This window comes from Saccostrea echinata, unplaced genomic scaffold, assembly GCF_033153115.1.
Source record: "Saccostrea echinata isolate AGI-Se365-2 ecotype Australia unplaced genomic scaffold, CSIRO_AGI_Sech_v1 ptg000015l, whole genome shotgun sequence".
Lineage (NCBI taxonomy): Eukaryota > Metazoa > Mollusca > Bivalvia > Ostreida > Ostreidae > Saccostrea > Saccostrea echinata.
In genome coordinates this window covers 9,347,191-9,408,725 of record NW_026889764.1, presented here as the reverse complement: position 1 = coordinate 9,408,725, position 61,535 = coordinate 9,347,191, and the positions used below count along the sequence as shown (strand labels likewise).

Sequence of the window (61,535 nt, the reverse complement as noted above, 5' to 3'; positions counted from 1 at the left end):
AAAGTTTAGTTGATAATTCGCCATCAGTGTTTTTCTCTAATAAAACATCAAAATAAGAAACAGATGTATCAGACTCTGTGGTGCCTTTTATTTCGACTTCACTGGGATATCAACGTAGGGATGTTTCGTCAAATAATTCAAAAATACTGAGGTTCCAATAAACTGGCTAAATTAATATCCATTATTTTTCTTGCCTCTTTATATAAATGTATCAAAATAAAGTCTCAAGGATTGGTTTAATAACACTGTAAGAGTTTTCTCCCCTTGAATGAATGTTTGTCAATGCAGCGTACGTTCTTTTTTGTGGGTCTGAATAATAACAAGAATGCAAAAAAAAAAATGCAATAAAAATAATGAAGAAGGACTTGAAGAAGTTGGGGTCAAAGCTCGGGGGTAACCATACTTTAACTGATTGAATGGGACGTAATTTCATGGATAACTCGAATAGACTGTAAAAAATGTTTTTAGAATCGAAACACTTTTCTATACACTTTGTTGTCAACTCCTTTTTTTTTTTTTTTTTTACATGTTTAACTCCTAAATATGTCAAATTTCTAAACATGTACGAGAAAGTGTTTAGAATTTAAACACTTGTGTGCTTAAAAAAATAAACACATCTAATCTAGGAATGTCAATTTTTTCAATAATTCATATTCGAATATTCAATGATCCTACTCTCATGGAAAGTTTAGCGTAGATATACTTATATTGGAAGTAAAATTGTATGAAGTCTTTTGTAGGTGTACAATTAGGAATTCCATCTGATATTTGTGAATGTTTGAAATAAATAATTGATTTAAATGTAGAAAAGTATTAATCTAACAAATGATACATGTGTATTTATAGTAGCTCCAACTGGGGAACCAGGCAAGATAGTCGTATACTGTTCAGATTTCAATACGAGTAATTCATTACAATTATCAGCCTAATAAGAGATATGATTATAATCTTTGATACAGTGTTACTTTTTAAAATATAAACAAATATTTCCATAGACAATTTTCCTAGGTAATTAACTAATTTCCCGATAATGAATATAAAATTCAGGATTATGTACAACACGATATAATCAAGTAATTTACACATTTATTCTGAAATTGAGCCCTTTACAATATTAATTACAGACTACTTCTATCGGACATTCATTCAATAATCAATTAAATTCATTTTAATAAGGATACTCTTCACGTCTTTTAGACATTCTAAGAAGGTTTTCATTTTGTTGTCCTCGATTTTAGATCCGATAGTATTTATTTGATAAAAACTACGAAAGTACGTTTTGTAGTATACATAAAGCATTATTGTATAATTCTTTAACACCTTACTCAAAACAAAATAATTTAGTAGATACATAAGATAAGAAAGTAGAGAAGGAAATGCTTTTTAAACCAAGGCAGGCTAATGATATAAAAGTAGATCCTCGTTTAATGTCAGAATTTCGTTGATTCTATGGCCGTTATATTTCAACAATTTTTAGACCGTTGCTTTCTTAATAATTTTGAGTACTATATACTCCATTTTCCCGATTGAAACAGTGTGAAATGTTGTGGCCCGGTCGACAGTAAAATGTTTATTTCTTCTTAGGACCTGATCTCATCGCTGGTGTTTCAGTTTTTTTTTTTGTTTTTTTTTGTTTTTTTTTTTGTTTTTTATATGACCTCTATTTGCATTTGAGATTTATCATTGTTCCTGTTCTCAAGCTTCTTTCATCTTTGATCAGACCACTCCGATGGTTAATTGGCTAGTGTCTTTATAACAGGAAATTAGATTTAACTAAAAGATTACAAAAATGCTTGATAAACTTTCGTAAAGTTGTCAGTCTGAGAGATGTTTACGAACGGTTTATCTCTAATTTTCTTACTGGCATCCGTCATAATGTACAAAAAGGTGAGGATAAGGAACAGTGATAAATTTTAAAAAGCCCAGTAAAGAATAGAATCTTGAACAGAGCACAGACAGAAATCTGGAAATACCAAAGGTGGGACCAAGCGCTTAGCAGGAGTAAACATCCCGTGCTGCCAGCCCTATGTGTAGATAAGGTAGACGGAGTGATCCATAGTCAAATTTAGTATAAAAACAATGACTTAACTATCGGTATGAAACATATCAGACAAAATACGAACCAAAGACTGTATTTGTAAACACAGTCATTATTACGACCGTAGAATTTGCAAAAAAACTTACTTTTAAGTATTCTGTTTTAAGCAAATGTATCAACCTAGATTATATATATTTATTTGGCCGAATTAGGTACAAAAAGTAAATATTCAGTCTTCAGAGAACGATGTTTCTGCTTATTCATGTTCAATCTTACAATTTTTTCAAAAGTATTGAAAAATATAAAGGAATTATTAAATAAAACAACAGATGGAATTTAAATATACTGAACAGTAATTATGATAAAAAGTCCAAGCAGACAATACAAATTGTGAGCACAGCAAAACACAAATCTCTGAAAACAGAGGTGGGATAAGGTTTCATGGATGATTTGCCCTCCTCTCCCGGCAGGTCACCCCCGTCAATGACATATAAGTTGAACCTCGCCTATGTGTGCCTTGTCATGATCCAGTAAACGAAAAAAAAATCCGTAGACAATTCACTGTAAAATAATGGCCTAAGATGCGTATGAGAGACGTTTATCAACGTTCGACTTAAAGATGGTGGGCAGGGAATGCTCACTCCTCCATGGCACCTGATCCCACCTCTGATTTCTTAGAGGTCCGTGTTTGCTCTGCTCCTGTTTTGTAATGTTTAATGGACTTTTGAGCTCGAATACTGTTCGTTATCTCAACATATTTCATTTTAGACAAATTCATTTAAATCGACCATAGAATATGCATGTTGCCTTTAAACAAGATTGTTGATATTCTTATGTCCTCGACTAATTTGTCAGTAGCCTGTCTCGTTTTAGAAACATTCTATGTTTGTCAAGGGTGAAGATAACGAAATGTTAACAATCTCATAAATCCGGTAAATACGAATCGTGAATTGGGCAAAAGACTGACTATACTCAGATAAAAAAAGATAAAAATCAATACGATTCTGTTCATTGAAGGTATCAGATGGACCTGAGGCGAGGTAAAGAATATAATGCAAAACTATTCAATTTTAAGGATACCTAGTCTTTGGCACCTTTTTTCAGTTCTCCAAAGCCTTTTTTATTTAATTATTTTTCGATTTCCAACGTTTCGGCTTGAGCATCACTGAAGAGACATAATTTGTCGAAATGCGCATCCGGTGCATCAAAATTGGTACCGTATATGATTTACATGGTATGTTTCTTCGTTTTTGGAAAGATATAATTATTTACCAGAATAAACCAACACTAAAAACAAAATTGAAAAACATACATCTTGCCTTATTAATTAAAGTTTGTTAAGTATAAATATATGCTTATTACTCATTGCAATCCCGTGGTCCTTTTCACAAAAAATCTTATGACTAAGATGAAAATTGTAATTTTTTTGTTTAACAAATATATTTATTTTTTTCTTAGATATTTTACTGAGTGACTTAATGTAATAGAAATATAAGATGTCCTACTACAGGTTAGATACTTGTTGAGGAATGGGAAAATTTTTGTCTTAGTCGTAAGATGTTTTGTGGAAAAGGCCACTGACAGGTAAAGTGAAATGTTTTTAGGAATAAACATTCATTGGGACATTCCATCAATCAATGAATGTGAAACGAAGCTCAATATTTGTACTCAATTTCTGCTAGAAAGTGTTGATAAAGGTACAACAATATATATCTTATTTATTTTGCAAGAGATAGTCAATGCCTAAAGATAAGAATAGGTGAATGTTTCATTGTCTTGACTATTGAAAGTATTTTGAGTTAATTATGCAAATTTGAGGCCCTACTGAATAACAACTAGAACAATCAAATATTGATAGTATTTTTTGCGCAGAAATGAATTTCGAGATATTTTAGACTGGTCGTAATTTTCTTCATAACAATGTCATGGAAATAATTTTGTAGATTAATATTTAACTAAATTAACCGATGACCTATATTATCAGCTTTATACTAAGGACAATTATCAAGTCCTATGTATTTTCGTTTGTTACGTTTGTTACATTGTGGTTAAAATAAAACATTCAATGATATTAATTTTCTCTCGCTATATTGATATACTTATGTTTAAGTAATATAGTCGAAGCAGATATGTCTGTTTCACATAAACATATTTTGCATTCATGAATTCATTTGCATTTCTTCATTCTGAATATAATTTGTGTCTTTCTCGGCCTCAAAGAGAATTAAAACGATTAATTATAAAGGTAATTACGCAATGAATTGGAATTTACATTCTAAATGTAAAACTACTGATATAAGCCTGATAAAAGAGGTAACTTATAATAATTTGCAACAAGAACTTGAATTTCGGTAAGTATTTAATGAATCATCTATATTTGAAAACAAACAAAGATACCTTTGTGTATACTTTTTTGCCCATATATATATATATATATATATATATATATATATATATATATATATATATATATATATATATATATATATATATATATATATATATATATATATATATATGATAACATACACATGATATAACATACGTTTTCAATTTTAATTCGTTTCAGTATCAGTTGCTTTACAAGGGCGGACAAAAGTTGACATGGAATGTCCCGTTAAAAATGAACATATTCTTAAAAAAGAATAGACTGTTACTATTTTGAGAATATAACAATCATATCTACGTCACCCATATAAAGACGATTACATGCAACTGTTTTTTTTTAATTTTTATAATTATGTTTTGTTATTCAAAAGAGATAAATACTTTGATACTTTAACCAACAGCCACTAAATATAATATTTTTTATTATTTGAGATAAATAAATAGCATATTTTTTATTATTTGAGATAAAACAAATGGAGGAGAAATAGCTAAATATTTATTAAAAACAAGTATCCAGAGATACACATCCCAAAAGAGGTTTTATCTTTTTCGTTTTCCTATTCACGTGTATCGTTAGTTTAGTTTTACCAATTAAGGGTCTGTTGTTATCTTCAGAACTGGAAAAGAGTATAAAGGATTTAAAATTGTTAATTAGAAAAAAATAAAACAATAATACAGAGAGTGTAACATTAAAATAAATCTCAAACTGACAGCCAAAATAATAAGTATTAACTTACGGATTTTCTATAATGTCCTTATTTGTGGGGGTTGTTGATTGTAGATTAGGGATCGATTTGAATGTATGACCTGAAACATGACAAATCAAAGTTAGTATTCTTGTTTATACCTACAAACATCTACATGAATTTCAAATCCACTGAACATTCTCAATAGTGTAAGTATACTTTCCAACATTAACATAGGGGATTAGATTGTAGGTTTTATAACATCAGTTTACCGATAAAATTCTGGGAAATGCTTCACTTGGACGATTTTGATTCAAAACAAGTGAATTTATAAATACACATTGAACTTTATCTGTATATTTATGATACCTCTTACCTTTTTTCACGACTTTCTCAACACCATCAGTTAAACAATGTAATTCAGTCACAAAGTTTAAGATAATGAAAATAAGAATTATTATGTTCTTCATCGTCCCAGTCTAGATCTAAAAAGAAATGTTTTAAAAAAGCTTTAGAAAGAAAGAAATATGATTAAATCGTATATAAAGAAAACAAGCAAGATTCATAAATTTACCTGTTAAGGGTTATGAATTGATGAAACAATTAGAAAATTGAAATACTGAATTGCATTTATAATCCCTAGCATTAAAGTAATTATGCAATAACTTATTGATGTATTTTACTCACCGGAAAACCTTACCGGAAGTGTCGTGTTGTTTATTTTATTTTAAGGTATTAACGAATTTCTTGGCATTCCCTTCATTCACCACTAATTCTTGTAAAAATGGGGATAAGAACAACTCATTTATAATCAAATATGACAGATCCTCTCTGCAATGTACATATTGTATAACTAGAAACAATGCATAATCAATTAAAACTAACTAGGCCTAATGTATAATTTTTGTTTGCTATTTTCCGTGCAAGAAAGGTAATATTAGGTTAATAAAGCAGATGACTACTCAGAGATAAACTAATATCAATCATAATAAATATTCGCGTAGCCGTACATTTTGTAAAGGTGAATCAGATTTAAACGAAGGAATGAATTTTCTATTAAGCAATATTGTATAAAATTGTGTTACAACAACCTGTGTATGCCTTGAATACGAAAATGATAAATTATTAAACATAGTTTGAAACATTAAAACTTCAGCAACCTAGGGACTCGGAACACCTGTGAAACAAATACATTTTTGTCGTAATAATGTATCCAGAATGTTGTGATTAATTTCTATTGTTAACCAGAGGTCTAAGGGCCTTACCGGTCACCTGAGTATAATACAACAGTGTAAAAGATCCACTGATATCAAAGTATGAAATAAAACAAAATAAGCTGAGAGATGAAGATATGTTGCCCCAAAGCAAGAGAAAAAGGATAATCAGGGATCAAAAACTAGTTACAATGTAGTCTTGTTCTCAGTGATAAATTATTGAGTAGATATATTTACTTGCCAGTACTTATACATTTCTTTCTGTCACTGTCATCACGCAGACTAAACTATTCAATAGTGGTTGTAGCAAACCCTACTCATTCCATCACACACTGGCTTCTCTTGGCCTTTGAAGAGTATTTTTGTCTCATTTTTATATATCTATTATTTACAAGTCTATCTGACCATTTAAAACTATGATAGTACCTTTGTATTATATATTAAACTTCTTGTTTATTTCTTTTCTCAATTTGACCTATCAGTTACATTATTTAGTGTAACTAATTATCGTAAGAAAATAGCAAAAAGGAATAAGTTCTCTCAGTAGAGTACAAATTTCCCTGCATATTATTAATGGAACCCAGCACCTGCACAACACTAGAAAATTTGACCCAGTGGTCAAGAATTTCACAAATCTGGTAAAACAAAACCCTTGCTCTTTACAACTAAGATTTTGAAAGAATTTATGCATTCTCACTACATAACCAATGGAGCTCCGCCCTAACACCAAAACCCCTGACCCTGGGCATGAATTTCACAATTTTGAAAGAGTCATACTTGCTTATGATAATCAGTTTATCTGCTAAATACCCAGAAGCAGAGTAGGAGATTTTTAGAGAAATTATGCATTTTCACTATACTATCAAAACAAACCCCAAGACGTACACCCCTGACCCTGGGCCAATAAAATGCGTAATTTCAGAAAAAAGTATTCTTTCTCAACATAACCATGCACTTTCTTTCTTTTCTATATATCTAGGGGCAGAGAAAAAGATTTCATTTTCAAATAATTTATGCATTTTCACTACATAATCAATAGAGCCCCGCCCAACACCAGAACCTCTGAACAAAGGGCCATGATTATCACAATTTTGGAAGAGGCATCCTTTTTCCTCATAATTATGTACTTACAATATAACCAATTCAGCCCCACCCTAACGCCATAATCCTTAAGATTGATCCTTGGGCCATGATTTTCACAATTTTGATAGAGGCATGTGAGCGTGTATATAGTAACCGGTATTCATTAGATATGTCCTGTTATTTTTTTTTATTCAAAGTGCGTTATATTATTTATCAATCTTTCGGTCATTGAGAGACAACAAAGCGATGGCTGAGAAATATTTAAATATTTATTAAATACAAGTATCAAAAGAAGTGCATCCAGCTAGAGTATTTATTATCTTTGTTTTGTCTATCTTTTGATTAGTTTTATCAATAAATGGTTCCTTCTTGTCTTCAGAACTGGAGAAATAGTAACACAAGGTAAATAAAGGAATAGTGCAGCAATTGTAATACGTAAAAAATGTCAAAATTTGATGCTGATGGCCAAATCGAAATAAAACTTTATATACACTTACGGTTTTTCTTTAATATTCATACTCTTGAGGGGTTTTAATTGACTTGCAATTTTGATTTTATAATCTGAAACAGAGCAAGTTTAGTATTCTTTTTATTTATATACATCTAGATGCATTTCCAATTCATTGAAAAAATTGATTATAAGAAGTTTGGCAGTGTTTTTACACGTAAGCACAAACGTGATCCATACTTTTAAATTCTCTTGAATCGTACTAAATAGAAGCAGGCCCTTAGGAAGCAATTTCAGTTGGAGGGGGCACAACCATACATTTTCATTTTGGGGGCACTATCAACTACCAAAATTCTTTGACAAGCAAAAAAAGGATCATCAGACATTATTACTGAGGGGGTACAAGCATATACTAGCAATGTTTTGTATAGTATTCCATATATCGGCAAAATTATTGGGGAGACGCCCCCGTGCCCCCCCCCCCCCCGGTTCCCACGGCTAAGAGAAGCTTAATGTTTCAAAAGTGAGATGCAAGATTTGATTAAGTCTACAGTCTGGGATATGGAGAATTTCTTTCTCAATAAACATATTGAAATAATTCGATTAAAAAAGTGTAAATGTACAAAAAAAAGTCAGGGGGCTTAATTATTTTGGGAGTATAATGTCATAGTTTATTGATTTTCCTTTGAGTGGAAATGCTTTATTCTTTAGATGGAAGAATGTGATGCAAGAAGAGGGGGTTTTTAAATATCAGTGAACTTTATCTGTGTATTCGTGTCAATTCTTACCTTTCTTTGAGAATATTTTTACACCATCAATTAAACCTTGTAATTCTCTATCACAGTTAAATAAAATGAAAAGCAGAATAACTCTTTTCATTATAGCAGTCTATAACTGAAAAGAAATAATTTACAACAAATCGTTACATAAAAAAACGTATGCTTTTTATTTTAACATTTCAGAATCAAATATCATTTTACCTTAAAAGGTAAATGAATTGATGAAATGATAACAAAATTGAAATAAGTTTACATTTATAGTCAAAATATGCGATGTAATAGCTACGTAAAGCTATTTACTCACCGATCTCTTCCCCGGAAGTGTCAAATTGTATATTCTATATAAAGATATTAACAGAATAAAGGATATTCCCTTTATTGACAGCCGTAGTTGATACTTATATAATAATAATATAACAAGTATATGTGGCAATATCAGCAATATGATGTTTTAAACTAGGAGCAATGCGTAATCAATTTTATTGACATCAGGTAATTACTTTCCTGGTATGTTCTGTGGAAGAAAGATATTTTTAGGTTAATAATGCATATATTTACAAAGACGATTATTTAATCATGCAAAAGATGAAAACGAGACTTTAATACATGTATGTAAAACTTAATTGATTACTGAATTAAACCATATGAAACATTTTGTACCCCCCCCCCCCCTTTGTACTTAGCGATACTATAGAGAATAGAACATTCACAACAACCTGTGTATGTTATGAATACTACTATGATATATTAATAAACAGAATTTGAAGCATTAAAACTTCATTAACCTGGGGGCTCGGAACATCTGTGAAACGAATGTATTTTGGTCCAAATTTCATACCCAGTATATCGTTACTACTTGTAAAGCTCTATGGTAAATAAATGTATCATTTTAGAGCAAGTGTATTCTAAACTCCTTAGTTAGATTATATCAACATAACATTTGATGGATTAAATGTATCAGATATATGTTAAAATCTCGCATTAAACGATTGAGGGGCAGTATGAAACCATCTATCCTTCTGTATTCAATAATTCAGAAGTGAAAAAAGAATTAGATAGATTACACGATCAGTACTCGTACGTTCTCGGCCCTGCTGACAAAGCAGGTAATAACATAACATTGTCTTTGTTTGTAAGGCTCATTATATGAATTGTATTTTGGAGGAACTGGGATTTAATTCTTCAAGTGGTAATCCAACTTATACCCATAGCTCCCTCTCTAAGGAGGAAATTCTTCAAAATCATATGTCAGTTTTGAATATTTTTAATATTCCCAACAACCGAAATGAATTTGAATTACCATATCTATATTGGATTCCCAAACATCATAAAAATCCTTACAAACAAAGATATATAGCGGGTTCCAGTAAATGTTCTACCAAGCTTCTTTCTTTACTCCTCACTAAGATATTAACAGTAGTGAAGGAGAAATTTCAAGAGTACTTTGCAACAATATATTCGAGAAGTGGTGTAAATCAGATGTGGATACTAAAAAATTCCAAGGAACTTTTGGAACATTTGAAATCACAAATTTTTACCAAAATCAACAACATAAGAACTTTTCAACTTTATATACAATTATTTCCCACGATAAATTAAAGTCCAGACTTTCTGACATCGTTGACAACTGCTTTTTCAATAAAAATGGAACTCGTAAATTAACTTACCTTGTCACTGGTCATTTGCAAAAATACTTTGTTAAAAAACAATCTGATTGTACACACATGTACTCTGAAGTTGACATTAAAAAGATGCTCGAGTTTTTGATTGACAATATATATGTGGTTTTTGGAGACCAGGTCTTCCAACAATCTATTGGAATTCCCATGGCTACCAATTGCGCCCCTATTAGCAAACCTATTTTTGTATTCATATGAAGCAGAATTTATTCAAAATCTCATATGTAAAAAGTAGAAAACACTGCTGTGGCCTTCAACTCAACATTTAGATATATCGACGGCGTATTTTCAATTAACAATGGTTATTTCCATTCTTATGTCGACATGATATATCCCGGTGAGCTTGAGATAAAAGATACCACAGTGTCTGACACATCTGTTTCATATTTGGATATTTTATTAGAAAAAGACGTTAATGGTAATCTAACAACAAAGCTTTAGGATAAACGTGATGACTTTAACTTTTCAATTGTCAAATTCCTTTACTTATGCAGCAATATACCCTTATCGCCTTCATATGGGGTTTATATCTCTCAGTTGATTCGATACGCTAGAGCATGCTCTACGTATGAACAGTTTCTAAAACAAGGTAAGTTACTGAAAAACAAGTTGATGAAACAAGAATATCAGCAGTCTTGTTTAAAGTCATCATTTCGTAAGTTCTATGGTCGATACAATGAATTGCCAGCAAATACAATCTTTCACTAAGTCAAATGCTGACTGACTTTTTTCATACTAATTGTTAGGCCATTATTTACACACTGAATTGTCGACGGATTTTTCCGTTATTTCCCGGTCATGAAAAGGAGCACACGGCGGGTGTGACCGGTCGGCAAGGGATGCTCACTCCTCCATGGCACCTGATCCCACCTCTGATGTCTTAGAGGTCCGTGTTTGCTCTGCTCCTATTTTCTAATGTTTAATTGACTTTTGAGCTCGAATACTGTTCGTTATCTTCACATATTTCATTTCTTACTAAATTCCCTAGAAAAAATTAAGACCACATCCCCATGAATTACAACAGACGAGGAAAGAAATAAATATTAGTAATAAATTTCAGTTTTGAAAGTTCTAGAGGATGTAGTATGAGTCTGCCCTATTGAACTTTTCACCGAGGTATATTTAACAACGAAGCACTTTCGCTTTTCATGAAATATGACGTGTCGGAACGTATTTCACACCTTCAAACCTGTGTTATATATTTTCTAAATTATTACTCACTTTTTATCACAATTATGTTTCACAATTTCCGTGGTAAAAAGACACCCAAAAATTCGCATCCACATCGAAATATTTAAATTACATACGACATAAGATGTTTCTTCCTCAATCACAATATTAAACTATTTTTCGCTGTACCAATTTGACCCCACAAAAATAAGTGATTTTACAGTCTATATCTTCTTTTGCCATTAATATGTAAATGAAGGCTGTTCGGAAAGTTCAGGGACTTTTGTCATAATTTTTTTTACTAAATACTATATTCAAACTTTGGTAATCATGTTTTAACAATAAATTCGAATGGTTTGAATATATATTTTAAAATATATCATGAAATATTTCAAACATTTAAAATTCAAACCTACAAAAATGGGATCGCGGAAGCAGGTCAGAAATTAGCAATTTACAAATAATGCACTTGATAATGTCTGTCGTCATATCTTACTTAATGTCTCCTTGACTCTGGAATTTTTCTGTGACGATAGGTAAATGTTTGCATTTATTATCTTCATTTTAACATGTTGTCTTTACTAAACAACTGATTTTAGAACATTATAATTTAGAAATGCATGCAAAGTTTCAATAATATTCCATTATGCAGTTTTTAATTGAAAAAAAATACAAATGAGTGATCGACATTGACTTACGCTAATTTTTCCCCTCAAATAAATTCTGTTCAAGTAAGGTTGATATCTATCATTGGTCATAAAATGGTTGCACAACATATTTTGGTTGCAAGGTAAATGCAATTTTATCCTATTTTCTAGAATTTGTTTAATTGTAGGCTGAAGTACTTGGTTGTTGTACCCGTCATTCTTTTCAATGGACGTTTTTAAAGTCAAATTTTAAATTACAATTTCCGTTCATGAAATCTAAAGGAAGAAAAGTTCGTGTATAATTTTCTCAACCTCAATAGAAATAAAAATATATGGATATCTGTTAGAAATTAAGGACAGAATTTCTGCATTATGGCCAAAAATGGGGAAAAGGGACCAAAATGTATACCCTGGATGTAAAAAATTGTTACATCCTTTTCATATGCCAAAAAGTGGCTAAATATATGCTTTATTGAAAGAAATCAATTTCAGTATGTAGGGTTGTCTCCATAGGCATCAAAAGATGACGTCAAAAACGTCAGGGAGCAGTGACTAGAGATACAATTTTGTGTTGTACTCGGGAAAACTCCAGAATAAACTCTGAAAAGGAGGAGAAAGCAGGAAATATGTCAAAAAGTTATCTGTGCATTTGTGTGTAAATGTTACCTGTGATCTTCCTGAAAAGGCAGTTTTTTTATTTTTTTTATTTTTGATACATGAAAAGGGAAACTAAAAATTTCTTCTTTTTTTCTAAGTTCAAGAAGGATAATTCTGTCAAAAATCCTCGGACCACGACCAAATTCAATCTTGAACTGTATTTTCTGGTAAAATACCTCCACATGTAATTTCAACCTTAAACATACATCCTTACAGAAGTTAGAGAGTTGAAACCGATTTTTTTTCCCTAGTTCAAGAGGGATAACTGTCAAAAATCATCGGAACACAACCAAATTAGAACTTGACTTGAGTATTTCTATGATGTATCCATATGTCTAATTTGAATTGAATGTGTGCAACTGTTGCCGAGATAATGAATGGAGAGTCATGGAATGACGGAACAGGGTAACGCTAACCATTTTATATAAAAATCAATACTTTTTCAAATGGCAAATAAACTCAACTGTTGAATAAAATATATTTATTTAGTAACACACTGAATAATGCAGAGATAAAGTCAGTTTTTAGACTTCAATCTTAGACACGAAAGCCAGTTAATACATTCCACAATTATAAGTGCTTCTTAACTTGAACTGATCTTTTCACTGGTCTATCGCATTAGAATTCCCTTGAACAGAATCATCTCAATACCTGGAAGTAATGTATACTGTGTGGTTACGCTTCTCTTCTGTTTATTTTGAGGCTTGTTTTGAGGTGTACTCCTTTATTTTTGGATTGTTTTTCACTTTCTCAATCAAAGTCCCAAGCTTAGGTGGAAGTGGCGGGGGTGTAACAAAACTTGCGACTTGATCGGTTAGGTCATAGATCATTAGGTCAGCAATCGACATCTAAAAAAAACAATTGGTAGACATAAGAAAATCAATGTGTAAAAATGTCAAATTATGGATGGGAAAATGCTTGTCAATGAAATCTGATTAAAATAATTGACCAAAAGAGCCAAACAGATGAAAACTGTGGAAACATTTTAATTCTTGAGGGTCAATGTTCTTTGGTAAGCAAAATACGTAATTTCGTGGGTTATTCGTTTAAACTGTAGATTCGAGGAATCAATATGTTTACAAAACCAATTTTAGTGATCCACAAACATTGGCCCCTCACGAATTAAAATGATTCCAGAGAATATAAATCTGATAATAGATTGATACAGAGAGACAAGATGACATCTTATTAAAACGTATTTAAGAATAGAAAGATGCCAGTCAAATTTAATCAGAATGATACATACATATTTAATAAAAGAAGCCCCCCCCCCCCCATACACACACACAAAATCAAACTTCATCGGTAAACGGAGGCCAGCCAATGAAATATTAGATGACATGGAATATGAAAACGGTGAATGAAGAATAAATGAAAGACAAAAGAAAAAAATAAATCGAAAGCTGGGTCATCCAATGAAATCGAAATAAGAGAATCTTAAGACAGTCTTGCTTTAAAAACAATCGAAATATAAAGAATATTACTCGTTTCAGGTAAATTTTAATAGCTTCCACCCAAGAGAAGGAAACTTTCCAATCATAATGGGTGACAGAAACTTTCACATTAAATCCCATTCATCAGTCCCTCTGTATGTCAAAAACTTTAACCTTGATCTTAACTTTTGAATATGAGGAGATAAGACTCTCATTACCTTTTCCAACATACTATGATTTTTGTTTACTTCATGACCTTCAAGTTACACTTTTGATTATTTTTTTGTCAAATATTGTTGATAGCTTTGAATAGGGAAAAGGGCTCTCATATTTCACATATATATCCCTAGCAACAAGATCTTTCCGAATGTACTTTGATTTTTAACCCCATTACCTTGAACTTGAAGTTTCTCCTACATGTACTTTAAAACAAAATAAAAATAACAATAATAAACCTAGGACGTAGTTTTTCTTCCTGGAGAGACTGTGCTTCATAATTTTACATTTCCATTACCTGTGATCTTCCTGTATTATGATTTCTGTCAACATGTCCATGACCCTGAACTCCAACCTACCTAAAATTATCCTTAACCGAAACTTTTGCACAAGAGGGACAGAGCTTTCATATTTTTTCACATATGCATTACCTTTGACAAGACCTTTTAGAATGTACTGATTTTTTACCACATGATCTATATTCTCGAAGATGGACTTATAAAAACTTTAATATTGCCTTAGTTTTTGAACCAGAACATTTTCCTTTTAAATCAGAAGTATATCACATTTTTGAGTGATGGACAGACAAGACAGGAAAGACAGAGAGCTGCAACATGACATAAATCATTGCACCAGAAACAACTAAAAACCTGAAACCTTGTCGCCCGAGACATAAACTATTTCCCAAGGCTGCGGAGAACACATTAATTCTATGCATTTGCTTCTAAGTCCAAGATTCAAAAGTAAACCTCACTGTAATGGAAACTCACCTTATTTCCTACAAAGAACCCATCCCCTCCATTATTTTCCTTCAGAATTTCCTCCATCAAATTGAAATATTGTGGCAGTTTGTTTTCTTCTAGATCTTTCTTCAATTCTTCTTTCTTCGTTTCGTCTTTCTCATAATACACATTAATGAGGTTTTTCAAAAAGTCATCAGTAGCCCCAAGAATGACGTCAATACGTGTGCTTTCGTCATTATTGTCTCCATATAAGCCTATAAAAAAAATGAAATACACTTGAAGTCCTGTATAAGATCCAAATTTTGTAAATCCACGGCGGCCCAATAATGGAGAAGCAGTATTGATATAACTGGATTTTAGTATACTTCTTCATTCATAAAAAGACATCAAAACTTTATGATAAAAGTGATGACTCCAACTTTTCTGTCGTCAACTTCCCTTCTTTATATGGCAATATACCATATTATCACCTGAAATTTAGTATTTGTCTCCCAGTTAATTCAATACGCTAGAGGAAGCTCTATGTACAAACACAATTTTTAAAACAAGACAAGCTATTGACAAAGAAGTTGATGATGCAAGGATATTAACAATCCCATTTAAGGTCAACATTCCGCTAATTCTATACAATGACCATGTTAGAAAAAAAACAATTCGTCCTTGAATCGAATATTGACTGACGTTTTTCATACAAATTGCTAGGCCACTATTTTCACACTGAATTGTCTACGGATTTTCCCGTTGCCCGATAATGACAAGGAGAACACAGCCGGTGTGACAAGTCGACAGGATGCTTACTCCTCCATCGCATGTGATCGAACCTCTTTGGGTTTTTAAGGTCCGTGTTTGTTCTGCTCCAAATTTGTATTTTTCTAACGGACTTCTAAGATTCATTACTGTTTGTTATCTTCATATTTTATAATGAATGTCGTTATGAAAAACTCGAAATATTGGCATTCAACATTGTTTCTGAAATTTATGAGGTAAACAAAAGCGATAAAATTAATACACATAACCTGCAATGTGCAATGTGTATTCTGGTGTTTTAAATTCTAAAAGATAATATGATTCTATTTTACTAAAAATCCATATTCATAAAACGTAAACCAACCAAAGGCTCTTCCAACATATCTCAAGATGGCGCCAGATTGGGGTATGAGTCTGTCATCCACTTGCAGGCAAGGCAATTGGTTTTGTGGGATAGCTAATAAAAGAGAATGAATATTGATTATTTAAATGATAAACTTAATTTTTTCAATTCATCAAAAGTAATAATAGTAATATCTTTGGTGGCTGTATGCAACGATTCCATTCTCATGGACATGTTCCTTTCGCGATTTTCCCCATGCAACTTTATCCATGAATTGTGTTTTCATTCAACACCACCCTTTGGTAATTCTTTTGTATTCCTTTTTATTCATGCAGAGCATTGATAATACTTCAAATTTACAAGTAAGTATTTACCCTATAAAGAATTCTAGAAAAATTATCTTTGCGACAATTAAAAAAACAAGTCAAAAGGGTTTGCCCTGTACATATATGTTTACCTGCTATGCATTATACCGTATAAGCAGAATATTTAGCGAGGATTTAATTTTGGCATTATTAGCTAGGGTTCTAAGATCGCTAAAATTTAATATCGCTAACAATTAATTCCATATCGTTTGTTACAGCTATCTCTCTTGATATAATAAAATCGCTAAAATTATCTCTCGCTAAAAATATATACCAATATTTTGGGATAAATCGCTAAATGTCCGTCTCGCTAAAATTTCTACTTATACAGTATTAGATCGATAAAATCAATATTTTTGAAAAATATTTTTTTCATATCACATTTTTTCTTCTATAAGGAAAAACGTTTAGCAATAGTAAATATATTCATTAGTATAGACATTTCCCTAGTGTTTCTTGTCAAGCAATTTTGTGTCGGGCCTTTATCAGCAGCGCTTTTTACTTGTCCTCCAATATCTACAAGAACATGGCTGAAATGTTCAGTAATTAATCAGAGCGTCAGGTTTTATAGCAGTTAGAATTTCTTCAATTACCTTCAATATTACAGTTTTGAAGACACTGGATTTTATCATCTTAGTAAATAAATTTTAATTCCTTCATCCATTTGTGCCTTTCATATATCCTCATACATGCATATCCCTCTGTCTCTGGTTTTCCCAATTGAACTCGCACCTTCCAATAACTCTACTTTTAATCGCTAAACATATAACGCAGATACACAGAAATTAAAACTCCAAGTAAAAGCAAAGGAAACACTCAATTCTCAAGCTCCACATGGGGGGGGGGGGATGGGAGGATACCTTCCAAAAATTATCTGACAAGCAAAAAAAAAAAAAAAAAAAAAAAAAAAAAAAAAAAAAAAAAAACTAATTTACTGTGTTAGACCTTATAGCAGTATTTAAAGGAAAGGACAAGGTATGGTAACGGCCCAATCTGCCCCCTTATTTGATGAAAAATCAGAACACAGTTAAATTTGTGATAGTTCATAGTTAAGAACTTAAAACGATGCTTGTTTTAAAACCAGCACTAATTTTGATTCAAAGCTTACACGGAGGCCACAAAAGGGTGCAAAAGTAGGACATTTTCCCGAATTTCCTCAATTCTGGTCAAATTTCGTCAAATTTGAGATACATTTCACTTCAGGAAACATAGAGCACAGCTTGCCTATCTGAGATTTTTATACATAAGTTGCATCTGATACTAGTATATGAAATATATAAATTTGGTAGATAGGCAAGCTTGTGCTCTATGTTTTCTAAACCAAAATGTGCTGTAAAATCGATGAAATTTGCATAAAAATGAGAAAATTCGGAAATTGACATATTTTCTGACCTTCCTGTGACCTCTGTGTATCCCATAATTTAGAACCAATACTCATTTTGTGACAGGGGTGACAACAGGTTTTTTACTGATAAACTGTTGCATCATTCTAAAGGACACCCCGAACCGGGGGCCAAAAAGGGGTCTTAGCCTGTCTTGTCCTTTACTATAGCAAAATACTATACTCATAAAAAAGTCCCCCCGTGTTCTACGGGCCTGATCGATACATATACATGATTGTATACTTATTGAAAGCATGTAAGTTTTTAAAACCTTGGTTCTCGAAAGTTAATCGTAATGAATATGCATTCGGGGTAAATGTGAATTGAGCAAAATGCAAAAAGTATGACATGTATTTAGATACCGCTGCGCACAGGTAGCAATATTCCGTTGCTTTAGCAAATATAGGTGGAGACAATGTATGCGCGTTTGGCGATTTATAAAAGGGTTATTGAGAGGTAGAAGGTTCATGCATAGCCGTCGGAACCGGGGAGAGGGTGTGCGGGGGGTGGGGGGCTAAGCCCTCACTTTTTTTTGCAACGATAGACATAATATCTGCACTGAAAATTGGGGCTTAGCCCCCAAAACGTTTTAGAAACTTTTTGTTGGTTTATCTCTCCACTTTCATTTTTGTGTCGACAAAATCAGAGTTGAAAGTAGCTACGGAGACGATATATCTACTTAGATGCATATGTCGTTGACGTGAATTCAATAACTAAAATAAATAAACATGATAATCAAAGGAGAGCCCAAAGTAAACAAACCAAGTGATAGCCTACATATTGCAGTCAGTGTACATCTTTTTGCGACGTTATCGTTTATAAATCTCAAGTGTCTGTGTAACTTAAATTTTGAATTTAAAACCCGTGTAAACATGTAACTAGTGATATAATTTGTTAAATGCTTCAATTCAATTTTTCACTAATACCAATTTATTAATACCAAAATACCCTACAAGTATAATACTATACAAAATATTTCAAGGGTAAGGATACTATGCTTTTAAATGCTTTCATAGAGAAAATTTGTCACACTGGGGATCACAACCCTTTGGACAAAGGAAATGTGATGCCGATTGTACCACAGCAACCGTTTACTGAAGGGATATACAAGAAAGTTCTAAACGAGATTTCCTGTCTGCAATTAGCTTCGGTGCGGGGATTTAATTAAATGTTAGTATATATATCTTGTGTAGAACTACCTGCAATCATATTTTTGTGTTTAGCATTTATTATATTGATCAAAATTAGTAATATGCAGAATTTGACACATTGTACATGTACAATCGCTTGCGGCTTTTCCACTATATTTCAGACCCTAACTACTATTTAAGATAGTACATACAATTCACAACACTATTATATAAACACAGTATTAAATCTAAAATATCGATAAGCCGTCAATTTCTGTTGCTTCAAAATGGGTCAAGAATTATTTGCTCAATAACATAAAATACAATTAGATCTAGCATGTCTGGTATCATCGTGCAATATCATTATGTATAAAAAATTTCAAATATCTTATTTAAGATTCATCTCCTTCAAGTTCACAGTAAAAAAACAACAACTGGATTTAAGAGCATCTAAGCAGTGGTAACGACGGTACTTACTTGGTTTGACTTTTAGCCATTCTTCTCTTGTAAACCTCTTGTCCTCGAACTCCTGTCCTGCAGCTGTTAGGGCTAGTCTAATTACCTCGGCACGCCCCTTGCTCTCAAAGTACATCAATTTGTATGTAGGCATCTTGGAGGTTATCCACGTAATGATAGCAGACAAATATCTGAATAAATGCTTCGTATTATATATTGATTCCTTGTTCTGTATTTTCACCTATGCTACAGGGTGGTACAAAATCATCGTTTTCGATTTTTCTCTTTCGTTCTTTAAATAAAATAATGCGTGTCATATAAAAAAAAAATGGCTTTAATGTAAGTACTGAAATTTCTAAATAACTAAATATGAAAAATACCTCAATCTTCCTTATTTTTCAATTAAAAAAATATTCCATATCAATGCCTTTACTGTATATTCTGCATATTCTAACATGATGAAATGATAGAGGAAGATTTAGAACGACGGCTTGATAGTGAATTTAGGACAAATAAAATGACTGAGCACATTCCTTGTCCACCAAATAATAACAAATATGGAGTTATAATTCAGATCCATAATGTTAATATAAATTATATCGGTAAACTGCATGTCACAAGCTTTGTTATCAAACCGTGCCTTTGTGACAATAAACTTCATCTTACTTTGTTTCTGATATTTATATTAATAAACATTTAATTAATTTTTACTAACATTTTAATGTGAACCTGATTTGACGGGAGTGTTTTTGTCTTACATCAATCATCATAATGAAAAAAAAAAAAAACTAGTTTGACGGTTATATCTGACTTTATAGCCTTGATATTAAATTTTGTTATTAAACTAATAAGTTTATTGATTATTCAAGGTTGTCAACAGATAAAAAACACGTTCAGTGTGAAGACAAATTGCTACAGGACTTTCGGTATTTAATGACCACTTTGTCACTTTAACAATGGTCTCTCAACTTAACTTTCCTCAAGTCCTTTATTTTGCGTTTGTGCCAATTCTACTTTCCTTTGATGATATCAAAAAGAATTACTGAAGTCTGTGTACAAAGTACCGGAGTGGCGAGGAAGGGTTTAAAGATAGACTTTATTTTAGGTTGACGCTATGTGGCGCAGGAATTGGTCACCCTTTTTCTGCTTCAAAAGATATAAGACTTTATGATATCTAGATCTGTTACAAAAGTCACACAGTCTTTTCTATATCTATCCTTTGCAGTTACCTATCAAATTGTATTATTAAACAAACATTGTTAATTAAGCAATACCTGGGACTCAGTTTTAATTATCGCGACAATGCAGAATGTACTTGCTAACATCTCCTCTGCCATTTTTTTAAAAAAGTATCTGATACTTCACGCATGTCTCATTTTCTCTAAAAAATTTAAATAGAATAAAGATTTTGTTCTGCTCAAATAAATAAATAAATAAATAAATAAATACATAAATATGATATATAAACAATTATTCTGAGAAGTCTCAATTTATTCCGTTACCTTCCGTTATAATTATCAAGTGGAATTGGCATGGAGCTTCAATAATCTTGACTTTCCACTCAAAGCCTTCTTCTATATAAAACAAGCAGAACCAAAATTATTATTTGAAGGAACGATTATTCTCCGTTGTTGAGTCAGAGAACTTGTAGTGAGAAAAAATAAATCTCAAGTTCATAAAAAAAAAATTCAACCAGTAATTGTTGTTTATCAGTTTAATATGAAAGCTGTCAACAAAACATTGACTTGTCTATGTACATTGTTTCTTTGTCCCTGTGTGACATTTAGAGGTTATTATTTACTTTTTTTCATTCTTCTCACACTAACCCAAACCATGTTACAAGAGAATGATTGTATGTAAGAGAAATCAAATTGTTTTTATAACTTTCTGAATTTTCTGTACTGTTATGATACAGACTCCACTCCATGACTCCACAAGATTCCACTCCACTCCACTCTCAGCTTTTTACCCCAAGCCCTACTACAGACGACATGTAAGTTCTACCATTAGAAACTATTGTTCATTTGATACATATTAATCGTTTTCCTCCTTGATGATTGAAATTAACCATTTTTTAACTTCGACACAATAAACGTCCATAAACATCTCATATTTTTAAATATTAAAAAATTTATAAAAATATCTTTTTATAATTAAATTGAACTCCATACAGATGTTTTCCAAAACAAAAGTTAGTCTTCGATATTCAATGTAGATTTATTTTTGTAGAATTTGCAAACTCTTGTGTTTGAGAACATCAATGTTTTTCAAGTTTCATTTTATACATTTATAAATTATAAATAATTTTCTCTGATTTCTAATCTTGGAATTCCTACTAATACGTTATAAAATTTAAAAAAAAAAAATACATGTCACTGATACAATCTCCTCATTTCTGTTCCTCTTCAAAGCGCATGCAAATGTTTATAAGAAAATAACAATACTATTTTAAATTGTACGAGAGCAATAAGATAAAATCAACTGTTAAATAAAATACGTTTATTAAGATACACAATGAATAACACAGAGAGAAAGTCAGTTAATGGATTTCAACCTTAGAAGTCAGTGTATATATCTATAATTAGGATTACTGCTAAAATTGAGCATATCTTTCTTATTAGCCTATCACATTAGAATGTCTATTGAACTGCATCTCAATGTCTGGAAGCACTGTATACTGTGATATGGCTCTTCTCTTTCTTCTGTTTATTTTGAGGCTTGTTTGGAGATGTACTCCTTTATTTTTGGATTGTTTTTCACTTTCTCAATAAAAGCCCCAAGTTTAGGAGGAAATGGCGGCGGTGTAGCATAACTAGCGACTTGATCGACTGTGTCAAAGACCTTGAGGTCAGCAATCGACAGCTTTAAAAAAATTTAAAAAATATTGATAGACGAAAAAAAATTAAATCTACACCATGACAAAATTATGGATGGGGAAAGGTCTGTTAATGAAATTTAATTAAGATATCAACGAAAGGAACAGTAGATAAAATAAGTCCAATTAAAACCCATTCATGAATAGAAATAGGCCAGTCAAATGAAATCAAAATGATATAAACATATTTTGAAAAAGATCTCCCCCCTCCCCCAAAAAGCAATCTACATACTACATAAGTAAACTGGTATAGGAAGATTAGACAATGAAATGTGAATAAAAAGGATCATCAATATTTAAAGGTCAGCAAGTGACACATTAGATAGCATAAAATATAAACTTCTGGTGAATGAAGAATGAAAGAAAGACAAAAGAAAGAAAAAATTAAATTAAAAGTAAGGCTAGCCAAAGAAATCGAAAAAAGACAATCTTAGAGCATTCCTGCTTGAAAACCAATTAAAATATAAGAAATACCAAACAGTTCAGGTAGAATTTAATAGTCGTCCCTAAAAAATAATAAAATTAGCACACTAAAGAATTTAATGTTAAAATTAAACTCCGTGTAGAGACTCGCCTATAAACAAAATTATGCAAACAAGATGGACAGAAAAACTTTTAATCATAATGGGTGACAAAAAACCTTAACATATAAAACAGTAATCAATCTTTGCAATTTCAGAAATTTGCTCATTCATGCAAATTACACACATATTTTGTGTCCCGCTTTCGCAAAGACGCGAGAACATTAAATTTCATCCAACTGTCATTCTGTCCCTCTATCCATCTGTGATTCTGACAAAAAACTTTTACCTTGAACATAACTTTTCAATGTGAGAAGATAATACTTTCATATTTCACAGGTGCATTACCTGTTACAAGGGCTTTCTCAAATAACCATGATTTTTTTTTTTATCTCACGACCTTGGAGGTTTCACATACTTTTAATATTTTTTAAAAACATTTTGATAATTTTTGAATGAGAGAACAGAAGGCTTTAATATTTCACATGCGCATCACTTGTGACAAGATCAAATGTTCTTTGACTTTTAACTTCATGACCTTTAATACAATAAAATAAAATAAATAAATAAAATCGACCTAGGACGTAACTTTTGCACCTGAAGAGACTGGGTCTCAGATTTTTACATGTGCGTTACCTGTGACAATGATTTCTGACAGTATGTCCTTGAACCTGAACTCTGACATACATTTTTAGAAAAAAAATAACCTTCGCAAAAACTTTTGAACCAGTAAGTGCGGAACTTTCATATCTTTTTTAAATTAACAAATTCTTTCAGAATGTACTAAGATTTTTGACCTCATGACCTTAAAATTGATATCAGACTTTTAAAAACTTGAATCTTGTCTTAACTTTTATTCAGGAACATATTGCTATAAATAGATAAAATTTTTGTACATGTATAACGGACAGACACGTCAGGACAGAGAAAAGAATTACCTATATCCCATAAATCATCGCACCTAAAACACACCAAAACCTGAAAGCAGGATTGTGACGGTACATATTGTCGTTTTGTACATATTGTCATCGGCGACAATATATACCTACCCTCACTGCACATACTGTCGTTCATCGGTACATATTGTCGCCGGAAACGAGCCTTATTTTCCTCCTGCATAATAGACGACAAAATGTACATTCAAGCACCAGCACATATTGTCGCCGACGACAACGTCAAGGTTGATATATATTGTCGTCGATATATTGTTTTGACGAATATTAACTTGAGAAATGAAAGAGAGATTGACAAACACACACGCACGGAGGGAGACAGACATCATTACTTGCAATACTGTAGGGAGAAAACTTTTTGGTCAGGAAATTGTGTCCAGGATTGATGTACATCACCATGATATGTCAAGATATCGTAATTCTTGAGATATCTGATACACCAGCCTATTCTTTTTTTCTTGTAATATATACTTGGATATTGAATTCATGTATTCTTTTTTTTTTGTTCAGTAGTATTGATTATTTGAAAATTATTTTTTTGCGTTATTCTTATATGCAATTTTGTGCCGATATAATCGGTGTTGGGGTTGACATTTTTAGATCACCTAAACTGGGAGTTCAAGTGAGCTTTTCTGATCACATTTTGTCTGACCGTCCCTCTGTCTGTAAACTTTTCACAACCTCAGCTTCTTCTCAAGAACTACTGGGTCAGTTTCAACTAAACCTGCCACAAAGCATCCGTGGATAAAGGGGATTCAAGTTTAAATTATTTACTTAACATATACAGTAACACGCCTTTACATACAAATGACTTTTGATTGTCAAGAAAATTCTGAACCTCAACCCCCCCCCCCCCCTTCATTTTGAAATATCTGGATCCACCAGCAGTAGGAACAGCAGTAGGCCCGTGATAAGTGATGTTTATATGGAAGTATCCTTAAGTAGTGTACATTCAAGTATCTTCAAATCATGACCCCGGAGCTATGGGATGGAGCCACAATGGGCGATCAAAGTTTTAACTAGGAATATATGGAAAATTCCTCTGAAAGTTATCTTCTCAAAAACAGGAAAGCAAAATTAATAATATTTATATGGAGCATTGTCGTGCATTGCCATGCGACATGTTCTTAAGGATGACAAAATGCGCAGTGAGGGTAGGTACACATTGTCGCCGGCGACAATATGAACAGGACGACAAAATGTACCGTCACAATCACGCTGCATGAAATAGCATACGAGACACGTCAGTGTGATTCACACACCGATTATATTCACAAAACTACCAAAAACAACAAAAGATATCTTTAAGCAACAATATTTTGGGGCGACAATGTACAGTGAGGTTGAGGCAAAAAAATGTCGTCAGCGACAATATGTACATGTGTAACTTTTCATCCGGCGACAATATGTACCGATGGACGACAATATGTGCAGTGAGGGTAGGTACATATTGTCGCCGACGACAATATGTACAAAACGACAATATGTAACGTCACAAGGATCTCTGAATTTGGTTGTAAGTTCAATGCAGGTTGGTTTAGGCAGCGCACAAATTTTAATTCGGCAAATCTACACTTTTTTGTAAAAAGAAACATTGAAAAAACAGAAAAAACCACAAATAAAACGTTTACTATTTTTATCCACTGCATATGCATAAACATGAAGGAGTCTAAGAATGAAAGAAGCACTCAACTACGAGGTTATTATGTGACGTCTAAAAGTACAAAAGTATATATGTCTTTGTGAAAAAGTTAAGACTATTTGTAAAACCCAGGTTGGACCAGGATTTTCGAAACTGATAACCAGATTTTGCCATAAAAGTTCAACACTACCTTAGGGATAATTCATTCCCTTTTTTCAATAATTATTTAAAAACATTCCTAATCCTACCCTCCTCTCAAAGAAATAAAATACTTATTCCTCACTTGAAATCTTACCAAAATTTTTACATTTTGCACATACTATTGAAGAATTTATTTTTATTTCCTGTTTACCACACAATCCTAGTAAAACTCTCCAAGTACTATAGGACATGAGCTTTCGATATGGACAAAAACTATGTTTCAAAGTATGCGGCGTAGTGTCTTTCTTGTTAAGAAAGACAGAGGAAAGGCTGATCGGGATGTCTAAATACTGCCTTCTTCATTAAAAAAAATGGCAACAATAAATCAGCGTACCTTTTTCTTAAACTTTAATTCCTTATAAATGAATCTCACCTTTTATTCACAATATAATGCTTTTTAACTCCCATTTCGTGTAATTGTTTGCAAGAATACTCGTTACGTTTCATTTTCATTCAGCAAATATTTGATCAATAGTTATGACGTCATGGGTTAATTATTTAACCCCCGCGACAAATATACTTTGTTTCGCGACAAATTTACTTTGTTTTTTTTAACCAACCAAAAATTACAAGAACTATAATAGTTTATATTATGCTTTGCATGTTTCGATTCATTTCTAGGACTTGAAATAATTCTTTAAATATAATATTTTAAGAAATCATTATCTCTAAATAATACACCATATAGCTTACTTTTAGGTTATATTGTATATGCAAGTAGAACGTCTTAACATATCCGCGAAGATTCTATAAAAAAAACTTTACTCTATCAGAAACTCACTCTATTTCCCACGAAGAATCCATCCCCTCCATTATTTTCCTTCAGAATTTCCTCCATTAAATTGAGATATTGTGGAAATTTGTTTTCTTCTAGATCTTTCTTCAATTCTGCTTTCTTCGTTTCGTCTTTCTCGTAGACCGCATCAGAGACGTCTTTCAAAAAGTCGTCAGTTGCTCCGATAATGACGTCAATGCGTGTGCTTTCGTCATTATTGTCTCCATATAAACCTATAATAAAAAAGAAATACAATTGAGGTCTTGGGACCCGTTTTACAAAAGAACTTACGACTATACTGATGTTGATTGTAAATGATTCTGTTTAAAATTGCTAGTGTAAAATTGTCTGACTACATTCCTTTTAAAAAGATAAAAACCATTTCAATGTAACTTTATTTGGAAAGTTACATGCAGAATTACATTTTAGTTTTAGTACGCAAGTTCTTTTGTAAAACGGGCCCCTGTATAGTAGCTATAGACAACCGAAATTTGTAAATCCACGGGGCCAAATAATAGACGAGCAGTATTAAATCTACTGGCCTTAAGAATATTTCTTTATGCTGAAAATCTTGAAATATTGTCATTCAATATTGTTTTTGAAGTTTATCTTGTAAATGAGATACAAAAATCTTACTTGATTTTTTAATAAAAATAGGTATTAAAATACTGTTAAATCAGTTAGATTAATTACTCAGTGCAGAATAATTTTTCAAGCAAACACAAAAGGCCATACGTACGAACTTAATACAGCTGACTTGATAAGTGCATTCTGGTGGCTCGCATAAAAAAGGAATGTATTCTATTTTACTAAATATTAATATTCATAGAAAAAGTAAACTTACCAAAGGCTCTCCCAACATATCTCAAGATGGCGCCAGATTGGGGTATGTATTTGTCATCCACCTGCAGACCTGGTAAATGATTTTGTGGGATAGCTAATAAAAGAGAATGAATATTAATTATGTAAATGATAAATTTATTTTTTCAATCCATAAGAAGTAAAAATATTATGTTTGGTAACTGCATTCATGATGTACCAGTTTGTATACTGTAGACCATTCTCAGGGACATATGTTTAATTAATTTTCCCCCGATTTTCCCCCATGCAACCTTACAGGTAAATTGAGTTTTCATTCTACACTACCTATTGGCAATTCTTTTGTGTTCATGCAGACCAGTTTAAGAGTGTACTTCATCATACTCAAATTTACAAGTAATTTTTTTCTTCATAAAGAAAACTAGTAACATTATCTTTACGACAATTTAAAGCACAAAACAAGTCGCACAGTCTGTCTGCCTTTTACGTTTACCTGTTATGCTCCATGTTAGGAGGGTGAATATTCTTTAAAAATCGTTTTTGAAAACAATAATTCTTCTATAATGAAAAACATTTATTAGCAATAGTAAATATATTCTTTAGCATGGAGGTTTTCTCTAGTGTTGCTCGTCAAGGAAATTTATGTCGGACCTTTATCAGCAACGCTTTGTACTTTTCTTCAAATATCTACAAGAAAATGGCTGAAATTTTCAGTAATTAATCAGAGCGTCAGGCTTTATAGTACTTTGAATTTCTACAATCACCTTCAATATTAAGTTTTGAAGACACTGGATTTTATCATCTTTGTGAATAAATTTTTACACCTTCACCCATTTGGATCTTTTAGTATTTCTCTTTATGTGCCTCTCTATCTGATTTTCCGAACAAATTGAACTCGCACCTTCCAAAGACTTTACTATTAATTGCTTTTCATATATGAAGCTTCACAAAAAATAAATTCCAAAGTAAAAGCAAAGGAAATACTTAAATCCCAGGCTCCACACTTTTCCCAAAGATGTCATCCATACATGTACATAACCACATATATGTATATTGGAAGCCTATAAGTTTTCAAAAACCTATTATAGGTCTCGAACAGTTATAATCGTAATGAATGTGCATTCAAAGAAAAGTATGAGCTAAGCAAAATGATAAACAATATGTAAATGTATTTAGATACGGTTGCGCACAGGCATTTTTTTTTAGAATTTGCTTAGTACCTTTGTTTTAATTAGCATATAACTCAGTATTTTATGGTGGAGGCACTGCATGCATGTTTGCCCATTTAAAAAAGAGTTATTGAAAAGTAGGAGGTTCGGTTACTGATTAAAAAAAGAGTTGAAAGCAGCTCTGGGGACAAAACATGTATTCATGTTTCGTTGAATAGAATTCAGTAACTAAGATATATATAACCCTGATAAGCAAAGGGGGCCTCAACGCAAGCAAATCGAGTGAAATACTTTGCATTCAGTGTATATGTTTTTGTGGAATTATTGTTTTTCGAAATATATAGTGCTCGTGAAACTTTTTGAACCAATATTAAATTTGAAACTTTTGTATAAATAGTGATATAATCTGTTAAATGTTTCAATTCAGTTTGTGACTAATACCAAATCATTTATACCAAAATGTATAAGCATATCATACATAATAATGTAAGGGTAAGGATACTATGCTTAAATGCCTTTTCTCACCCAGGGGATTGCAACTCATATGACGAAAGGTACGTGCTACCAATTGCACCACAGCAACTGTTTACTAAAGGAATATATAAGAAGAATTCTAATTAAGATTTGATCTGCAAACAGCTTCGGGACGAAGGATTGCTTAAATGTTTGTATATTTTGTATACATATCTCGTGTACAACTGCCTGCATAATGATAACGTTTAAAATTTTGTCTTTGCCATTCACTATATGGATCAATATTATAATTAATAAAAGACAAAATTTGACACATTGCACAGTCGCCTGCGGCTTTTGCGATACATGTCAGACCCTATCTACTATTTAAACACAGTACATTTAATTCACAAAACTATTATATAACCACAATATTAATTCTAAGATATCGATAAGCCGTCATTTTTTTTTTTTTTTTTGCTTTTAAATGGAACCAGATTTTTTGTGCAATAGCATAAAATACAATTAGATCTAGAATATCTAGTATCACTGTGCATTAATATTTTACAGGACATTGAAGTGCATAGCCAATTTTCAAGTATCTTTGTTAAAATTCATCTCCTTCAAGTTCACTGTAAAACAACTGAATTCAAAGGCATTCAAGCAGTGGTAACGACGGTACTTACTTGGTTTGACTTTTAGCCATTCTTCTAGTGTAAATCTTTTGTCCTCAAACACCTGCCCTGCTAATGTAAAGGCCAATCTAATCACCTCGGCACGCCCCTTGCCCTGAAAGTACATTAATTTGTAGGTAGGCATTTTGCAGGTTATCCACGAAAAGATGGCAGACAAATATCAAGGTAAATGCTTCGTACTAAATATTTTAAATTCCTTGTTATTTTTACCTATGATACAGGGTGATACAGGGTGATACAAAATCACATCACCGTATTCGATTTCTTTCTTACTAAAATGGCTACTATAATTTCTGAATAGCTAAATATGAAAAAATACTTTATTATATTACAATAAAAAATTTCCTTATCAATGTTTTCACTGTATATAGAATCTGCATATTCTTCCATGATGAACTTAGAACGACGGCTTGATAGTGAATTTAGGACAACTAAAATGACTGAACACAGTCATTCCCTCGTCCATCAACTAAGTCCGCATATCCCAGCGCAGTCTGCCGGTGTAAGGTTGAATTTTGACCCGTGTTGAGAACAGGTATGTGTAAAACACGAAACGAGAAACAAGAAACGCGAAACGAAAAACAATGGAATGAGATTCAGCATACAATAACATGTCAACACAGAGGGACAGTTTGCGGTTTTGCTTTCATTTTGATACATAACAGATGTAGAGTGAAATGAAAACATCTAACTGAAGTCAGATTTATCAGCGACCCGCACAACTATCTCACACAGAAAAAAATATAAATTTTTTGAAAAATTTAATTAATACAATACTATTACCTGAAAGAAATTCTTACTCAGGTTTTGTTTATAATAATAAATTTGTCATCAAATGATACCTTCAGTGATAAACTACTTGAATGTATTTCCGCTTGGGTACTATATAACGGTCCAAATTTCTATGTTAGAACTCTAACTATACTTCTGTCTAAAAAAAAAGAGAAGCAATTATTACAGATCATTAGCTTTTTACTACCATAATTCCATGAAAATCTTTGTGATTTAGTAATTCTGGTAATATTATAAGTGAAATTTAATGTCGATGTTATAATAATAGCTTTCCTAATACTACATATGTATTTTTATATTGAAAAATATTATTAAATGTTTTGCTTATTCTTTGACTATGTAATAATCAGATAGTAATACTAGTATGAGGTGAAATGTCTTACCGGTTATTAAATCAGGAACTTTTCAGTTTGTTGATATCTTATTAAATCTGTCAAGACTATATCAGTAAGCTGTGCGGGCTCGCTGATAAATCTGACCTAAGTTAAAAGTTTTAATTTCACTCAGCATCTAGTTTTCTAACAAAGGAAATTAAGGCAAAAGATGTTTCTTGGTTGACATTTTGAGGTCATTAGTTACTTTTTTATTCCGTTGTTTCTCGTTTCTCATTTCTTGTTTCTCGTTTCGTGTTTTACACATACCCTGTTGAAAACTGACCCGGGAAATCTTTTTCAACGTTGAATATTGAGACCATCAGCGTTGATTCAGACCCTAGCCTGTTGAAAATTGAGCCAGTGTAAAGACGAATAATGACCCCCATAGAATAATGACCGGGGGGGGGGGGTCATATTTCAACGACAAGAAATGACCCCCCAGCTGTAGAAAAAATTAATTTTTTGTAGAAAAGAGACCTAGGGGTCATTTTTTTTTTATGTGTGAGTCCAATGAAAAATTGACCCCCGTTGAAAAATGACCCCCTTTCCAACAGAGTGCATGATACAAAATTTATAACAGGTGATTGATACCAAGGTTGGAACCTCAATGTTTGATATCCTTTTTTATGCCGTTTTTGACCAACACTGGACGAACGCGCAATTAAAATGCAATAAATCCGCATTACATTCACCTGCATATTTCTATCTTTTAAGCCTATTGTGTTTTCAGCACATATTGAAAATCGCAAAATGGCTACTATTGGTTATAACTGTTTACGTAATTTCCCTTTATGACTGTCTTCAATTTGTTTCATATTTGGATATTTGACTGATTATAGACATTCATAGCTAAATAACAGACATGCGGGATGTTCTGGCTTTTCATTGGTAAACATATCTCCCAAAGTAATCAGCATGCTTTGAGTAGGATCAACTTTTTTTTTAAAATGAAGGGAAAAAAAGAATGAGATAAGTTTTCAGAAATAAATACGGAAAGTTATGCAATGTAAGATATATGTATATTTTGAATGACATAAAAAGTCGTGCAAATGAGGTAGAATGTATCGAAAATGACGTAATAACTCGTGCGAATGACATACTGTGGATATATATATATTTCTTAATGAAAAAATGGTGAAGATAACGAAAGGTGATGATTTTAAAATATCCACAAGCAGTACAATTTTGTTAACAGGGCATAAAAAGTACCCCCGAAAATTGCAGAGGTTGGATCAGGTGCCTAGAAAGAGTAAGCATCTCCTGTTGTCCCGTCACACCCGCCGTGAGCGCTATGAATAAATCAGGTAAACAGTGATCTACGCTATGGGAATTTCTTTTAAAGTATACAGAAGTAATACGTACAGGAGAATCCCAGTAAAATGTACATTCAAGTCTGTTTACATGGTCGTCTGAGAATAGGATACATACATGTAAGAGGAATATTTTTCAATTCACTTTAAATAGTGATACATTTGTCAAATCAATATGAAAACATTTCAATACAGTGTATATTGAAGAAGATTAATGTTTTCAATTTATAAATAAAGACAGATTATTTTATTGACCTTCAAGATGAATACATGTATAAGGATTTATTTTTCCTACCTTGAACTAAAAATAGATTGAAAACAATTCTTAAAAGTTATTTCACCTGCATCTGAATTCTACTCTAGTGAACATAAAATTCAGACACAAAGAATCGGAGAAGGGGGGGGGATCGTTCCCCCTTTTCTGAATGTAAATTTTAGCAATTTCTAATTTCAAAATGTTCATTGAAAGTCTTGTAACCACCCCCTCTTTCTTATACAGTATAGTCAAAAAATCTTTCCTACTTGAGTGAGCAAGATGAACATAACATTCAGGCACATAGAATCAGGGATGGGGTGTCCACTCCCTTCCATTTCCATGAACGTATTTTTTTTTTCGCTTGAAAATGGTCATTGCAAGTCTGGTTGTCCTACCCCCAACTTTTTGATACAGTAGAGTAAAAGAAAATACCACTTACATCCATAAACTTTTTGAGGGGTTCATCAAAGATATTTTTTAAGGGTTTGGTTTTGTGTGCAGCCAAGTGAGACTCACTAAAAATAAAAACCTTAATATCTCAAAAATTAAACCTTGCTAACACTTGAAAACTGGTCTTCATAATGAAAACAATCTCTGGGTATATGCAGCTTAATTGACACTTGCAGCAGTTTGCAGCTATGGAGTGCACAATACACCTGCAGGACTGCGCAGCCACAGGTTTTAGCAGTGCACTAAAAAATCCAAAAAAATATGAAATAGTTAAACCAATTAAGTGGCTACAACTATTTGTGAAGAACCTGTGATTTAAATGTAAACTCACTACAATAGGTACATTTCTTTAAATGCATACTTGTTAGTTAAACAAGAAAATGTTAGCCATGAAAGTAGTCCCAACCACATGGCAATGTGTTAAAAATAGAATTAAAGAGACTCACTGTTGATCTAAAAATAGCACTTTATATGAAAGCCCAGATGTATCTAAAATATTACTCTATGGTGTGTACAAAACACAGGGAAATTAATGTTAGAAAAATGATTTTCTCCTTAAAAAATATGCCAAATAAGATGTTAAAAATCTGCAGGGATAATGAAAGTGGGCAATTCAAATAAGAGGCCTAGCCCACAACATTCACTTGAGTCACCTTGATGTTCTTCAGATTTCTAAGACATTCTTATCCCCCTTAATTCTCATAAAAACAAATTTGAGCTAATATTGTGGCCCCACCCTGGGTCATAAGGCCATGTCTAATCCAAAACTGATTCCACAACATGAGGATATTTCATTATCAATATGGCTAACATGGCTTATATGTTTTCTAAAGTTTTTTTTTTCACATGTATACATGCATATACCAATTTATGTGTAAAATCTGATCTCAGATTTATTTGAAGAAAAAAAAAAATGAAAAAAAATACAAATGGGGAATATTTTAATATTATCATAATAATAAGTCTGGCAAATGATTTTGACCAACTTGAATCTTCACTTCTTGAGGATGCTTGCATACATTATGAGTAAATCATTACCTTGTTGTTCATTAAAGGACAATTTTTTCCTATCTATTCCCATGTCAAACTTTGATACCCCTATTTTAGGGTTTAATTTTTATGGATGACAGATGGACAGACACCAGAGACTCTTTGATCAGAAAAGTTCAATAGAGCCTCTGTTCAGATGAGCTTAAATGTAAAATGTCTTTGATTATTGTAAAAAAATCACCAAGAAGAACAAAAGAAAAGGATGATAAATTAACTTTTTTTTATTCTTAATCACTTCCAGGATATTATATTTCTTTTAACATGTTAACCAGTATATGCAAGTTTGACTATTTTTTGTGAAACTTTCTTTAAAGATATAAGGTATAATTTTATAAATAAGCTTCAATTCTAACAATATAACTCTAATATAACTCTCCAAGCTATTTGAGACCTGTGTTCTTAGCATGGGTTTCACAAGTGTGACTTTAAAACATTTTTTTTGCATGTAATGCACTAAACAATATGAATAAATTAGATAAAACACTATTATAATATCCTGTATCATTTAGATCCCAAAATGTTCTTCATTGTAAACTCGTGGAAAGTTCAAATATGTATTTTTGTTTGGTCATCATACGTTCTTTTTCAATGATGTTTGGAAAGTTCAAAGCATTTGTTCATACAACCATGAAGTCAAAAATATTAACTTTCTTTAGTCATATCATATGAAACTAAATCACAGTCTTCACATGTTGCTGATATTTTCTCCAACACTGCTTAATTTCCAAAAGATTAACTGTTGAGACAAACCAACATGGACCAAAACCTCTGTCATTTGAATGATCTCCTTAACTTTGAAATCTGTAAAATATAAAATATAAATAATTTATAATATACCACTAAAAAAACAATACTGTTGATCACTCTCAAAGAGGGAACTTGAATTGAAAGTTAAATCTTTACGTCATGACTAAGTAAAAAGCATGCAGAGATAGACATGTAAATTTCAGGGTCAAAGGCTACACATCCCTCAGCAATGATGGTCACATTGTAAATGTTGGTTAACACTGATTGTTGGACTGAATATATCTTATTTTAATTTACAATTAGTGTAGATAAGAGTAGTTTAATCCATATAGAGATAAATGAGTCTAATCTGTATACAAAGAGGTCAACCATAAATAAGATCAATGAAGGTGAACCCAAGTGACGGTCATGTCATCTTGCCTTGGGAAGTAGATGAGACAAGCATATAAGATCATAATGAAATAAAGCAAACAAGTACAAAATCTGAAGGTTAAATGCCAGTGTAAGGATTTGATGGCAGAATTTTAAAAACCTGATATGATGACATGTGTGTTAGTAAGCTACAAGAAGATGATCAGAAACAGTTCCTTCCAAAAGAGATTGAAGTTTTCTATTATTTAAAAATAACCTCTGATGTGACTTCTTTTTTCAGTCACTGTTTACCTAACATTTGTTTTTTTATCGTTAAAGTCAACTGCAATATAAACAATTACTTTTATTGGGTTATAACGTGACATCACACATAAGGTTTGATTATTCATGATAACGATACTTAATTCGCTCAAGCAGCCTCGGGTAGGAGAGAGCTGTAGGCGGACTCCAACCATGGCTTGAGACAATGTGATGGACACATACACAACATTCACTTAAACAAAATTTTTCTTTTCATCCAACCGCATATATATTTCTCATCATAAAAATTGTACATTCTTTCATTCTGTACACATAGAATAACATCTGAATCCAATCATACAAAATGAAAATGACTAGTCAGCTCACTGTGATTATAACACCTACCTTTTACCCTTATACACATGTCTATTAAATTTACAGAATCATTTCATTGGGATATAAAACTTACCTTAAAGGGGAGGTTTTTGGGAGGGCTCCAACACAGGTATCACATGATTATGAAACGCAGAAATTGACAGTCCAGAGAAAATATCTGAGCAGTGTTCTTTTTTGTGAAACAAGGCATTCTGTAAAGATGGTAAACATAGTTATAATAAATTTTTGGAAAAAAAGTTCAAAAACAATTCTTTTAAATCTAGATATCAATATTAATCTTTGTTGAACATGTTGAAGGGTGTCAGTGTTTTAACTGAATGGTATTTATTTCCTGAAACTGTGTCCAATAAAACTTTTTTTCTATGAGACATTATAAGAATAGAGTTTTGCTTCCATCTCTCGAAATTATGTGAATTTGAATTTGATTATTGTTTGTTATCTTCATATTTCATTGAAAGTCTCTTCCATTTTTTTCTTTAAGCATTTTAACCTCAATGTGTCAAACTATACCATATTTCTTGATTTTTTTTATTGCTCCCATCAGGATAGAAATAACAAGGTTTGCCTGTACCATTAAAATGCAGGTCCTCCAAAAAAAAAAAAAAAATAATAATAATAATAATAACCTAGCTTTGAGATAAAGTGGTGGCTACATGTACATTCATTTTTTTTTCAATTTTATAGAAAAATCTTAGAGGTTTCTACAAGAATATTATGGTATTTATGGATCAGTACCAAGGTTTACCCCCCACCCCACCCCCAGCACCTTATCTCTTCCTTACAAGTGCAACCAACAACCAAGTCTAATTAAGCATATGAAAAACTTTCATAAAATGAACATTCAATTAAAAATAAACATGCTTGGTAGCATTTGATTCAGCATGCTCAATGGTAACCTAAGATCAGGTAAGACCCCCTTTTTATACTCCCTTTTTGATGAAACCAATGCAGTTGCAGAAATTCAAGTTTTCAATCTTAACCATTTCAACTAGAGAATATTAATCATTAATACTTTATGCAATTTTCATCTTTAAAAAAAGCTATTTTTCAATTTTGCTGCACTCTTCATTTGATGAACATTGAACAATTTACATATCAAGCAATAAGCAAATTAAGTTGACATCCTTGACATTTTTTATCGTTTAATTTACTTTTCCCCATGAGAACTACATATACTGCACTAATCTGCAAATCAGAAGGACCAAGTCCAAAATGATGATTTGTATACATAGTACAAACTTATGTGAAAATTATTTATATAAATAATTAATAATACTTGCATCTCTTTTACAAAAAGTAAAACAAAAAAGCAATAAAATTTGAATATCAAAATTTTGATTTACAAAAAACACATCTGATTTACCATATATGTGTACTACGTAGAGCCACTTCACTTAGCCGTCATTGGACATTTAACTTGGTGTGTCTGAGGCTCAATGAAGGATCTTACACAAAAATCGCTCATTAATGAAAACAAAATTTAGTTCTTTACTCTACTCGTAATATTTGAAACCCTGTTTTTGACTGAACTATATTTTTATACAATGACGAATACTTTTAGTATTTTGAAACATAGTCACATTTATTAGAGGAACCTTAAATATTGCCCGCTACCAAATTGTGGTCTGCAAGAAACAAGTGGAAATTCTCAGATCCTTTGTATAACGTTTAACCTTTTTAAAATTGATGTGCATCAGATCGCAGGCGTTGTCATACTCAAAATGTATTACTGAAACTAGGAGTTATATCGTATTTCTGAGATAAGGCTTATAAATCACAATAAACACAACAAATCGACTTACCAGCTCCTACTTTCACTTAAGCCGAATATCGCATGACAGACCTCAGAAATAAACTACGCTAAGTGATTATAGTTCTTAATTTTCGTGCAATATTTTTCAATATTATATGACATTGTCCTACATTTGTAGGATTAATATGCTTATTTGATAAAAGGTAATTAATAGCCTTACCTGCAAAAGAAATAACAGACGTTAAATTCAGTCGGAACTGCTAAAACTGTTAATTTATCTGTCCATTGTAAAATCGAAGACGGAGCATTCCCTGATATGACGTAAACATCGATGTTACTTTTATAATAAACAATATTAAACATTTAGATCGAAACATTCTAATAGCTGGAGATTTTTTACGAAATATCTCTCTAATTGCTTTGTGTAATCGATGTACTAGAGACATCAGATTACAGAAATAGTCAGTTGGTTTCAATACCGGAATGGCAGCCCCCAGATTTCGCATGGCGGACATGCCTAGTTGATGAAAAACAGACAGTTATGGAAAAAGTACGCACAGAATTGTTAGGAACTTAACAAATAGTTGTACCCATGACGTTCAACTATCTGCACATATACAACAAATGTCATGTTATTGTTTTGTTAGACCTGTAGCTGTGCAGTCCTGCAGGTGTAATATGCACATTATTGCTGCATGACACTGCAAGTGACAACCAAACTGCATACATGTCAATACAGCTTTCCCATGGAAGGTGTCATAGGTCAGTTTTCAAGAGTAAGCAAGAAGTATTTATTAAGATATTGAGATTTTTATATCATACGAGTTTCACTTGGATGAACACAAAACCAAACCCTTAACTAAAAGTATTTTTTCCCTCTTATATTGCGCCATTTCCCCTTTCGATGCTATGCATGACATTTATTTTTTCTACATTGCACCAAAACTAGATTTCAAATACAAAAGTAATACTGGTTACGCTTATGTTAACTCCTATTCTTTCACGGTGTTTGGTTAGGACTTGAGCAAATGTAAACAAGAAACTTGACATGTCTGCTTAATCAGTTTGTATCAATTTAATCGTTGAATCATATAATAAAACAATTATTGCTGTTTTTTTCTGTCAGGACGATCAGTGATTTTCTACTATCGAAAAACAATGCTCTCCTCGCACTTTGGACTCGTTAAATCTTTAACTTCACTAGATTCTGAATCATTGAATTGACCTTAAAAACAGCAATGATTGTATAATGTAATGAGATCAATATATCATCGATTTATTCCCAATGAAGCCCAAGTGAGCATTTTGGCCAATAGGTCTCTTGATTTATTTTTTTTTTTGCCCCCTAAAAGTTTCAACTTAAATCCGCTTTAGTTCACAAGGGGTCATTATTCTACGGGGGTCATTTTTCTTCACGTGGGGTATGCAGGTTTTTAGGGTGATGACACTTTTTCTACGGGCAATATGGTCATTATTCTATGGGGGTCATTATTCGTCTTTACACCGGATCGTTGAATTTTGATCATAAAACCGGGTCAAAATTCAACAACACAAAAACAGATATAAATTAAATTGACATTTAAAATAAAGATTAATTGATTCAAAAATTACTCATGTATATAACATGTGTATATATTTATATTTCACCATGTCCATAGTAACCAGGGGAGGGGAGGGGGGGGGGGAGGGATGGCTGTTTCCTTTAATACATGCGATCATATAGTATACAATAGGAAACAACAAAGCTAAAAACCTTCAGTCTGTTGACCTTTCTTTCGTCTTTTTGCTTGTCAATGAATTTTTGTTCAATTGCCCCTACCCTAACCCCACACCCACCCCAATTAAAACAAAAAAAACTAAAACTGTTTTTTCTTTGAGCTGTTCACTGAATATATTTTCATTCTTTCGATTAACATGAATACTGATACATGTTCAAATGGTCAATTTGTACTAAACATGTGGCACTTTAGAAAGGAAGGTCTTGAATTTTCTAAAGACCTATGGCAAAAATCACATTATTTCAGTTCATTTCTAATATGCACAAAGAAGGCTTAAATATGCAATCAATATTGTACTATTTTTCACTTATATATAGTGAACGTTTCGCTTACATGTATATTCGCCATAGGCAATACTAGTGTTTTTATATACCAGTGAAAGGAAAATCTACAAAACTTAACAAAAAGGGAAAATAAAATTCGTACTTAGTAAATACTATATCCAGATTGAAAATTGAGAGCTACTTTAACTTTAAACAACACCTTTAGCCCTTGTGTATAATTAAGACTCCCCAAACTTAATACACCCCACAGTTAAAAAAATGACACTTCATTTTTTTTGTATCGTTATTCAATAATTTCAACCTTTTCTCGTTTACTTTTCATTAATACATTATACAAAAAAATTTAATGTCCTACGACTGCCAATACATATGAAATGACAAGGGCATATGGTCTAATTAAATTACTATAGATCTGAAATTTGGTCATCTTTCTCTATGAAATGAAATAATTGAAAAAAGTAGCCCTTTCTTCGATAGTTTGTAAGTTGAGGCACGGGTTAGATCAACCGACTGAATTTTCTTTACAAAATATACTGGTATACGTAATTTTCAGCCAAAATGAAAAAGGTGGAAATAACAAACAGTGAATGACCTCAAAATTCTCAAAACAATACAAATTTGTGAACAAGACATAAAACACGCACCCCTGGAAACTCCAGAGATTGAATCTGATGCCTAAGAGCAGTAAGCATTCCCTGTCGTTCAGTCAAACCCGCCACGGGCTCTTTGTATTGATCAGGTAGACGGAGTATTTTAGTACTAAGCAATGGCCTAACAATGGGTTTGAAAAAATATAAGTAATAATATATATAACCCAATGATAGATTGTATTTGCAAACTATGACATTATAACGCTCATATAAAATTTTCGAAATGCTGACTTTAAACGAGGTTGTTGAAATTCCTAGACATATCTTTATTTGCCAGTACCCTTCCTCTCAAAGCATGCTGTTGCGTATCGAATACGTTTGGATACTTAAACAGTATAAGCAGGTGATAGTTAAATAAAAGTAAATGAATAAGAAATTTAAGTTGATTTTTCAACACTTTATACAACAAGTCCCCGTGATAACCCCCCCGCCCCCCGACTATTTGATATCATAGACAACTGCTTCTTTAATAAGAATGAAGCAAGCGAATTTTCTTAACTTCTCATTGTCATATGCATCTACAAACTTACATTTGTCGGGTTTGTGTCTCCCTGGTGATTCGATACACAAGAGCATGTTATATGTACATGTATGAACATACAAGTTTATGATATAAGAGTATCAAAGATCTCATGTACAGTCAACATTTTGCAAATTCTATGGTCGATACAATGAATTTGTTTAAAAGAACAATCTGTCGTTAGGTTGGTTGACTAATGTCTTTCATACAAACTGATGAGCCATTTTTTTTCATACTGAATTGACTGTGTATTTCTCCATTTACACGATCATGACAAAGGACACGTGGTGGGTGTAACCTTTCGATAGGGAAAGCTAAGTCCTCCATGGCATCTGATCCCACCTCTGATGTTGTAAAAGTTTGCTCTGCTCACAATCTGTATTGTTTAATTAAACCCTTCAACATGATAACTATTCGTTTTCTACAATTTTCATGGAAAAGTTGAAGTCATTTCGTTTGTCATGCAGTTTTTGGTTAGTTGGCCATTATCGTCTTGGTAAAACACCCAAATATGAAACAAATATTGTGGACTGTAATGAGTTCTTTTTGGATTTTGTAGAGTCGAGAAGGAAAACAATATCAATCAGAATAAACAAATAAATTTATTAACACAAAATAGATAAAATAAAAAACAAATAAATTCTATGTCACTCACTCACTCTTACATACAAGCTCACACACCGAAAATGAAATAAAAGTGATAGTAAACTGTTAATTCAGTTTTCACCAATTTCGATACTTTACATTAATTCAATATTAACTTCTACAATTCTGATTCAGTAAGTATCAGATATTATATCAAATGAAAAATTCACCAAAATTGACTTAAAGAGGCTGGGGGGTTGTGGCCATTTTTAGACTATATTGATCTCCTTTAGAAGAAGAGCTCCATATGAAGATATAGAAAATGATCAAATTTTAAAACTAAAATTTTTGAAATTTTTCTTTGCCAAATGATAGTTGACAGCTTAAGATATCATATCTAAAAAATTAAGTTAAATCTGGTGGTTAATTTGTGGTTAATTTGTTGACCCCCCAGCCTCCTTAAAATAATATTACGAAAAAGCTCAAATATTATTAGTTAATAATTATATATACTTCAAAAAGATAATTTCCTTTTCTTAAACGGCTGAAAGTTACTCAATAGTTACTATATCACAACTGCTTATAAACGTTCACCGGAAGTCACACCACACGTGCATCGCCATAAGAACTCATCTAGGAACGTCTAAGTCCTGTACCGTTCTCTCGTCACCACGTGGTAGATGCTTTAACCATAGCCCCGGGTCTATCGCCTCCCACTGCGGTTTCCCTACCAACATCGGTTCCTGTTCAGCATCGACGATTGGACATGACACGACTGGCCCTCCATCCAACGCTCCCCACTGACCTCAAACGCTTATAAAAGTCGTCAACTGACCCTCAGCCCGTCTTCTATGTGCACAATATTCTCTCAGCACCTTACGCACTGAAATGAATTTACGTTTATAAAAACCTAACCAATATTACAACTGAAAACCGGAAATTATAACAATAAACGAACTATTTACATTATTCGAACACTCTTACCGGCTAGAACTGCAAACACACGCTGCAATTATCCACCTAGACATGTTATATGGCTACCCATAGAATTCGGTTCTATATCTCACCGAAATATATTCGCCACTTGTATAATCATGCAGGGGATAAAGCAAACGTGGCACACCTCCGGCTGGTCACTCTACCGGAAACCAAACTAGATCTGACCACTATGACAAAACGAGTCCCTTTACATACTAGTAGCAAAACAACCCCAACAGTATGGAAACCCGTTATAACAACATTTAAACAATATTTACAATAGATAAAAATATTCAACTTCGTCACATGGACTCTTTGGTGTCTTTTATTTCGAGTTCACTGGGATATATCGAGTCAACATATGAATGTTAGTAATTATTGTAAATTGATAAAACGTCGTCGATATATCCCTGTGAAAGCCCACAAGGGTGAATTAAAAAAAATGACCACCAAACTGAATTTTTTTTGGCAAAATTCAACTACTTATAACACATTTTTCACTTATATCATCATATTGCAAATGCATTCTAGTTTAAAATCCTGAAGTGGCAATAGAATAGACAATTGGATTGAAAAATTTCAGAATTTTTATTAGTAAAATTTCTTTTGAAAAGAGAAAATATCATTACACCTTAAAAGACTTTCTAAAATACATAATCACAAGAAATTATAGTTGTTTATGCTTCAAAATGGTAAAAGGGCTATAAATGATTAAATCTAGACCTTGAATGAATATCCTCTCTTGTACATGTGACAAAAAATTGGCTTTTTGATTGTTATTTTACATTATTTTTTCAATTCTGGTTTGAAAAGTTTTAATATGAAAAAAATATGAAGCAATAAAATTCCCCCAAATTCACTTTTTTGTCCGTTCAAGTCAATTCTTTAAATCTAAGCCAAGAAAGAATTGTTATATACGAGTTTTCTTACGAAAAATACTAGATTTTGAAGTGACCCTATGTTACATTATTGTGTTGCACTCCTGACATCTGATGTGTATTTTATTTAACGTTGTTTTAAAAATTATAACACACATAACCCATTCTTACTTTGTAAATCAATTTGTCGTGTTGATATTTTTCATCGTTTACAGCAGGTTTTTCATATTTTGAAGACCTTAAAACATGATTATTTCCAAAGTGTAATATACATAAATTGAATTTAAAATATATGTGAAATGGTGAAAACTTTTCCCTGAATTGACTGTAAAATTTCTGTAATTTGTTGATAGACATAGTGTTTTGAACATCAAATAGTATCAAGCATTTTTTTTTCAACTTAATTTTTAGTAAAGATAGTTAAAAAGCATCGGTAATTATGAAGCAGTTTTGTTGCACTCCTGACTGTAGTAAAGTTTAAAATTAAAACCATAGAACACAAAAATTCATAAAGTGTTGGCAACATCAAGTGGTAATGAAATTGTGCAATACTTATAGTCCAATACTTCATAATTAAAACAGATGAAAGTATTTAAAATTCGCATTTTATCTGGAATTATAAACTATTTTATGACAAAAAAACTAGCTTAAATGTATATTTAGAAGATAAAATATATTTTAAAGCATATTTTCCTTTAGAAGACAAACACAGTAACCTACCAAAAAAATTCTACTCATCATTTTTTCTTTATTTTTATTCTTATTGGATGATTTATAATTCTAACATATTTGTTGCACTCCTGACCAAAAGCATTGGGGCCTTTAAAGTAGAATTGTGAAGTGAAAATTACATAAGAACTTGTTCTGTTGTTTCAATGAAGTTGAGGAGGAATTACTCGAGTTTTATGACAATGTTTTAGTGTGTTTATTTTTAACGTTCATTAAAAAAATCACAAAAAAGATAAAAACACATCTGAATTGATAAAATTGAAAAAGGAAGGATTTTAATAATAAAACTGTCAATAATTTATAATTAAATTATACAAAAGGATCATTATTAATTAATGAATACTTCTAAGCATGAATAGAAGTCTTTTCGTCACACAACTTGAATCTTTAAAAAAATGTGTTGAACTCCTGACCATAGAAATATGGATCTGAAGCACAGACAGATCCTGTAATTGATAAATCTATTTGGTAAAATTGTTCTTTGTGTCTTTATTTTCCAAAATAAAAATCAGAAAATCATATAATGATAATAGTTTTTTCATGCTTGGGAGCAAAACTTCAAATGTTGCACTCCTGACATTTTTGGGTATGCACATATACTTGACTCTCATTAATACTGCTTGTGATTTATATAACATTTTAAAGTTTTAAAATGTATATCAGTTATTATTTTACACCTCCAAAATTCTTTTTTATCTTAATTTTCTATCAGAATTTTACAATTGATGTTTTTTTGGCAACACTACATTTTTTCTGTTGCACTCCTGACATGGTATAACATTTTTTTAAACATCAGCCATGACCACAACCTGATTAAACAAAAGTTATGACAGTCCAAATTTAAAGCTCAATACTTTGAATATTATCAGGAAAGTCTTTATTTTCAACATGAAGCATTATTTTTAATTTCACAGATCTCCAAAAAATATTGAAATTTCAAAATGTCAAAAAAGGTGTTGCACTCCTGACAATTTTAGCATCATTTTTGGGCATAACTTTTTTGTTAATTGAGATATCGACAAGATATTTGGCAGATATTTAGACACTATCTAAAGACATATGCTGAGGCATAGAAATCTATTTTCATTGCCTGTATTTTTAGTGTGGGTTGATAAATATGCGTTTGGTCATTTTTTTTTAATTCACCCACAGCAGGATTTTTTCATGTTCTCATGTAGTAGTATTCGAATAGTTGCTTCTTAGGATTACATGTATAAAAACATACAGGTCTGCTACTAAAGGAGGATATTATGTCCCATCAAAATTCCAACAGCCTGTTGGAAGACTTGGTCTCCATAGACTACATACATCTTGTGAAAGAGAAACTACGGCATACTTCTAACATCTATCTCGGAATACTTGTTTGTAAAAGCAGACTGTTTTTTTTAACAAATTAATTTTATAATGACTAGTCACGAGACGGGAAAATTCCCAAGTTCCATTTTTCTTGAAGAAGGTGTTCTATGATATCAAAACACCTAATCTTTTATTTATCGTAAGGAATAGTTATATAGAATGTTTGTAAAATCATACATTTTGGTGTTATGGACTTTGAAAAAAAGTGATTTTAAATGTTTCAAAAATGTAAAAGTTCGTCAGAGATTTTAAAATCCATAATTTATGTGATTTACACAATTTTTTGGATAGGTTGAAGCGTATACGTAGTGCGTCTTAAGTTTCTCCTTCACAGCAGTAAATATTTTTGTGAGAAATCAAAATAGGGAATTAGAGCATTTGCTGGAACCAGCATGTATCTGTGTTTGTAAGGACTTTCCTGAAGTTTAAGAATCCAGCATAGATAGAATTAATCCAATTCTCTTTTGTTGACTGAAAAGTAAAGACCATTTACAAAGACTGAAGCGTGATTTTGAGGAATTCCAACCTAAGAGAGTAAACCTTTAAGCTAGATTTCCGGGAGTAAAAAAATTAAATACAAGTCCTTCTAGCAGATCGTTAATTACATGTAGGTGTCCTTGAAATAAGTAGGTAAATCAAAGTTGTGCATGGATATGGATTTTACAGATCTATATCGCAATCAATTTATTAAAATGTAGGTATCAAATACATACAGGTAAATATTGTAAAACTTTTTTTGCACAACTTTGCTGTTCATGTATATTGTCCTGTTGTAAATTTTGAATTTAATGGGTGGCAGTAAATACAAAATTTACAACATTACAACTACGTCATGTTAGGATTTTGTATTTACTGCCATCCGGTAAATTTAAAATTTACAATATGACAGTATATATTTCTGTATAATCGATACAGAAAAAAAATTCTACCACATCTTGTCCCAAATTTGGAAAAAAATAAACTCATACATATTTATCCTAGGCGGTAGTTAATAATGAGTTGAATATCATAATAGACACCTGAAAGAAGGGGGGGGGGGGATAAAATTGTCCTTTAGATGGTCATTCTAGTACAATACGTAGTTCATCTTTAATAACTTATGTCAAAGACAACAATGAATTAAGATATAAGGTGTATTGAAAAACAACTGTATTTTCGAAATGATCTCAGTCCGATTTTATTATTATGCTAGAAGAAATTCAAATTATGAAATTGATAAATATATTAGTAGTCACGCGTACATATAAATCATGTATAACAACTTCCAGATCGAACAGAGGTCAAAATGCTGTAGTCGGGGGTCAATATTCAAGAGGGTCAATTTTCAACACGTTTATGTCATACGTGCCGAAAAAAATAAATTACGAAAAAAATTGTTGAAAAATGACCCTGGGTATAAATTCCACGACTTTTGGTCTCAATGTTCAAAGGAGAAAAAGGACCCCCCCCCCCGGTTCAATATTCAACGTTGAAAAATGAACCCCGTGTCAATTTTCAACCCGGGTCAATATTCTACGTTACACCGGATATGCGCCCTTATCACAGTATTTTTTAACCTTTCAATGCGATATTGCAACCCTTTGTTTTTCGGAGGAGTTATCGTACTTTTACATCATGATGAAGCGCAGTCAAAGCTCCTCGGGTGGCTCGTACCTCGCACACTAACCTTGTACGTAAATGGTGTTCTACCATTTTGCTGATACAGTCATGTGATCTTATTCGAAATTCCTCCAAATGTTTACCTTTGAAATCTGAGTTACTTTGTGGCACGCCCAACACTCTGTTTTTGCTTTCAAAGACTCCTAATATAAGGTTGTGATCAAAACCAATATACAAGGAAAAATTAGACCAGTTAAAAAATCCTTTTGAAGAACTTAATGCAGAGCAGAATATGAAATGAGTTACAAGGCAGTTTCAGGCGGAGAATTGAATCGATTTGATGCATATTCCACCACCAATCATATCCGAGGTTTGTATGGAGAGTAGAGGAGTCAGTCAAGGATTGCCAATTGGATGAAGCGACGCTGAAAAGTAGGAAACATCAAGAAATAGAAGTCAACTTTTTGATCGCTAAATATGTCACCATGCAGATATCATCGGAAGTAATTAACAGTTTATATGCCAGATCAGCCACGTCATCGGCACCATTACAACAGGACCCAGGCTCCCAAACCACAGACACCATACCCACGCAGGGGTGTTATGGAAGCACTAAGATAATCTGACTTGACTTAATCAGTGATACATGTACAATATAACGTCAAAGTAGGCGAGATGACGTCATTTATAGAACACAGGTTTACTTAATGTTCTTATTAAGAGATATAATTTATAATAACAAAAAATAAAATGTTTTTATTTTGTTATGCTATATCTGTAACTTGAATTAACATCTCTCGACAGATAACTTCATAACTGTTCAACGAGTAACTTGAGAATTCGCATATAAAAAAAATACGTAAAAGGGAGTTTAGAAGCAAGTACCGTGAATATTGAGGGTGATTAATGTGAAGTTAAAGTATGTTAAACAGGTATGCTAATTTATTTTCATCGATTATATCTTCTTATATTTAAATTTGCTGTGTTTTTCTACAAAGCCAACTGTGAAATTGATTTGAATGCCATTTTCGTGTATACTCATGCGTAGAAATATACATGGAGAAACTCGCACAAAAGGGACGTCACAATGAGGCTACAGAGACATTAATAGAAATGTAACGGTATAGGGCAGCGGGAAATTCAAATACTGAGTATATTTTGATGCTTCTAAACATGTAAAATGTAAATATAAAGCCTTCGTGCAAGTCTGACACACCAATAACTCACACAAAACTTAAAAACATTCCTTAATTGAAGACAGTCAGCTATTTACGTATCCCGGTCGGCCATTCCTCTGTCATTCGTAAAAACAATAGTGCAAAAGAACAACTCTAAGCCGGATACTTCAAAACATATATTTGAACATATCAAAAGCTTGAGATCTATAAAACTTGGAAAGTGCTGCTAGAATCCTGAGGTAAACATGGTTTGAAGAATTATCTCGGGTTATTTGTGTATAATGCAAAACATCGGGTAAGGTTTCGTGCGAATATGTGGGATAACTATTTTCCCGACCGATCTGTGGGATTCTAGCAACACTTTTTAGGCATTAAAGATGTTTTTCAACTATATCATTTACTTAAAGAAATTATTAATCCCCGGCGTATTGTTGTTCTGTTAACATTATTTTGCTGTTAATAGCAGTCACATGATGACGCGTCGTGGTGGTGCACTTCTTGGCCTAAGACACTATGTTGTCTTTATGCAATAGTTGATAATAGTTTACGTTTTTTCCGGCGATTTTGATAAATTATCAAACTTAATTTTCTTAAAAAAGTCAATTTCCCGAGAAATGATTTGTACGCTTCCTTAACATACCTGCGCAGACTTCCAGCTGTATAGGCTATAACAACCCCATCACAGTCCCCAGTGGAAGCAGACAGAATGAAAACCACAGATCAGCCTGATCAAGATAGTTCATGTAGACGTAAATGTGTCGGATTAGAAAATACTAGCAACAATGACCCCCAACGCAGTAGACAACGCGTCATTTAAGTTAGGGTTCAACGTTAACGCAACTACGAGCACTAAAAAGTAGAAAGCCAGTATGTTGACTTGTCCGAGCTTTTAAAGGCTCAGCCATCAGAGACACCTACTAAATCTTTCCAAATTATAAAAATAGGGGAACTAATATTCAAAGAATAATGCAATCAACAAAACCACAACAATTACGAAGTGGACTGACGCATTCTTAATATTTAGCAGCATTTATCGATCAGTTCACAAAGAAAAACCCAACACTTGATCAAACACCTACTCAGATACATTCACGATGTCAGTGTCGAGGCAGACAGAGGGGGCAACTTTATGAAGGACGATGAACAGTTTAGACTTAACATCTCAACTTCGTTGGAAGATATTAACACCGAATATTGTGACTGATGTACAAACTTCACAGCATGCACCAATGTTACTTAGCTTGTCCTTTCAACAATCAAAGATCTCGTGCACAAAATTACAATTTTCGCCCCACTTCAACAAATGCTAATACCCAACGGGGACCAAGGCCCAGGGCTATGAAACCTATGTTTTTTACCAATTAAACTTGACCAAATTACGCCCTTGCTTCAACAATACCCAAGTAAAGATATAGCTGCAGAAATAAATGTAGAACTGCATCAGGGGTTTTCTTTGTTATGCGAGGGCCCACGTACTGGATCGTTTGCAAACAACCTCCTATCAGCCAAAACACACTCATCAGAGCTAAACATAAAAATTCAGGAGGAAGTCAATAAAGGCAGAATTTGAGGTTCTTCTGTACAATTTCCCATAAAAAATTGCACCTTTCCCTAATAGGTATTGTTTCATAATCAGATTGGGGGCAGGGTGGGGTGGAGGATGATCACTCATCTTTTATATCCACTTGATGGAAGTGTCAACTCGTACATTCATCCCCAAAACACTTCAGTACACTATACGCCATTTGATCAGGTAGTTGACACCATTAGCAGGGTAGGAAAGGGTGTCTAGCTATAGGGAAGATGGATATTAAAAATGCATTTCGTCTGCTTAGGGTGAGGAAGGAAGACTTCCACTTATTGGGGTTTTATTTTCAGGGTTTTTACTTTGTAGATAAGTGCCTCCCATTTGGTTGTTCAATTTCATGTAGCATACTTGAGAATTTTTCAACTTTCTTGGAATGGGCAGTTAGGTTAAGGACAGGGGTCAATACAATACGTCATTCTTGACGATTTTATGTTCATAGGGAACAGCAACTCAAACCAGTGTGTTCATGTCATGAAGACTTTTAAGGAATTATGCGAAGAATTAACTATCCTTCTTAATAACGATAAAACAGAAGGCCATTGTACTGCCCTTACTTATCTTGGATTGGTCATTAACACTGTATCGCAAACAATTCAAATCCCCAATGACAAGTTAGTTGATTTACAAGTAATGTTCAACGACATCATGAAAAGAGAGAAAGCCACTCTGAAACAATGCAGTCAATGGTAGGAAAATTAATTTTTTTTTCAGCAAAGCAATTAGAGGGAGAATGGCATTTAATAGGCGGTGTTACAACAGAACCATAGGAATAAAAAAAAACTCCATCACTATATTCGCGTAACATCTGTCATTAACCAAGACATTCAAATATGGCTTAGATTGCTTGAAAATTTCAATGGGTCAAGGTACTTTCAACAAAATCTATGGGACTCGAATTCAAGCTTACACTTGTACACAGATAGTGCAGAAATGCAAATCTGGTCTATGGGCCGGGGAAAAATTGGAAAAATTGCGGTTGATTTCGTAGGGGTCACATCGGAGAAAAATTGCAATATTTCTATTAGTACTTCAAATATTACGCCAGAAATCGAAATACTTAATAATAAAACAATGAAAAGAAATTTTAGAGAAAATTGTTGAATAATATCGTGAAATGTGGAAAATAAATGAATAAAATTTTGGATATCGCATGTTGTTTTTCAACATTTTTGCCGTGCTCCGTATATCACCATCAGCAGTATCAAAACAGCAATAATTTTATGAGATATTAAATACATGTAAAAAATTTTTACCAAGAATTTATTGGAATTTTTAAGAAATATGTTCCTGTGAAATCTCAATTCTATATGACGTCTGTAAGAGTAAATAATGGTAGAGTCCGCGTAATTTTTGAACGGCCCTCGTAATTGGTTGTAAATATGTTGTTGGAAAATACAATTGTTGACTTAGATGTTGATGAAAGAAAAACTTAAAGTCATTGAAATGGAGTTTTATGAAGAGACTTACTTTTACATTCGACAGCTGACTTTTACATTTTAAAGGGACCAATTCCAAATATGAAAAAAATATGAAATGGGATGTTTGTTTAAAAAATCAAATTCATTAACATTCAATTATAGTATTCATTTTCGTTAAACTGGTAACTGTAAAGCTTTAACCCTAATAATAAAATATTTAAAAATATTAGGATTACAACATCGTGTATTTAAAATACGAGTTTGCTGTGGTGCGCTACTGTGAGAATTTTTTTTTATTTTCCAGCTTATCATTCTCTAGTGTTAACAAAATTCTATTTGAAAATTCATATAAGAAATGAATTTAATTTTTGAGAATTCATGAGGACATGAACTACGAAGTTTCAAGCCGGCTTATTTCATGAAGTGCGTTAGCGCTTCATGATAAATATGCGGCGTGAAGAGTTGTCATTCATGTACCTCTTGAATTTTAAAAAAAATTAATTCATTTTGTATATTTACATTATTTATCCAATGAGTTGCAACAAGATATGTCATTTCTGACATTTTAAAAACAGAACAGTTTGCACTATAGTTTTGACGTCGAGTACGGTATTATGATGTAACAATAGAGATATTCATGCTCATCCATGGTAGTTCATGAGAAAATGAACTGTTTTCAAATTTGTAAAGAATGTTATGGAAATTTATTGGAAATGTAAATATTTTGAATTTTCAATAAATTTATTTGAATGAAAAATCAAGACGAGTAGTGCATCACATATTATTTTTTATTCGGAATCACTGAAACCGAGCACTCTCAAGAGCTTTGGGACCTTTTTGGTTATGAATTGATTGTATGCCTCTTGGTTTGACCGAATCAGATCCATAATTGGTCTCTTCTTGCCTCTCTTTTCCCCTTTAAATTCCACTGTTGCTGAAGGTTTCGGAGCCGAAGATGATCTTATGTCTCTCTGTGCTGATGAACTAGGTCCAGCTGGCTCATCGTCTTCACTACTCTCAGAAAGATTTCTGAGTAATTCTTCCCTTTTATCACTTTTCTTACATTTAGATGGTCCAGGATCTGCAATAAGGCTCTGTTCCTTAACTTTAATTTTTCTGATTTCCTCCCTGAATATATAAATAAGTCCTTTTTAGAGAGAAAAAATCATTTTCTGCACTTTTAACATGTTTTTTTTAAAAAAAAAAAAAAAAAGAGTGGTGCATGTATTCATTATTGTATTGATATATATCAAATCTGCACCCCCTTCCCCTATATTCTCCGGTGCTATCCTCTGTCTGTATCATCTCATTCCTTTTGTCATGATGTTAATTTTCCCAAAAATTTAATATCGTAAAGCTTGAATAAATCACTTGTACATGATGTGCTGTATTCAAAATTTTACGAAATCCATATTTTTTTTTTACTAAGATTGGAAGGGGAACTTAATCTGATTTATAGTGCTTATAATTTATGCATTATGGGGGCAAAATTAAACTGTACCTTATAAGTGTGTTTTTGATGTTTTTTTCTGGAGCAGCCATCAATTTTGAAAACTTATTAGAAAGCCTGTTTTGAAGTTGCTTTTGACTACATTCATGATACATTTTCCTTGCGTCGTCTGGAAGCAGATGGTTGTTCTCCTTCATACTAAGAATTATCTTAGCCCAGGAACATGGATGGACTTGATACGAACGGAGCATCATCAGCACTTCATCGTCAGACAGTTTTATATGCTTTTTCTTTCTCTGGACGATTGTAATCATATCATCTATAATGAATTAAGAAAAAAATGAATTTAAATATACTTTTGCTATGTAAGTGCTTTTTTTGAAAACGAATGAATATAATTTTATTTCTAAATATAGTTTAAGTAAGCACGTGACAAAGTTTAGAAAGTGCCTCGTTTTCTTAATGGAGTGCTTGGTGAGTATTCGGTCTAAATCAATCATGCCTTGTTTAAATGTAGTAAACTTTGTTCGTACTTTCAAAGCAATGCATATTTAACCTCACCTTCAGGTATATCAGGCAATTCATCCACTTCACTGCTACTCATTTTCAAGCAAGATTTGTCAATACCGGTGTCGATTCAAGAATAAAAAGGCTTTACCGAACCCGTGCAGGATTTAAATAGAATCATATGATCGATACGGCTCAGTGTTATTGCCAAATTTCGGTTCAATCAACAGATTTAACATATTCAAAATCAAATTATGTAGACGAAAAAAAGATTCTTGACTCTAAATACATTAACATGTATTCTAAATTTGTATTTGATTGACAATTAAAAATTACTTTGTATGGAAATTTCAAAGCATTGTTCGTTAACAAAAATAATTTCTTCTAAAAGGAAAAAAGTTTAACTAATTTAGTGAAGTACAAATCTATTCTATAAAGAGGACATTCTTATTGTTCTGACAATAACTGATTTTATTAATAATTGTTTCTTGCAGAACAATATTAATGGACGAAAGCAGATTTTCCCTAGCTTTTCTTCCTGCATTATTGAGACCCCCTCCAGACATCAACATTTTTTTGCGAAAGATAATTCTCACTATCATGATGGCAGTCATACCCCCATCAGACCCTTTACTAAATGTACACCACCGTTTTGGTTTAGAGTCTGGAAACGTATGGAAAGGAAGGGATCTATTTCGACTCTTTTCAAGGAATAGGTTTGGTTTCTATGAATGCACTGGGGAGTCCCCCGAGACTTTGATTGATCTCCTGGTCATGATAAGCCGAGAAGAATTATATACAAGACACAGTTCCCATCGACTATCTCCAAAAAATAGGATTCTCTTATTTCTGATATGGTTGAGATGTTATCCGACATACCATGTACTATCAACATTATTTGATATCAGTGTTGCGACTATTAAAGATGAAATTCACTCGCTCATACCATTATTTTTTTCCGTATGCAAAACTTTTATTAAATGGCCAACAGTTGAAGAATGGCGCGAAAAAATAAACATATGGCCACAGATTCCTTTCGCCGTTGGTGCTATTGATGGTACATCAATAAAAATTAACAAACCCCAAACAGAACCCCAACAACTGTATTTTTCTGGTCATCGTCACTTCCACGCCATTCATACCCAAGTAATTGTTGACAATTTCGGAACCATTTGTTTTAATTTGTTGAGTGTGGTTTTATGGGTCATCTTAATGATGCTCAACAGTATTCCCGTCTTCCAGAAATAGGTGGACCAGAACTACCTTTTCCAGATGAATGCATTTTACTTGGGGATAAAATATATCCCAACCGTCACCCCATTGTTACAGCATTTACGGAACAACAAATAAATAGGAGAAACATTTTTGAAAGAAGAAGGTGTCGAAAAGTAAATCGTATCATTTCAACACATAGATCTCTTGTTGAACGATCTATTTGTAGATTAAAAAGTTATAAAATATTAAGTAGTGTTTGGAGGCATAAAAGAAGACAACTTCGCCGAATTGTGTTTATTGTTGCAGGGCTGGCTACAAGAAGAGAAAACATTAACCTTTAACTATTGTCGTAATGTACAAATATTGAATAAAAAATACTGGTTGGAATATATTTTCTATTTTATTAAGATATTAACCATTACGTAGCATAGATCTATAGATTTCTTGTCACTACAATGTTAAAACACTATTACTCTAACATGTTTTGTATTTATTGCACTAGATATACACCATACTTCGTACATATATGAATCGCGTGTGTCTTCGTTGGGGTATATGCTATTAAAGAGCGAAACGTTCAAACAAAAAGAGACAAATAGTAGTTTTTAAAGACAAAGGGTAATACTCTATTATTAACCATAATGCTTTGTTTTGTCTTCTGCTTTACTTTAACAGTAAATGGCTCAATGAATGTTAAGATCCCATTTTAGTAGTTGGAGTTGGTCCCTTTAAATTGTAAAAGTCAGTCGTCGATTGTAAAAGTAAGTCTCTTCATAAAACTCCAATATTGACAATTTGATGACAATTTGAATGTTGAAATGTTTAATTAACGTTGATTGTTGATGTAATTTGTCATTAACATCTCAAAAATGTAAATATATTGTGTGTTATTTGGGACTTGCTCTTGCTAACTGGCATGCCCTTGCAGTTGAATGTTGTTTGATTTACCATTTAATGTACATACTTTTTATTCCACTGCGGCCAAAATTTTGCCACAAGTGAACTTTAAACTTTTATTTAGGTATGTCAAATTTTACTCGGACAGCTTAGTCGAATAGTCGAAGGCTTTAGTCGAACGATAGTCGAGTACTCGTTGAAATTACTTTAATTTTTCATGTCATTTTCTCTATTTGTCTTTATGACTGCTTGCTTGTACAATATTTAATCTACGCTATCACCATTATACAACTAATTATAGAATCGTTGACATTTACGTTGTAAAAAATATTAATATCCAATGTATTTGATTTCAAATATAATTTTTACTTCACATTTTATCTAAATACAGGATAACAAACGCTCGCATTTGCGGCTTTCTTTTCATTATGGTAGTGCATGTACCCGCAATTTATTTCTTACCTGAAGCCATTTGAATGCGTTTTGTCAGTGACCCGTGACTGGTAGACAGTTAAAGCGTACATGCTCCTCTTATAAAAACAAAGCGAGCTTGCGATAAATTTCAACTATGAGATTTTTGCAAACAAGCAATACAATATTGAAATGATTGATAATATCGGAAAGAAACACCTTTAAATTACGCTCATAACTGCCCCCCCCCCCCCCATTCACATGTATTTACAAATATTAACAGCTGTTAAATTATAATAATTCTTCATTAATTAATATAGTTGCATTATGTGAGAACATAAGGAATTGCAGGTTAAAACTTCACAATTTGGATCTGAAATCTTTTAAAGTATTTCATTGCATGTTTGCCGAACGAGAATCGACAAGCAAATAATTTCCTTTGAACAATTAACGAAGACCGGTTAAGCCTTACGGTTAGCCCGAATTTTACTCACGAGAACACTATCCGTTAATAAATGAACTGGCGGATCCATTTTTTTAACCTTGAATTTAAGATAACTATCAAGTAGCATATTTTTAACGAATAACAGACTTAAAAATTTCGGTCGATAGTGGGTATGATCGAACGATAGTCGAGTACTCGAATATTCCTTGACATCCCTACTTTTAATTTGTTGTGTCATCCTTGCATACAAACATTTTAATCTGAACTTGATTTTACAACCAGTGATTTTGTCTTACAGCAATCATAAAACAACTAGTTTGACGGCCGAGGTACCTGTCTTCATGGCCTTGATATTTGATTCTGTTAATAATTTTTTTACCAATAAGTTTTCTGTCAATTCAAGATGGTCAACAGATAAAAAAAAACACGTTCCGTGTGAACACTAATTGCTACAGAACGTTTAGCATTCAATGACCACTTTGTCACTTTTACAATGGTCTTTCAACTTTACCTTCCTTATCTATTCTGACACAAACATTTGAGCTTTATTTCAGTTCTAATTTCTTGTTCAGTTTAAAACATTTTTTAAAATTAATTTTTACTATCTGCTTAATCATTTATCAAGTCTCTATCAGAGATTTTCAGTTTTGAAAGCTTTGAAATATTACAGAAATAAGATTTCCCTACCGGCATCATTTTTAACTGCATTTTACAAATACTTTCAATAGATGGCCCTTAAATCCCACAGAATATACAAAAACGACAAACATGTTTTATATAAACGACACTTCGGTATTAATTTAAAGTAATGAAAAAATAAGATGCAAAACTGGCCTAACAAAATATTCTTTGGGTTACCTTTCAAGATAGGTAAATGTATTTTGAGTTTGTGCCAATTAGAAAACAATTGCTTTTGTCATCCAATTTTAACTACTATGTATTTTTTTAAAAAAAAATAGCTTATATTATTTGAATCTAAATCAGTAGAAAAAAGTTTATTTATACTCCAAATTTCATCAGAAATTTTATTGCGTCCGTCCACGAGCTATATGTGTCGCCCGCGTGGCGCTGTTGTTAGAGCGTTTCCTCTAGAGTCGCGGAGTAAGGAGTTGATACTTTTCTCGCAGGTTCAAATCCCACTGCGGGATATGGAGACTATTCTTTCGGATGAGACCCTATAAACCGAGTCCCGTGTCGCAGGAGTTGCTTGCACGAATAGGACCCCTCACTGCTCAAAGGCCGTAAGTGCCAATACAGTCCCCCCACCGACAAGTGGTGGTGTCTCATTATGAGTGACAAATTCTCGAAGGGACTTTAAAACAAACAACAAAACGAACTATTTGTGTATCTCAATAACCCTTCCTTAATACCTGTATCTCATCAAAAACCGAAATATTATTAAGGATGGTAACTTAATCAACCGGGTATTATAATATTGATACTCGAATGATCGTTCAATTGATGCTTATCTAAAGTTAAAAAAAACCCCAAAACATACTTTATTATATCAATTTTTTTTCATCAATAGACCAATTATTACATACAGATGTTTAAAAAAAATCCCAACATCGATAATTTTAAGTTACAGTCGCTCTGTTTAAAAAATGGAATGAAATAAAATCATTCGATAAAAAGGTGTAACTGTAAACTTAACGTAAAGTATTTCTTTAGGCATATAACTTGACAGAACGATACACAGAAAGTCCATGTTTCCTGATCTATCATCTCCTTTTGGTCACATCTTTTCTCTTGTACAATACAAATACAAATGTATATTACAAAAAATATCAATACGTTTATATTGTGTTCATAAGATAAATATTACAAAAATATGTCTTTAGTAAGTGACACACTAGATAGCATAAGGTTAATACATTTCAAACTTAGATATCAAAGCTAGTTATATATTTCAGAATACTTAGTAATGTTCATAGCATAACCTGACTTGAAATATCGTATTCGAACGTACATTGAACAGCAACCTTATGACCGGTGGCACCGTTTACTGTGATCAATAAACTGTCTTTGAAATGTATATTCAATTTCAGGCTTGTTTTGATATATACTCCTTTATTTTTGGATTGTCTTTCACTCTCTCAATCAAAGCCCCAAGCTTAGGTGGGAATGGTGGAGGTGAAACATAACCAGCGACTTGATCAATTGTGTCGAAGATCATAAGGTCGGCAATCGACATCTAAATAATATAAAAAATATTGACGGACACAAATAAAATCAAATCTTTAGAATATTTAATGATGGATAATGAGTTTTCTTTCAATTACATAAAATAATATATTTGACAAAAAGGATCAGAAAATAAACTCATTATTTGATATAGATTCATACAGACAGATGATCTGGAATGAAATCTAATTAAAATCAAATCATCAATAAAAGAAAGATCAATCAATGAAATAAAAATGAAAAAGAGATACTTGAAAAAAAAGTTTCAAATAAAATTTCACTTTATCTTAGATGCTGGTAAAGAGAGGTCAGTCAATGACATTAAAAAAATTAAAATTATCATAAGAGAAAACCATGCATTCAAATGATATGTAGACAATGTAAAGTAAATTCTCCGAAAAGGAAGGGCTTGTAAACGTTATTTATAAATGAATAAATAAATTGATAAATAAAAGGGAAAAAATGATGACAGCTAAGAAACCTTTCAAAATATAAATCATTTCTAAGGTAAACCTGATCAGTGATATGGAACTAAAGCTATTTTTACGGCATTTTATGGTGAAGTCATACTCGTTTGAAGTCATATTGTATACCCGATTTGCTACTACCTTTCGCAGTTTACTTTCTCCAAAATTATATATATATTCCCAACTGTTTTAAAGATTTCAATACTTTCTTCCACCCAAATTGATTGAGAAATGCTGCTTTTAAAATATGGATGAGAAAATGGCTATGTGACTAAGAATATTAACTGTGCAGATACGAATGTATCTTCAATAATGAATTTTCAATGTTTACAAAAAAAGTTTCATTGTCTTCTTCGGCGAAATTCTTAAGCAAGACTTGATAATTTATGAAAAAATAAACAAATATATTTAAAATTGATCATTTATATTAATGTATCTTTTAAGTTAAATTATTAATGCGATATTCTTTCATTATGGTTGTGTTCTTTGTTTCAAATATAGATGAATATTATTTATCTGAAGCTGATTTTGCCACAGCAGGGTTGATCAATACCCTAAACTTTAAGTGGCGCTGCTGAAAAAATAAAACGATGACAATGTTTGTTTTTTCTCCAACAGATATATATGTTCAAAGTAAGTCAAGTTTGAAAAATTTTCCTTAAGAATTAACTCAAGTAAGACTCTTCTTAAAAGGTAGTAAATAGTAATGGATTTCGAATATTAAATGAAGAATTTATATTGTTATAGACTGTACAAGAATTTACTTTAACAACGTAAGAATGCGGAGCTCCGTTTACAGATCCGTCAAATAATAATACAAAGCTTTCAAGGTGGACGGAGACACTTTTTTTTTCTAGCATCAATCAATACAAAAACGTTTCCTAGACTTTTATAAATTTTAAAATATCCAAAATACAAGAAAAAAATCTTACTCTACCGGAAACTCACTTTATTTCCTACCAAGAACCCATTTCCTTCATTGTTTTCTGTTAAGATTTCCTCCAATAAATCGAAGAACTGTGGCAATTTGTTTTCTTCTAAATCTTTCTTCAATTCTGCTTTCTTTGTTTCGTCTTTCTCGTAATACACGGCAATTACATGTTTTAGGAAGTCCTCTGTAGCCCCAAGAATGACGTCAATACGAGTGTTTTCGTCATTATTGTCTCCATATAAACCTAAAGTAAATGCAAAACTGTACACTAGGCTTCCGAATCAGTTTGACGTGTTTTAATGCTGTACCTATTGCGACACAATCTCTACTGAGTTAGTTTTGGCAGTGTCTTAATGATGACACAGAACTTTATGAAATTCTCAGAACTTTGTCTTTCGACATTGATTTTTGAAGTATAATTTGTCTATGAAACATAGAAACTGTACTTCAAAATGTATTTTGTGATTCTAATTATAGGTATCATAATGTTGTTAAAAATGTGTGTTTTTAGACATTTTTTTTATTTACTCTAGATCTGTGTGGTTTATGTGAGTTCTCAAACACCTAACAAACGAGACACACCAGATATTTCTTTCAAATTAGATCTAACTGACCTGCAGCATGTATTTAGGTGTTTTAAAATTTAACAGATGATGGATTCTTTTTTAGTAAGCAGTATCATTAACTGAAAAAAAATACGTACCAAACGCCCTTCCCACATATCTCAAGATAGCACCAGATTGGGAGATGAATTGGCCATCCACCTCCAGGCATGGTAACTGCTTTTGAGGGATAGCTAATTTTAAAGATGAAAAAAGATATAAGCACATTTCTTAATATAGCGAAAGTAAATAGTTTGGCGAATATCTGAAATTAATACAATGTACTGCTTTGTTTATCGTATACCAATAAGCACGCTTATTTCAACTTCCTTTTTTCGGCTATGTTACGGTACTCATTCCTCATGTTGATTTATGATTCCATATTAATTTGACCACTAAGAAGACATGGTAATGCGCCAAATAAAAAAGAGGACGTACACTTTAAATAAATAAACGATGTCTTTACTATATATTTTTTACAAAAACATACACTTTTTGATTCTATTTCTTTTTAGGAAATATCCTCAGGACGAGTTAAGTAGACATAAGTTTCATATGTCATGTTTAAAATACTTAAGATAGTCTCCGTAAATTGATTTTAAATCTCAATTTAGCAAATAACTGGTGTGGTATGTTGTTATTGAACATTATTTATCAACAAAAAATACACAGTTTTTTTTTCACAAATTGTAATGGACAGGACACCCATCCCCCAGCAATTAGTTTTTAAATACATATTTACAACGTGAAGAAGCTTGAAAAGTCCTCAAGGACTAATAACCCTCTGCTCTTAATTTCACGAACTTCCCAACACTGATTTTCATCAAGAGCTATAACATTAAATTCAAATAACAAGAGGCCCATGAACCACATCGCTCACCTGAGCACAGTGGATAGGCAAAAGCACAAATCAGTTCAGTATTGAAAAGATTCCGGGGGGGGGGGGGGGCTTGAATTTTAAACTACCTGATGATGCTTCCATGTCAAAATAACAAATGGCTTTGTTGTACTTGAGAAGATTTTAAAAAAATTTTCTGATATATTCCTTTGTAAAAATTTTGATCCCCCCTTGTGGCTCCTCCCTATCCCAGGGGTCATCATTTTAACAAACTGGAATCTACACTACCTGAGGATGCTTCCATATCAATATGACTAAACATAGCTTTTCTGTTCTTGAGAAGAAATATTTTTTCTATATGTTCTTATGTAACATTCGATCCTCCATTGTGGCCCCGTCCTACTCTCGGGGGTCATCATTTGAACAAACTTGAATCTACACTACCTGAAGATGCCTCCATATCAATATGATTAACATAGCTTTTCTGTTCTTGAGAAGAAATATTTTTTCTATGTGTTCTTATGTAAAACTTTCTATCCCCCTATTGGGCCCCACCCTACCCTCGGGGGTCATCATTTGAACAAAATTGAATTTACACTA

General features: G+C 32.3%; 3 protein-coding genes and 2 long non-coding RNA genes across 5 annotated transcripts in view; all 5 read right to left on the bottom strand.

Moving 5' to 3' along the window:
• Nucleotides 1-4,943: 4,943 nt before the first annotated feature.
• LOC133187824 (uncharacterized) lies at nucleotides 4,944-5,876 on the bottom strand. Its single transcript, XR_009721257.1, has 4 exons — nucleotides 5,800-5,876; nucleotides 5,489-5,597; nucleotides 5,164-5,233; nucleotides 4,944-5,043 (listed from the first exon to the last, which is right to left on the bottom strand). It is a non-coding gene; the product is annotated as an uncharacterized LOC133187824 (long non-coding RNA).
• Nucleotides 5,877-13,255: 7,379 nt separating this feature from the next.
• On the bottom strand, nucleotides 13,256-19,819 carry LOC133187492 (S-crystallin SL11-like). Its single transcript, XM_061322892.1, has 4 exons — nucleotides 19,626-19,819; nucleotides 16,293-16,385; nucleotides 15,209-15,435; nucleotides 13,256-13,637 (listed from the first exon to the last, which is right to left on the bottom strand). Exons 1-4 carry the CDS (start codon nucleotides 19,756-19,758, stop codon nucleotides 13,482-13,484), a joined length of 609 nt encoding a protein of 202 aa, XP_061178876.1. The 5' UTR covers nucleotides 19,759-19,819; the 3' UTR covers nucleotides 13,256-13,481.
• A 2,269-nt stretch (nucleotides 19,820-22,088) lies between these two features.
• LOC133187491 (glutathione S-transferase 1-like) lies at nucleotides 22,089-29,875 on the bottom strand. Its single transcript, XM_061322891.1, has 4 exons — nucleotides 29,699-29,875; nucleotides 27,416-27,508; nucleotides 26,578-26,804; nucleotides 22,089-22,466 (listed from the first exon to the last, which is right to left on the bottom strand). The coding sequence occupies exons 1-4, from the start codon at nucleotides 29,829-29,831 to the stop codon at nucleotides 22,311-22,313; spliced, it is 609 nt and encodes a 202-aa protein (XP_061178875.1). The 5' UTR covers nucleotides 29,832-29,875; the 3' UTR covers nucleotides 22,089-22,310.
• Nucleotides 29,876-34,626: 4,751 nt separating this feature from the next.
• On the bottom strand, nucleotides 34,627-37,148 carry LOC133187823 (uncharacterized). Its single transcript, XR_009721256.1, has 3 exons — nucleotides 37,058-37,148; nucleotides 35,768-35,885; nucleotides 34,627-34,740 (listed from the first exon to the last, which is right to left on the bottom strand). It is a non-coding gene; the product is annotated as an uncharacterized LOC133187823 (long non-coding RNA).
• A 20,565-nt stretch (nucleotides 37,149-57,713) lies between these two features.
• LOC133188074 (glutathione S-transferase P-like) overlaps nucleotides 57,714-61,535 on the bottom strand; it is an 11,535-nt gene continuing 7,713 nt past the window's right edge. Inside the window, exons 6-8 of the mRNA XM_061323462.1 lie at nucleotides 60,199-60,291; nucleotides 59,513-59,739; nucleotides 57,714-58,107 (exon numbers count right to left, since the gene is read on the bottom strand). Of these exons, the coding sequence (XP_061179446.1) occupies nucleotides 57,958-58,107; nucleotides 59,513-59,739; nucleotides 60,199-60,291 (470 nt within the window). The 3' untranslated portion in view covers nucleotides 57,714-57,957. The remainder of the gene's footprint in view (nucleotides 58,108-59,512; nucleotides 59,740-60,198; nucleotides 60,292-61,535) is intronic.

Coding starts and splice junctions, on each gene's coding strand:
- LOC133187492 (XM_061322892.1), bottom strand. CDS start 19,758: ATGCCTACATACAAATTGATGTACTTTGAGAGCAAGGGGCGTGCCGAG. Junction 16,386..19,625: donor ATGGCTAAAAGTCAAACCAA/GTAAGTACCGTC, acceptor CTCTTTTATTAG/CTATCCCACAAAACCAATTG. Junction 13,638..15,208: donor GGTTCTTTGTAGGAAATAAG/GTGAGTTTCCAT, acceptor TGTTTTTTTTAG/ATGTCGATTGCTGACCTAAT.
- LOC133187491 (XM_061322891.1), bottom strand. CDS start 29,831: ATGCCTACCTACAAATTAATGTACTTTCAGGGCAAGGGGCGTGCCGAG. Junction 27,509..29,698: donor ATGGCTAAAAGTCAAACCAA/GTAAGTACCGTC, acceptor CTCTTTTATTAG/CTATCCCACAAAATCATTTA. Junction 26,805..27,415: donor ATATGTTGGGAGAGCCTTTG/GTAAGTTTACTT, acceptor TTTTTATTATAG/GTTTATATGGAGACAATAAT.